Source organism: Momordica charantia (assembly GCF_013281855.1).
Source record: "Momordica charantia cultivar OHB3-1 chromosome 11 unlocalized genomic scaffold, Mcharantia_2.0 BLBB01000011.1, whole genome shotgun sequence".
Lineage (NCBI taxonomy): Eukaryota > Viridiplantae > Streptophyta > Magnoliopsida > Cucurbitales > Cucurbitaceae > Momordica > Momordica charantia.
This window is the reverse complement of record NW_028275159.1, coordinates 17,554,660-17,626,748: the sequence shown is the minus strand read 5'-3', so window position 1 is coordinate 17,626,748 and position 72,089 is coordinate 17,554,660. Positions and strand designations below refer to the sequence as shown.

General features: G+C 39.7%; 1 protein-coding gene and 1 long non-coding RNA gene across 2 annotated transcripts; one reads left to right on the top strand and one right to left on the bottom strand.

Annotated features, from left to right (window-relative positions):
- The first annotated feature begins 34,689 nt into the window (after window positions 1–34,689).
- LOC148208234 (uncharacterized) lies at window positions 34,690–35,870 on the top strand. The gene is made up of 2 exons (XM_088120160.1): window positions 34,690–35,433; window positions 35,523–35,870. Exons 1-2 carry the CDS (start codon window positions 34,690–34,692, stop codon window positions 35,868–35,870), a joined length of 1,092 nt encoding a protein of 363 aa, XP_087976286.1.
- Window positions 35,871–36,687: 817 nt separating this feature from the next.
- On the bottom strand, window positions 36,688–39,367 carry LOC148208233 (uncharacterized). The gene is made up of 3 exons (XR_015788968.1): window positions 38,300–39,367; window positions 37,703–38,217; window positions 36,688–37,609 (listed from the first exon to the last, which is right to left on the bottom strand). It is a non-coding gene; the product is annotated as an uncharacterized LOC148208233 (long non-coding RNA).
- Between the last annotated feature and the right edge of the window lie 32,722 nt (window positions 39,368–72,089).

Here is a 72,089-nt window from a genome sequence, read left to right as displayed (position 1 = left end):
CTAAAGTGGGGAAGGAGTGTATTCCGATCTTGTGTAGTTATGTTCTCAGCTCTCCACTCGATCTCGTCCCCAAAATGGTAGGAATATTGAGTCGGCGACTCGAGCCACTCTCACCCATACAAATCAAATGACGATCCCTTATTGGCAGAAGTCTATAACTCACTCAGGATTGAGATTTATTTACCTGAACTTCCTATGAAATAATAATCTATTAGTTAATGGTGTTACAGCTAAAGATTAATTATTCCGTGGTTCGGTCTTATACAAACTCATTGTATAGGATATCCTCATTCGCATGTCTCCACATGAACGATTTGAGTTAAGTCATTTGTAGCTATTACAAAGTGGGTCATATCCATAGTGTTACCAAGATAAGATACCGAACCTTACTCATATACTATAGACCCTTTAGGTTATTACTGGAATATTATCCATTTGTATATCAAATATATATTATATATTAAATATATACACTATATATCAAATAAATACCCTGTATATTATATATATATTGTATATTAGTTATATAATTTTTTAGTTACATGACATAACGTTGGATGTTAGTTTATTGGATTTGGGTTAGTGCAATTATAAAATGAATTTCGATAGCAACTTTATTGAATAAACATTTGTTTTATATTTACAAACCACGAGTTTAGGGTATAAAACCCAAAAATCTCCCATTTGAACTAAACTCTAGTGGGGTGTACAAAATCTTAAAGAAGTGGGTGTTGTACGATACAATAAAGTACAAAGACAATGAACTAGGGCATATATTATACTCTTTACAAATCTCCCAGTTGCCCTAAATTATATTGTACATATCTTGTAGGCCTAGACTTTCTAGATGGCCCTGGAACACTTTAGTTGTGAGAGCCTTTGTAAACGGATCAACAATGTTATACTCCTGTAAGGATTAAATCCTTAGGACCATACATAAGCATATAGTTCATCGCTCTTCTAAGATACTTGAGGATTCCTTTAATGACAGTCCAATGATCATATCCTTGATTGGATACCTACTGGCAATCTCTACTGTATAACAAATGTCAAGACTAGTACACAACATGGCGTACCACTGTTGAAGCATAGGGAATGCGTCTCATATCTTCAACTTCTTAAGGTGTCTTGGGACATTGTTCCTTAGACAGAGAGATTCCATGCATGAAAGGTAATAAACTCTTCTTGGAATTCTGCATCGAATATCTGACAAGCATTTTGTCTATATAAGTTGCTTGAGACAAGGCTAGCATTTTGTTCTTTCAATTCCTTATGATTTGAAACCCCATAACAAACTCAGCGTCTCCCAAATATTTCGTTTGAAATTCAGTTGCTAGCCACTTCTTAATGTCAGTTAGGAAACCTACATCATTCCCAATGAGTAGGATATCATCCATATACAACACCAAGAAAGCTATAGTATTGTTGATGATCTTCTTGTATACAAAAGACTCATCAACATTCTAGTCAAAACCATAAGATTTATCGCAGTATCAAATCTTATGTTCCAAGATCGAGACGCTTGTTTCAATCCATAAATAGATCGTTTAAGCTTGCAAACCTTTTGCTCTTGACCTTTCTCAATGAAACATTCTTGTTGAGACATATAAATACTCTCTTCAAAATTGTCATTCAGAAAAGCAGCCTTCACATCCATTTGCCAAATTTCATAGTCACAAAATGTGGTAATGGACAATAGTATTATTAAGACATTAGCATGGGGAGAAGGTTTCCTCATAGTCCACCATTCCCTTTAGGTGTAACCCTTTGCCACAAGTCTATCCTTAAAGGTTTGTACCTTTCCTTCAACGTCTCGTTTTCACTTGTATATCCATTTATAACCTATAGCTTTTACCCTATCTGGTTGATCTACAATGTCTCAAACGAAATTGAAGTACATAGACTATATTTCCAGGTTCATAGCTTTGACCATTTGTCCTTATCAACATCTTTCATTGCCTTTTTGTAGGTTAATGGATCCTCAACGCCATCATCAGATACGACGACCTGGAGTTCTGTTAAACCTACGTACAGGTCAGGTTGTGACACAACTTTCCCACTACGTCGGGCACTCTCAACTCTTGAGATGGATGTGACTGACGTGATGTACTAGCGCCATCAACAACTTTTGTTGATGTGTTTGTAGCTTCATCAGAAATGTCATTTAACACAATTTTGCTTCGTGGTTTATGATCCCTCATGTGGTCTTCTTACAAGAAAGTAGCATTTGTCGATTCAAATATTCTGTTTTCTTGTGGATCGAAGTAAAGTCAAACGCTCGTTTTCTTGGGGTAACCTACGAATAGGCACACTTTTAACGAGATTCCAATTTCTTCGGGTTTGTCACAAAATGGCTGGATATCCCCAAATTCTGAAGTAACGTAAACTAGTTTTACGTCCTCTCCAATGTTTAAAAGACGTTTCAGAAACACTTTTTGATGAAACTATATTCAAAATGTAGATTGTAGTCTCTAATGCATAACCCCAAAACGAGGCAGCAATTGAGCATAGCTCATCATAGATCGAACTATGTCTAACAGGGTTCTATTTTTCCTTTATGATACACCATTGTGTTGAGGTGTACCAGGTGCTGAGAGTTGGGGTGTAATTCCATGTTATATCTATAGTCATAAAATCTTAAGTTCATATACTCTCCACCCCAATCAAGTCGAAGCGTCTCTATTGTCTTACCTAATTGATTCTCAACTTCAGTCTCGTACTCTTTAAATTTTCAAGGTTTTCAGACTTATATTGTATTAGGTAGAGATATTCATACTTTGAATAATCATCTATGAAGGAGTTGAAATATTTATACCCTCCCCTGGCTTTAACATTCATTGGACCACAAAGGTCTAAATGTATAAGCTCTAAAGGTTCTTTAGCTCTGTAATCTTTTCCAGTAAAATGTCTTTTAGTCATTTTGCCTTCGAGACAAGATTCACATGGAAGTAAGAAGTCATCTTCTAACTCACTTAAAAGTCAACTCTTAATCAATCTCCCAATCATATTAAGATTTATATGACTTAATCTTAAGTGCCAAAGATAGGTATTTTCTTTAGGAGAAGATCTTTGCCTTTTATGTTGAGTTTTAGCATTTTTCAACAACTCTGGATTTAAAATTGCTTTAGTTATGGTTGATCTTAACACATATAAGTTGTTTTCAAGTATTTCAGAACAAATATTAACACTATTTCAGTAAATGAACACTTCATTTAATGAAAAAGAAATAGCATAACATTGTTCTAATCAACAAGAAATTTAAATTAATTTCCTCTTTAACTTGAGAACTAGGTATACATTATCTAATAATAATATATTTTATTGTCTAAAAACAACTTGAGGTCTCCCATTGCAACTGTTGAGACGACATCTCCCATTCTGATCTTAAGAGTCATCTTCCGAGCTTCAAGCTGCCTCCAAGAACTAATTCTCTGAAATGAAGAACGAACATGGTTATGGCCTTTGAATCAAGTATCCAGGCAGAATCATTGTTCTTCACTAAGCAAGATTCAAGAACAAGTAAATCATATTTACCTGCTTTGGCTTTCTTCATTTCAGCAGGTATTTCGGACAGTTCATCTTCCAGTGCTCATCCAGTTGTAGTGGAAACATTTTCCTTTGTCTGCAACTTTGGCCTTGCCCTTTTTGATAGCAGCATCAGTAGGGTCAGCTTTAGGTCTCTTATCATTGTTCTTGTTCTTCTTGAAAGTCTTACTTCCAGAAGAAGAAAGTACAGATTTGGTTCCTGAGGTCGAACCTTGATGGAACTGTTTTGAGGTGGCAATGTTTGCTTCCTCTTCCTATCCCTTATTTTTCATAAGAGACTGAAAGATATGCATCTCATTTAAGAGCGTGGTAAGGTTGTACTCTATCTTATTCATCACGACATTACTGTGGAACTATAGGAAACTCTTCGGAAGAGATTCCAAGATAAAGCTGACCTGGCTTCCCTCGTCTATGATAGCCTCGTTCACTTCAGCCACATTAAAGTGGACCATCAGATTGAGAACATGTTCTCACATTGATGTTCCATATTTCATGCTGGAATTGTACATGAACTTGAGGGCCTCGTGGTGGGCTTGAATGGATGGTTGTCCAAACATGTCCCGCAATGAGTCCATGATTTCCCTTGTGGTGACCAAGGTATGATGCTTTTTGGCCAGCACATCAAATTGAAGGGATGTGCATCTCGGAGCAGAAGAAATAGAATGTGTTCTTGAATTTCTTTTGACATTTAAAACACATAATAAAATAAAACAGGAAAGAATGTCATATGTTACCTTTGAAGACTCTTCTTCGTGTAAACTCAATGAGACAACACCACTGGATCTTGCTCGCTAAGTCTCTCAATCGAGAATCCGGATTGTGGGATCCAATTGCAAGGGATTGAGAGAGTAAGAGAGTTGAGAAATTTTTAGTGTCACTTTAGGGTTCAGTTTACTGTTATATTTATAGAGGAAAAATCCTAATACCATCAGGATATCTTATCCTTTTGGATATATGATATCTTCTCCCAAATCTATGGGAAATCCCAAGACCATCAGGATATCTTCTTCTAAATGTAAAAAATAGAGAATTTTCACATCCATAACATTAGCCCCACTCTCAATGTACTTAGTATTAATTTTGAATCTTTATCCAAAGTTAACATATATTTATATAATGTATCAATATACATTATATACATTCCCCTATATAATTTGAACATTTCAAATTATTTCATAATTCTTGATCCTCGTTTTATCCATTGTGAGCTAGCAAAGGGACCTAATGGACCTACAGATCAGAAGCTCTAATGATGCGAGATTAATTAGTCAAACTTGTTAAAGGAGTTAATCAACATTCATTAACTGCGGGTCACTCCACTAAAGACCCGCAACTGTACTCTTCTCACTGCAGAATATTTTCGTGTCCATAGATGTACGACTATTAACGACAACTCAATCCTTTACGAGTGCTCGTAACTCTAGCTGGGACAAATTACCGTTTTACCCCTGAGTTACATCTTACTCCTTAAATACTATTGGCCCTCTAATGAACAACCTGGTTATGGTCTGACCAATAACCGAAAATCCCTCTTGGGCCAGTGAGAGGGTGGGGCTCCTTGTTCAAGTCTCGGAGTCAGCATATAAGGGAACACCCATCTACTTCCATAAAGTTGGGAAGAAGTGAATTCCATCTTGCGTAGTTATGTTTCCAGCTCCCCACTCGGTTTCGTCGTCAAAAAGGTAGGATTATTGAGTCGGCAACCCGATTCACTCTCACCCATACAAATTAAAGGACGATCTCTTATAGGCAGGAGTCCATAACTCGCTCACGATTAAGATCGAGTTACCTGGTCATCCTATGAGATAATAATCTATTCACTAACGGTGTTAGAGCCAATGATTAATTATTTCGCGGTCTGGTCTTTACATGAATGACTTACCGCCACTCGCATGTCTCTACATGAATGACCAAAATAAAGTCGTTTGTAATTATTACAAAGCTGGTCATATCCATAGTGTTACCAGGATAAGGTACCCAACTTTATCCATGTACCATACACCATTTAGGTTATTACTAGAACATTATCCACTTGTATATCAAATATATAGTTTTCCTGTTACATTAAATAACCTTGGATCTTAGTTTATTAGAATACGAGTAATTCAAAGAAATAATAAAAGAAGTTTTATTAATAATAAATAAAATATTTATAAATTACAAACTCACGAGCTCATGGCACTAAAGCCAACATAGATATGCGTGCCAAGATGTAGACCTTGACCTTGTCATTGGTCCTAGTCCATCTGCCACAGGCATCCCAACTCACTCGGACTGCATTAGGCGTGGGATCCTGAGGACACTCCTCAATTAAGACGAACCTAAGATCATCTACCACAAGATTGTCTTCAGGTTTGTTTTCCATTGTATGTAATTTTCGCTGTTAAGTTTTTCAGCGACAAGCAAAGCGTTGATAGAAGTAGACATGCTGAAATACTAACAAATCTATATTAGACTACTACACTACCCATTAAACCCAATCAATTTTAGCAAAAATAACAATGCATCCTAATCATCAAAATTATTTTTGCAACAATGCTTTAGTGAATTAGAGCAACAGCTACCGTGGGGGCATTCAACTATTTCTTTACTGAATTGAGACAGTCTCAACTAAATATGACACCATAATAATTCCTATTCTTATAACAGTTAGTCATCGTTTGTTTGGTCAATAAGTTATTAACTAACTTAACAACTTCCCGTAAGTGTGACCTGCCATTGTTCGTAGGGAAGGACAATATTGGTGCAAAACCTAAGAGACCTTATCCATTTATGGAGTTCGCCCTGATTTTGATTCCATACAACAGATCCTCTGTAGGGGTGGCTGCCCTTGGGCGACACGTAGGTCGTGTATGAACCTCACGTTGCAAACCAATGGAGGAGACCGTAAGATGTGTTGTCATACGTACTTCTCCCACTTACAATAAATACTTTCTCCATTCACTTTGAGATTGAACCATACAAACACCTTCCTGTAGGAAGGTCGTGCCCAGGGGGACACGAGGCCGAGCATGGAACTCACGGTGTGAACTTATACGGAGAACGTGAAGGAAATGATATATATATTTATATCCCACATATATCTCATATACTTGATATATTTTATATATACACCTAATCCTCCCACTTAGTATTTTAAAACTAGGGTTTATTACTTAGGTAAAAATCCGGCTAAATGAAATTATCTAAGTTTATTAGTTTGTCCAATATAACTTCTATACTGGATTTCTTTAACACTAAGGTTTTAGTTGATTAAACACTTTAGCGAACTAACCACATTATTGCACGCTATAAAAACTTGACTAATTCAACTCCCAAGTTGGTTCCCAGGTAGAGGAGTACCTCAACCTTAGACAAAACCTTCCTTAGACAGAGTACCCATATAGACAATATTTTATTTTGTCATTTTAAACCTATTTAAAACCAAAACACCTATAATCATGCATCTATGACATTCATAAATATAATATTTATATTTACTAAAGTAATGTCATGCTCAATGCATTTCAATTTTCATGATAATGCTTAACCTATGTGGGACATTAAACTATATGCCATACTCTTATGCAACATATATTTAATTAAACATACATTCAAAATGCATAATAATTAAATAGCAAAATACACCGGTTTTTTGTATCTTGTAACAAATGAAAAAAAATTCTCCCCACACCTAGTCACTGCCCCTTTGCAGCAGACTCGTCTTCGGGTTTTTGCAGCAAGTGGGTGGTGCCTAGGTGCCGATGGACAGAGCTAACTTTAGAGAGAGTTGTGGTTTTTCAACCAAAACACCAAAAATTATCCCAAGATGCAATTCAATGCATTTATAGAAATGGGAAGGTGAGGTTACGACCTCCCCACTCACACACTTCCCACTTCCTTGAAAATTGCAAGGACGTGGGTTATTTAATTAAGTTAAATCAAAATATAATTTGATTTAATTTAATTAAATAATAATTAATTAATTAATCTAATTAATTAATTAACCTTAATTAAATATCACATATTTAATTAATACTTTATTTGAATCATATTCAAATGCATATCTCTCTCATAAACTATAGTTTTAATGTGAATGTCATATACATTTATTTTAACCTATAGTTTTAATATGAATCTAATTCATATTAATCACTGTTTGAATCTTATTCAAATATAACTCTCATATTATGAAGTTTAATTTTGAATCTCATTCAAAATTAAGTTTATATTATAATGTATCCATATACATTATAAATGAATCCACACACATTGTATCTTATACAATTAACGTACATTCCCTCATATAAATTGAATAATTCAAATTCTTTCAACAACCCTTGATCCTTGTTTTATCTGTTGTGAGCTAGCGGGGGACCTAATGGACCTCTAGATTAAAAGCCTCAACGATACGAGATTAAGTGATTAAACTCATTAACCAAAATAACCAACATTCGTTAATTGTGGGTCACTCCACTAAAAACCTATAGTTGCACTCTTCGCACTGTAGAATATTTCGCGTCCATGGATATTGACAATTAACGGTAAGTCAACACTAGTAGAAAGTTGGCCTTCAATAACAGTTAAATTCTGTCATTAACATAATTCATGACAATTATCTAATTATCATCTATTAAGGCATCAAGAAAGTGGAGAAGATGACAAATTTGAAAAATTGTCATCGATGCATTTTCAACTATAGTTATAATTTGTCATGAATAGATTTTCCATCACAATTAATAAATGTCACGGAAAGTCATTTAGTTACAATTTATAAGTGTCACTAAAACAATCAAATATTTTTGTCATCCTGTCAATAAATACCTAAAGAAGACAGTTTATAAATTGTCATGAACTAGTATTTAACGACAGTTAAAGATTGACATGAATTTTTTTTAACGATTATTTATAGCATGAAAACGTTTGTAGTGATAGTTTTAATAGTCAATATTGTCAGTTTTAACTATCACGAAAAATTGTAATATGACAACTTAAAAATGTCATGCAACATTAAATAATGACATTCGATATATGTCACGTAAAGGTTTACAATGACAATTTAAAACTATCATGATATACTTAATAATGTCAACATTTAATTGTCAAGAAACAGTTTTAAATGTTTTTTTTTGTCATGAAACCTATTTTGTTGACATTTATAAATGTAACTTTTCATATAAACTTGTTTTGAAATGTTTTTAAAAATCGTTTTCCATAGTTGTACCTGTACCTATCAATTGTGATGTATTTTACATATAAAAACATATACATCCATTAGTACACCAACCCACCTACAAATATAAAGTGTATACATATAGTAAATTATATATACATCAACGAAGGTTTTTCATGTCCATCAACCCCGTACATAAACAAACTATACTAAGTAACTACTAACCCAACAAAAATGGCCCAACAGTAATCTTTTAAATATTTCAAGTAGCTACCTGCCATGGTTCTTCGGGCTCTTCTTGGAAGACCTAAGCAATGGACAAAAACCTCAAATATTTCACAATAATATATGCAAAAGGTTAAACTACAACAAATGTAGCTAACATATTACTATTATATGTTGTTAGAGTCCATACTGTGTAAATGTGAAAGGTCAAACTACAAAATGTAGCTAACATATTATAGAAACGGTCGGCCCTGCTTCCTTCAACCCTAGCTCCCACATGCTGAACAACATATTCAAAACAAATAATTAAGAAAACACGAATCTAACTTCGGCAAATATACACAAAAGTGGAGAACCTAAACTTTCAAATCTCTTACACTGAGTTTACTTCCTCTTTCTACTCATTGTAAAGGTTAGTATAGTAGAAAAGAAAATTATGTTTCAGACCTTTGGAATAAACACACTTTAATAGCCTTTATGTAGTGCCAGAGAGCTAACAATCACAATACGCACCTAAGATCTTTTTCTTTCCTTCAAATCACTCACACAAAAACCATTCTTTCACAAAAACAAAGACGCAAAAAGACAATATCAAACGGTTTTTGAAATTCTCAAAATACTAAAGACTTTACCCAAATAAAACTGATTTAGGAACAACACAGATGTTGAACACTAACAAACAAAAACAATCTACTTATCTAAACCTTAATTGGCTATCTTTGCTGCACGATAGCCAGAAAATTATCCAACTAGACTTTCAACTATATGCATGACACAAATATAAACAATAGTCTTAATTGGCTATCTTTGCTGCAAGATAGCCACACAATTATCTAACTAAACTTTAAACCACACAATTATCCAATGACACATTATACTATATGCATGACACATATAAACACTAAGTCTTAATTAGCTACTGGCACAATCTTTAAAATCAATGCACGATATTCACAAAAGAGACCACAGAAGTAGCCAGAACGGGAGAGAGAGACAACTAGAAACAAGATATGAACACAACTATCTAAACAACATAGCTTTAACAAACACAAACGGAATGGAAACATTATCTAACACATTTCTCATCGCAAGAACGAGCTTTCACAATTAGTAGAAGTAATGAAAGGAAAGAATATGAAAGACAAAAAAGTTTGAACACACTCCACTATTGCCAAAGTGCTAACTTGCAAAGAACGATAGAAAATAGAAACTAAAACTGAGGGAGGGACAGAACAAATGAAAACTAAGTGCTTCCTCCCCTCCCAATAATAAAATTAAGGGAATGATCACCCTCTGCCTTTTGCACTATATATATGTACATCTTTTTCTCTCATTCAACTCAATGGAATTTATTGCTTTAGCAATCATTCTGATCTCCTCCAATGTAGTACCCATGTATTTTATTTTCTTTCTCCACACCAAAATGAAACGAAACTATATATATACATTCTCCATTCCTTAAGAAGACATGAAAACATAATGCCTAACTAATTTTATGAGGTGGTAAATGACACAACGAATAATTCTAGCATGACCAACATGCTTCTCAAGATCATACGATATGTTTCAGCTCAAGAATATAGTCAATAACATGAGGTGTTAACAGCGACCAAGAACCATACCTCAATATACCGTTACAGTATATGTGGTTCATGCCAAGGGTATTGCCTAAAAGTATTTGATCAAATCTTTTACTCAACAAAAATTTTCAATCTCCAACATGCGGCGGCCAACAAAACGACAATGAGTTACTTGAACGGGGAAGCTAAAAAATAAGATAGCACATATACTACGAAAAGTATATGTGCGAGAGTATGAACTCTGCCAACTCCCTCCTAATCACATCCAAGTGCTCCTGTGTGTAACACTGCGGTGCCCCTTTCATCTATACATATTTATATCAAAGTCAAAGCAATGCAATGTGAGAATCTATATTATTATTCAAACATTCACACTATGCTATATACGTAAGCATTCTGGGATTGTTGTGTTACGAGCAAAGACTATGTCACGCATGAACCTCATGACATAGTATCCACATTTTACTGCATTAAGTTGTTTTGGGCACTATGAATATAACATATAAATAATACATCGCAATGAATACGTTACATATAAATCCAGACAAATAATTGAACTCGAAAAATACTTTACAGGTACACGCTTCAGAGTAAATGGTTTTTTTTTGTATATTTCTTATAGCCCTATACCAAGTGACTCATATAAGATATTTCATCATTATATATGCTAAGAGATATTCAATACTACATGAGGAGGTATGCAGTACACTTACATGGTGATGACATTAAGAATATCGTCTATCAAGCGGTTTCTCATAGAGTCAAGAAAAAATGACATATTCTTTGCGGGAGACATCACTATCAATGTCCAATGATCTCTACAAATTCAAGTTAATAATTACTTATTGGCACGTACGAAATATTTATCTATGGCCAATACGAAAACTTATCCGGAATGATATGTAAACATCAGTAGTTGGTTCAACTCCAATTCTAAGAGTCTTTTAGTCAATACTTGCACTCGGTCTTCTTTAGATAGATTAGTTATGGAAGTGGCTCAAACATCTAGAAACTTGTACAGACTTGATTTATTTTCATTGCACTACGATCTATGTAAGAACCTACACAAAGGCGTTGAAAGTTTAGTATTTAATAAACCAATATATTGATCAACATAACGTACTCTACAACCAACAGAAAATCAACTTGAAAGCAATTAGCTTACGTTGTGTAGGCATCAATGCACAGAGTAGTTGTCGGTTCCATATGAAACAACTTTTGTACATCCTCCACCATGATAAACAACTTATGTTCATGACCGAACACATCCTTCCATATAATCATTTGAATTGCCCTTCCAAGGTAGTTTATCTCACGAGTTAAACATGTTAGACTAACGGGCCCAGGTTGTGTTGAGATTTTCCAGTTGCCAAACTGAACAGCTCCCTCGAATGTTTTATTTCCTTCAATTCAAGATAATATGGTTGTTAACGATGAACTAATGAATTCTTACAATCAACGACGAGATGTTACCTTCTCTTTATCAGATATGACTAGACTTTGTGGCCATAATATATGTGAACCTATTTCTTGCGAGAGAATATCATTTCCTCCATGCGTTGGAATTTGGAAGTCGAGAGTCGTCATCAATCACCATGTCTATGGACACTTTCACGTTTCCATCATTCTTCCCAGGTTCAAATATAGTGCCCGCAGCAACAACATTATCAATGGACCCAAGTGCCAGACGACAATGAGTTCCCTCCTGTATCGAAAACAATATTTATAAGCAGTTAACGACGTTATATTTCTTGTTTCCTTAAATTAAAAAGCTGGTGAATACTTACCTTGAACTCCAAAGTTTCTTCCTTGTCCAATATCTTCAAGTGAACACATAAAGTAACATCAGTTAAGTATTGGTAACTACATTCATTATATTTCTTATAAGAAAACTTGGTAAACATAAACATTTACCTCATCTATATTCTCCTTTTTTAAAACCTTTTCATCTGGCTCATGCTTCAATAAAGTACCACGCTTTGATTGAGGATATTTTTTGAAGCGTTTTTAGATGTTTTGGTCTGCTTTGACTGAGGAGATTTCTTTGGAGCGTTTTTAGATGGTATATGGTACGCTTTGACCAAGGAGATTTCTTTAGAGCGTTTTTAGATGGTGTGATACGCTTTGATTTAAGAGATTTTTTAGGAGTCTTCTTAGCCGCCGTGCCATGTTTTGATTTTGGGGAACATTTTTCATGCTTCTTCAGTTTCGCTTGAAGTTCTTTCACAAGAGCTATCATTCGATTATACTCTTTGATGTCCACCTTTTTCTCTCCTACTAGGGGTGTTGAGTGTATGAGACTTATGTAGGAAGCCTTATGTATGGGACGATTTGTAAACTCTAACATTTCTTAATGAAACAATACTAGACAACATATGCTTTAGAGTTATAAAACTAGCAACAAATATTTTTACAAAAAATTGTTAAGGTGAAAGTTAGCCTATGTTTAAAAACCATAACTTCTATGAACTAAGATGGCATAATAATTACATCTATGCATTTAGTCCACCTAAAAAAGATAAAAAATGAAATGGGAAAATAATCAATTACACATTAACTCATACAAATAATTATTCAATTGAGAAGAATGAAAGCACTTACATATCTTGTTGTCAAAGTTTCAATATTAGGTAGACCTTTACTTCTAAATCCTTGCCATCGGCTGCACCAAGCCTATATAATAAAATAAAAACATGACGAGAAATTAATTAGAAAACCTTCTTGTTGAAACCATGAACTCAACTAGCCCGAAGCACATCATCAATCTCAGAACAGCCAATATTCAGCTCATAACAGTCCAACATATTTCCATAACCATAACATGTAAATTTTTTAAAACGAAACACAACCAACACTACGACCAACATATATCCAACAGGCTTCTCACAAAAGTTCAGCATGCTTCTCAAACACAACCAAGCAAACGACAACATAACAACAATCTTTAAAAGCCACAACCACCAACATAAACTCAGCATGCTTCAACCCTACAACCTCATCACAAATATTCAATAAGTTCTTAGGAACACAACCAAGCAAGCAACTTAGTAAACACCATTCAGAAACACGTCCATAAATTCAAGAAAACAGTATTCAATCCCACATGTTAAGAACTAAACAAGAACCAACATGTGTATCCAACAATTCATTAACAATATAGCAAGTGTAGTTTAAAGTTTAAAGGCAACCAAACAACCAAGCAACTTATACGTTCAAGAGCAAATATGGACAAGTAAGAACTACTAACCAAAGGGTCCTAACACGTCACTAACACCTTAATATTCAATACCTACTAAATCTCGCCGAACCAATTTGGGTCTTTGTCGGGTCCATGTTGAATGGGTTCGCCATTGAAAAACTAAGTTCAAAAAGAGCTTGAACTTGCTGGTCCTATGATTTCCCTTGTTCATAAAGGTAAAAAGAAGCTAAATGTGTGCTGTTTTCTAACGTTTTAAACTTGAAAACCGTGATTTAAGATTGGTATAGTATCCAAAACATTTCATTTTAAGTTATCTTGGGTTATACATGCACATAGGATGTTTTTACATCATTTAGAGTTGATTTCTAACGGAAATTACACTTTTGTGCAGAAAAATTTCGAGTTAGGCGCTTGGCGCCTTCCCCAATCCCGAGATTGCCCTTAATGTAAAACGTACGTTTTTGTGTGATTTGAAGCCTTCCCAAGCTCTGCCATGTGTCGTCCATACATTAAAGGTTGCCAATTCAACAACTACCCAACCAAAAGGTGTTTGAAATGAATGACTCTCCACAAAACTCTCAACCTCCTAACCATCTTGAAGTCCCTATAAATTCAGCAATTCATTCTCTTCATTCATCATCCCGAAGTGATCATTTCAGCTTTAGACATTTACTTTTCATCTTGTTTACGTTTTCTCTTTAAGTTTTTGAGTGGTTATTGTTTTAACCTTACTTATTTCAAGTTCTTCCTTTATTTCCAGCTTATTATTCTTCAATTGTAAGTTTTAGTCTTGTTTAATTAAAATTCCAGCAAGTTCTTTGTTACTCTTATCTCTCTCATTCTCATTACGAAGTTGTAATCACTCAACCTTGCGGAATCGATCGAGTATTGCTCCCCAATCTTGAAAGAGAACGGGTTAGGGTCATTCGGGTTACAACTCCACAATTTCCAGCTTGTCTTAATTCTACTCATCTTTTAATTATGTCGTCTACTTCCATCAACATTAAATTCTGTTTTTCCTTTATCGTCATGAGCTAAATTTATTTTTTCCCAAGCCCGGTTATGGATAGTTAGTTAAAGTTTTTAAAATCCAACAAAGCAAAAGGCGTTTTTTCTCCTCTTTTATCACTTAAAGTTGTTTCCATAAGTTGAAACTTAATTTGGCCAATTAATGTTTTAACCAAGCATCAATACTGAAAAGGTTGATACGTTTTCACAACTTTACTGATTTAACTTTAGAGAGGAATACTTTAGACATAAAGATTTCGGTCGGGTAGCCTAGACATAGGACCTCGACCTAAGGTTACGGTTGGTTTTTACTCAATTAAGTTCTTTTTTCTAATAGACATATTAGGAATGGACTTATACCTTCAAAATCACTTAGACATAAGAAGATGGCGAAGTAAAACCGAAGAAAATTTATGAGAGGCGCCTGGCGCCTAGTTGGAAAAATCTTGTGTATTTTTAGCTAATTTGAAGTAATTGGGCTGGGTTTATTGCATTGAGTTTTTAAATATCAAAACCAATATTATCCTTATTATTTGTCACCCCAAATTCAATTACAAAGTCACCGATCATTAACATTTCCTATAAAAAGACTTCATTTGTCCTTGAGGATCGATACTCAGAATACTCGTTCCCTTTTTACTACTTGTGACGGGTGTACACTTGCGCTCTCATTTATTTTGAATCCAAAATCCCAAACAAGTTTTTGGCGCCATTGCCGGGGAACATTTGTTTTAGTCTTTTATTAACTTTTGTGATCGGTTTTTGCGATTGTCATTTCTGTTCTTAAACATTTTGATTTATATCCAACCACGAAGGTCATTGATTAGTGCATGAGCACGGATTCATTTCTGTTGCCATTTGATCCTGAAATTGAGAGAACCTGTCGTAGGTTGAGAAAAGAACAGAGACTCAGAAAACAGAGAGAAAATCAAAAAAGAAAGAAAAAGAAAGAGATTTCGAAAGCGAGAGTGAAAGTACCATCACTTTCATGGACGAGATTCCACCACAAAATCGTGCAGATCCACCAATTGTTAACGGAAATATGGCAGGTCAACAACAAAACAATGAGTTCAATCATATCCTGATGCAGATAATAGAGACGTGGCCATGCGAGAATATGCTGCCACAGCATTCCAGAATTTGGATTCTGTCATCCTAAATCCCATTCCAGAAGCCGCCTACTTCGAACTGAAGCCGCTTATGTTTCAAATGCTTCAGACATTAAGACAGTTTGGGGGGCGTGAACATGAAGATCCTCATGATCATCTCAAAACTTTTCTTCAAATAGCTGGTGCATTTAGATTTCCAAATATAATTGATGATGCATTAAGGTTAACTCTTTTCCCATTTTCTCTTAAGGATCAGGCAAGAACATGGCTCAACTCGTTCCCGCCAGGATCAATTTTAACATAGGATTCTCTAGTAGAAAAGTTCCTTACAAAGTATTTCCCTCCTACTCGCCATGCTGACATAAGGGAGGAGATTGTCACCTTTAGACAATATGATCGTGAACCAGTGCACGAGGCATGGGAGAGATTCAAAGAATTGCTGCAAAAGTGTCCGAACCATGGATTATCAGCATGTATCCAAATCCAGCACTTCTTTCGAGGTTTGGACCATCCCACTAAGATGATGCTCAACAACGCCGCAAATTGAGCTTTCACGAAAAAGACCTTCAACGAAATAGTTGATATTTTGGAGGACCTAACATCCCACAATGAGCTATGGTGTTCTCAAAGGTCAAAACCTGCCCCTAAGAAGCAAGACACAACAGGAGTCTTGGCATTGGACATCGCAACTTCAATGCAGAAGGAAATGGTGACGATGAATCAAATGCTCAAGGAGCTGACCTTAGAAGGGAAGAGTGGACCAGCTGGACCTGTGCAACCAGAATATGCTTCTCCTGTTTGCCAAATTAATGAAATTGTTTGTTCTTATTGTAGTGATAACCATGTTTATGAGAATTGTCCGCATAATCCAGCTTCTGTTTATTATGTAGGTCACGGGAACAATCGGAACTTCAACCCCTATTCAAACACGTACAATTCGGGGTGGAGACATCATCCCAACTTTTTATGGGGAGGTCAAAGAAGTTCTAGTGGAGCGATCCAAGGGCAGAACCAACAGTATAAGTAGCCCTATGTCCCTCCTACTTTTTCAAGCAATCAAAAGATGCCACCACCACCACAACAGTATAATCAGAACCAAAGAACCCATCGCAGCCAGCTCATAATAACAATACTAGTCTTGAGAACATGTTTAAGGAATACGTAGCGCGAAATGATGCGATGCAATCCCAAAATGCCACAATCCAAACTCAAGCAACGGCAATGAGAAACCTAGAAGTGGGACAACTTACCAATGATTTGAAGGCGAGACCATAAGGCTCTTTTCCTGGGCATACTGAAGTTCCAAAAAGAGATGGAAAAGAGCAATGCAAGGCGGTAACTTTGGGAAGTGGATTGTCTTACGAAGGACCAAAGATGCCGGTTGAGGTAAAGAAACCTTCCACATTAATTCAAAATGCTCCTAGTGAAGCAGAGAAAGAAAAAACCACCTCGGGTGAGGGGGAGGCGCCTGACGCCTCTTCACAAAAAAATTCATCTTTTGTCCCGATTTTTCCTTTCCCTCAAAGATTAGCCAAGAAAAACGAAGAAAATCAGTTTAGAAAGTTTTTAGACATCCTCAAACAACTCCACATAAACATTCTTTTAGTTGATGCTTTAGAACAAATGCCAAATTAAGCTAAGTTCCTGAAGGATATTGTGTCTAGAAAAAAGAAGTTAGGTGAGCATGAGATGGTAGCTATGACTAAGTGTAGTAGTGAAGCTGTAGGTAGCCCTTTGCCTATAAAATGTAAAGATCCCGGCAGTTTCACCATCCCTTGTTCTATTGGAGGAAAGAATTTAGGTAGAGCTTTATGAGATCTAGGTGCTAGCATTAACCTAATGCCCCTATCTGTTTTTAAGGAATTAGGCATAGGAGAAGCTAGACCCACTACAGTTACCCTCCAATTAGCAGATAGATCCATTAAGAAGCCTGAAGGAAAAATAGAAGATGCTCTAGTTCAGGTAGATAAGTTTATCTTCCCTGCAGACTTCATCATCTTAGATTGTGAGGCCGATTTGGATGTACCTATCATCTTAGGTAGACCCTTCCTATCTACAGGAGATACAGTGTTTAATGTTCGAAAAGGAGAAATAACAATGAAGGTTAATAATGAGGAGGTGAAATTTAATGTGTTGGATGCAATGAAACTTCCAGGAGATTTAGAAGAATGTTCAGCTATTAGTACTTCAAATCCTATTTCGTTTGATGAGTTCTATGATCTTTTAGTTACAGGAATTGAGGAAGAACTAGAGGCTGCAGAAACTTATTGTCCAGAAGTAGTTGAAGCGATGCATCCACCAGAGGAAAAAAAGGATATAAAGTCAAAAGTGTGCAAAACATTGCAACCATCCATTGTGGAACCACCCACTTTGGAATAAAAGCCTTTACCTTCTCACTTGAAATATGCTTATCTTGGACTTAATGAAACTTTGCCTGTTATTATTTCTTCCAGTTTAACTACTGAAAATGAGCTTTCATTGTTACAGGTATTGGCAAAATACAAGAAGGCCATTGGTTGGACCATTGCAGACATTCAAGGGATAAGCCCTGCATTTTGCATGCATAAGATCCTATTGGAAGAAGATGCCAACAACTCAATAGAGAATCAGAGACGTTTGAATCCAAAAATGAAAGAGGTTGTTCGAAAAGAGATCTTGAAATGGTTAGACGCCGGAGTCATCTACCATATATCTGATAGTAGCTACGTGAGCCCAGTACAATGCGTACCTAAGAAGGGCGGGATGACGGTGGTGGTAAACGAGGAGAATGAACTTATATCAACCCGGACTGTAAGCGGGTGGAGAGTTTGCATCGACTATCGCAAAATAAACAAGGTAACGAAAAAAGATCATTTTCCACTCCCGTTTGTTGATCAAATGTTGGATCGTCTTGCAGGTAAAGAGTTTTACTACTTCCTAGACGAATATTCGGGATATTACCAGATTACCATCGCTCCGGAGGATCAGGAGAAGACGACATTCAATTGTCCGTATGGGACATTTACCTTTAGGCATATGCCGTTCGGTCTATGCAATGCACCGACGACATTTCAAAGGTGTATGATGGCCATTTTTTCGGATATGGTAGAAAATATTCTTGAGGTTTTTATGGATGACTTTTCAGTTTTTGGAAATTCTTTTGATAATTGTTTATTGAATTTAGAAAATGTTTTACAAAGATGTGAGGACACAAATCTTGTTTTAAATTGGGAGAAATGCCATTTTATGGTACGAGAAGGGATAGTTCTAGGCCATAAGATTTCGAAAAATGGGATTGAGGTGGATCGTGCTAAAATTGATGTTATTTCAAAATTACCACCTCCCACAAATGTTAAAGGAATAAGAAGTTTTTTAGGCCATGGGGGTTTCTATAAGCGTTTTATAAAAGATTTTGCAAAGATTTCAAAACCCCTTTGCCAACTTTTGGAAAATGATAGACCATTTGTATTTGATAATGCTTGCATGACAGCTTTTGAAACTTTAAAAACTGCTTTGAGCTCGGCTCCAATAATTATAGAACCTAACTGGGAGTTACCCTTTGAACTTATGTGCGATGCTAGTGATTATTCTTTAGGGGTCATGTTAGGTCAAAGAAAGGATAAGTTTTTACATCCAGTATACTACGCAAGTAAGACTTTAACGGGAGCACAACTAAACTACACCACCACTGAAAAATAATTGTTAGCAGTTGTGTTTGCTTTTGATAAGTTTAGGTCATACTTGATAGGGACAAAAGTAATTCTTTATACTGATCATTCTGCTCTAAAGTATTTATTTGCAAAGAAGGATGCAAAACCACGTTTGATACGATGAATTTTGCTACTTCAAGAGTTTGATATAGAAGTAAGGGACCGTAAAGGAACGGAGAACCAAGTAGCCGACCACTTGTCAAGGCTCGAGTCCCCACCTCAGGAAGGTCAAGTAGAGATTTGAGAACAATTCGTTGATGAACAATTACTTCGTATTGAAAATGTCCCTTGGTATGCTGACATTGCAAATTACTTGGTAAGTCGTATTATTCCTCATGAATTCAGTCGGCAGCAGGTAAAAAAGTTTCTTCATGATGTGAGATATTATAGGTGGAATGAGCCTTTTTTGTATAAACTTGGTCCTGACGGAATCCTTCGCAGGTGTGTAGCGGAGGAAGAGCAAAAAGCAATTTTGGAGGCTTGTCATATGTCTCCATATGGAGGGCATTTCGCTGGACAAAAGACCGCAGCGAAGGTATTACAAAGCGGGTTCTTCTGGCCCACTCTATTCCGTGATGCACATAGCTTCACTCAGGTTTGTGATAAGTGTCAGAGGACAGGTAATATTTCTAAACTTAATGAGATGCCTTTGAACCCTATTATGGAAGTTGAAATTTTTGATGTATGGGGTATTGATTTCATGGGCCCGTTCCCTCCTTCGTATGGTAAGAATTATATTTTACTAGCTGTTGATTATGTGTCCAAGTAGATAGAAGCTGTTGCTAACCCCACGAATGATGCTAAGGTAGTTGTTCGATTTTTACAAAAGCATATATTCACTCGTTATGGAACCCCTCGATGTTTGATAAATGATGAGGGGACTCATTTTTTCATGTCGATGATGATTCTTAAGGATTAGATGAACTTTGTTTTCTTTTTGTCCTAAAAAGCCATGAGCCATTTGTGACCGAGTTCTTTTCAATAACATGATTTCTTTGCTTTTCTTCTTTTTGAAACTTAAACTTTTTCAATGTTTTATGAAGTCCTTGTCCTCTTTCATTTTGATTTTTGCATTGCCTCTTCAAAAATCTTTTCCCAGTGAGGACACTGTCTCTCTTAAGTTTGGGGGGGATAGTCTTTTGCTTTCAGAAAGAAAATATTGTTTTTTTTATTCATGAAAGAACATGCTATTATTTTGCGAAAAAGAGTCACTAGAAAGAAAATGCATATAAAAAGAGTCTTTGTAAGAAAAAGAAAAAGAGTAAAAAAAAAAAAAAAGTTTGCAAATAAAAGAGTCCTCTTTGCTTGTGAGAAAATAAGAGTGGGGAAAAGATTTAAAATTGTGAGAGAAAAAGAAGAGAGGTAAGAGAAAAGAGTGGCAAGAAAATGTCTTTATTTTTATCACTGTAGACACTCGTTGTAGCTTAGGTCGAGTGGCGTAAGCAGCTTCGAGGGTAGCAATTGAGTCTAGTGTAACATCGTGCAACTCACCGTAGATATGTTATGACCGGTTGTTACTTGAAAGACCTCTACAAAGTTATGGAGGAAATCCCCACAGAGGCTAGTAGTCATTCCTTCAGTGTTAAAATTTAAGTGAAAAAGGAAGCGTGCAAATTCTAGAGTGTTGTCAAAAACTTTTCATGGTTTGAAAAAGGAAAGGATTTTAAGAAACTTTATATTGTTTTGAACTTTTTTGGCTTATGGTAATTTGGCTTTTGAAGATAGGAAGACGATGAGGTTTTGATGATCTTTCCTGAGACACCATATGAAAAGCAAGTCTAGTCTATCCTTATGTTCGATGTTGCTTATGATTGTTGCATGTGATTTAGGAGATATAAATTGTTAAGTTTGCTTGGGGACAAGCAAAAAGCCAAGTTTGGGGGTGTGATTTCCCTTGTTCATAAGGGTAAAAAGAAGTTAAATGTGTGCTGTTTTCTAACGTTTTAAACTCGGAAACCGTGATTTAAGCTTGGTATAGTATACAAAACATTTCATTTTAAGTTATCTTGGGTTATACATGCACATAGGATGTTTTTACATCATTTAGAGTTGATTTCTAACGGAAATTACACTTTTATGCAGAAAAATTTCGAGCTAGGCGCCTGGCGCCTTCCCCAATCCCGAGATTGCCCTTAATGTAAAACGCACGTTTTAGTGTGATTTGAAGCCTTCCCAAGCTCTGTCATGTGTCGTCCATACATTAAAGGTTGCCAATTCAACAACTACCCAACCAAAAGGTGTTTGAAATGAATGACTCTCCACAAAACTCTCAACCTCCTAACCACCTTGAAGTCCCTATAAATTCAGCAATTCATTCTCTTCATTCATCATCCCAGAGTGATCATTTCAGCTTTAGACAATTACTTTTCAGCTTGTTTACGTTTTCTCTTTAAGTTTTTGAGTGATTATTGTTTTAACCTTACTTATTTCAAGTTCTTCCTTTATTTCCAGCTTATTATTCTTCAATTGTAAGTTTTAGTCTTGTTTAATTAAAATTCCAGCAAGTTCTTTGTTACTCTTATCTCTCTCATTCTCATTACGAAGTTGTAATCACTCAACCTTGAGGAATCGACCGAGTATTGCTCCCCAATCTTGAAAGAGAACGGGTTAGAGTCATTCGGGTTACAACTCCACAATTTCCAGCTTGTCTTAATTCTACTCATCTTTTAATTATGTCGTCTACTTCCATCAACATTAAATTCTGTTTTTCCTTTATCGTCATGAGCTAAATTTATTTTTTCCCAAGCCCGGTTATGGATAGTTAGTTAAAGTTTTTAAAATCCACAAGGCAAAAGGCGTTTTTTCTCCTCTTTTATCACTTAAAGTTGTTTCCATAAGTTGAAACTTGATTTGACCAATTAATGTTTTAATCAAGCATCAATACTAAAAAGGTTGATACGTTTTCACAACTTTACTGATTTAACTTTAGAGAGGAATACTTTAGACATAAAGATTTCGCTCGGGTAGCCTAGACATAGGACCTCGACCTAAGGTTACTGTTGGTTTTTACTAAATTAAGTTCTTTTTTCTAATAGACGTATTAGGAATGGACTTATACCTTCAAAATCACTTAGACATAAGAAGATGGCGAAGTAAAACCGAAGAAAATTTATGAGAGGCGCCTGGCGCCTAGTTGGAAAAATCTTGTGTATTTTTAGCTAATTTGAAGTAACTGGGCTGGGTTTATTGCATTGAGTTTTTAAATATCAAAACCAACATTATCCTTATTATTTGTCAGCCCAAATTCAATTATAAAGTTACCGATCATTAATATTTCCTATAAAAAGACTTCATTTGTCCCTGAGGATCGATACTCGGAATACTCGTTCCATTTTTACTACTTGTGACGGGTGTACACTTGCGCTCTCATTTATTTTGAATCCAAAATCCCAAACATCCTACACTGTAAAAGGTGTGGGTAGCTCAAATTGACCTTCGTTTGGGAGTGGGTAAGCGTCAAAGCAACGCCGAAGGGGGTGGGTATCACAAATCGACGTCGATTTCGTATGGGTCAAAGCCAAAGGAAGAAAACGCCACAAAAGTCGAGCTGTTCGCCATGCGCGCTGTTGTTGGAAGTTGCCGCGAGTCGAGTAAGTCACCAAAAGGAACATTGTGGATGGCGCATGTGTTCGAGGTTCGTGGGTTGCCGTTGAATAGCTGAGCCGCCGAGAAAATCAATGAAAAATGTTGGAGTCGCCGGGAAATCACGCAGAAGCCACCGCGGAGGTGAACCAACTGTCGTCGAACACTCAACACCGTCGGAACTAAGCTGCGGGCTGGTGACAAAGAAAGGGGAAGAGAGGATAAGATGGTCTAGGGTTTCCTTTTTTTTTGTTTTGTTTTCTTTCCTTTTTTTTTTCTGAGACCCAAATTAAAAAGAGGTCCGTGGGTAAAACTAAAACTCTAATTTTCTTTAAAACTAACGATTTTTAGATGAAAAGCCCAAGCGAAAACACCAATGCTATTAGAATTAAAATTCATAACAAACTTAGGTCAATCCTGAATAAAATAAAGAAACAAAATGAAATGAAATGAAATAATTTAGAATAAATTTGAAATAAATTATAATTCTTTATGTTAAAAGAAATCTCACTCTAAAAAGGATTTGGGAAAAATAATTAACTTTCAAAACCCAACCATAAAATGCAAAAGGGAAAATTAAATTCCTAAACGTTGGATTAAGATTTAATAAAAAAAATCTCTTAAAAAAAATTTAAAACTTAATACATCTCAATCTAACGAGATTGGACATTAAGTTCTAATTGACCCAAAAATAAATCTCTGAAATTAGAAAATCTAGTAATTTAATTATCAGCTTAAGAGAAAATCCAAATGCACAATTTAAATCTTAAAAATAAAAATAACTCGAAAACTTGGGACGTTATAGAAATCATCTTTCTCAATATCTTCTTCCCCAACATTAGAAGCCTCATCTTTCTCAAAAGAGTCGGGAATTGTAATATTTAAAAACAGATATATTACCGACGCTATTTTAGAATGGTCGGGAATATTAATATGTCCTGACTATTTCGAAAATAGTCGAGAATTATAATATTTAAAAAAATAAAAAACAGTAGCGCCCAACAATTTATTAAAATATTAGTGTAAAGTCTACTATTCAACTTTTTTTCTAAAAATAGTCGGGAGTGGTAATTTCAAAAAATTAAGAAAAAATTTGTCCGACTATATAATAAAATAGTCGGGAATATAAACCTCTCCCAACTATTTCAAAAATCGTCGGGAGTGGTAATATATAAAAACAAAATTTTACCCGATTGTTAGGCAAAAGCGTTGGTAAGAGTAACTTCACCTAGTGTCAATAATAAAAGCGTCGAAAATATATTACTTTCCTGATTATTTTAGTCAATAGTTGGCAGAGTCTCGACTATTATTCTTTAGTCAGGAAAAAGATGTCTGCCCAGCGTCGAGAATAAAAGCGTTGGAAAAAACTCATAATTCTTGTAGTGTCAGCGATCAATTATGTGAATTTGCGTCGTCTAGGTAACGGATCTTGAACGACGGCGTGAGGAAGATAATGAACTTTCGATTTTTTGAAAAGAACATCGAAAACAAATGAGGAAAAAAGAAGTTCGCAAAATGACGTGGTTTGATTTAATTTATTTTAATTGTAATTACCTATAATGAAAAAATGATTACTATATTAATATTATACTTGAACATTTCATAAAATCAGCTTATTTTATTGGTGTTTAGTGTACACATGTGTCCATAAGTCTCAGTGGTCTTGAGCGTTCAATTCACACAAGTAACTAAATATGTTATCATATATATATATATATGTATATTACAAAAAGAAATATCTACTAAGTTTTTCTTTTTAATTTTATTGACTTGTTTCTATTTTCTTTCAAAAAGTTACTATTAATATTCTTAAAAATTTAGACAATAATCTAATAAAAAAATTCTCAAAACTAAGATTTAATTAAAAATATTTCTATCTAAACTTCAAAATTTTATGTTATAAAAATTTAAAGCTTCATGAACCTAACTAGTTCCAATTTATACTCAAATTAATTCCTAACCATTCGATTAAGTTGACTACCTTTCATTCCAATAAAAAAATGACGGTATAATTTAAATATGAATATTTTATTTACGGAATGCTTGGTGAAACTAGAATTAACTTATATTATTTTTTTATAAAAATATATTAATAGAGGGTTGAAAAAATAATTTAAATTCATAGGGCTAAAACTCGGGACCGAAGAGAGGAAGGGCACAATTACGCAGGATAAGCATACTACTATACCAAATACAATTTTCTACTTGTTTCATGGAGTATTTGGGGGAAACTATTAAGCATAAATCTATACTCAATGCGATCGGACAATCCCAAAATAATTAATATCGTTAACAAAGTTGCAGTTTTTCCGACAGAAATGAAATGCGATCAAAATAATTTGTTTTTGTACGTCATACATTCTCAAGATGGTCTCGGTAATTGTCATGGAATACTTGAATTTTTTTTATTTTTCTTGACAATTATAAAATGTCATAAAAGCATGAAAATTTTAGTAAATTGCCATTTTTCCCGCCAAAATCGCGCCTCCACCATCTCGTGACAGTTTTTCACTGTCATTGAAAATTTGATTTTCGTGACAGTTTTTAACTGTCATAAAACTTACAAAATCCGAAAAATAGCATTTTTTTACCGCAAAAAACGCGCCCCCCATCATTTATGACAGTTTTCTTTTTCATCTAAACTTTTTTACTGTTTACAACTGTCATGGAAGACCGCTTTTCTACTAGTGCAATCCTTCACGAGTGTTTGTAACTTCAGCTTGGTCAAATTTCTGTTTTACCTTTGAGTTACCTTTTTTACCTTAAGTACCACTAATCCTCTAATGAACAACCTATTTATGGTTCGACCATTAAACAAAAGTCTATCTCAAGCCAGTGAGAGGGTGGGGCCCCTTGTTCAAGTCCCAGAGTCAGTACTTAAGAGAACACTCATCTACGTACCCTAAAGTCGGGAAGGAGTGATTTCATCTTGTGTAGTTATGTTCACAGCTTCCCACTCGATCTCATCTCCAAAATGGTAGGAATATTGAGTCGGCGACTTGAGCGACTCTCACCAATACAAATCAAAGGACGATCCCTTATTAGCATGGTCCATAACTCACTCAGGATTGAGATTGAGTTACCTAGTCTTTCTATGAAATAATAATATATTAGTTAATGGTGTTACAACTATAGATTAATTATTTCGCGGTTCGGTCTTATACAAACTCATTGTATAGGATACCCTCACTTGAATGTCTCCACATGAACGATTTGGATTAAGTCGTTTGTAACTATTACAAAGTGAGACGTATCCATAGTGTTACCATGATAAGATACTCAACCTTACCCATATACTATAGACCCTTTAGGTTATTACTTGAACATTATCCATCTATATATCTAATATATACTGTCTATTAAATATATACACTGTATATCAAATATATATATCCTGTATATTAAATATATACTGTATATCAGTTATATACTGTTCTAGTTACCTGACATAACCTTGAATGTTAGTTTATTGGATTTGGGTTAATGCAATTCTAAAATGAACTTTAATAACAAGTTTATTGAATAAACATTTGTTTTATATTTACAAACCACGAGTTTAGTGCATAAAATCCAACAAGTTGTTGATACTCAGAAAGCGGAGTCAAGTTTCACCCGACAAAGCGCCTCAATCTACAATGTACCTAAAAGTTTCTCAATTATCAACTTCATGGTGGTGTATATGCATATTTCATGCCAGACTATACCCAACATGATGTGATCATAAATGGTAAAAAGCTCCAAGAATCAACCTACATCAACAAGGATGAAAAGTTAGAGGAGAAACTCCTTAAAAGGAGCAATCTTCATTGGACCGACACTTAAATTTTGACTATTTTGAAGGGTCATTAACAACCAACAAGGGTCGAGAGGAAGAGAGAGATTAAGAAAAGACCAAGTGAATGGCCTAGCATCAAAGTCTTGCTTACTGCAAGCCTATAGGCCATTGCATGCTACAGCCATTGCACGCCACACGCACAGCGCGCGCACGCCCTTACTGCATGCCACAGCCCACCACCAGTGCCGCTTCCACACCACACGAGCCTTCTTTGCCGCACACGTCCAGCACCATCGGTGAGCTCTTGTCGTGCGCATCTCACGCCGTACGCTAGCTCCTTCTACAGTGCAAACCCTTGCCACCTACCGTGCACACCATGTCGTGCCTACCTCCACAGCACACGCTCCCTACCGTCTGCCCAAGTGCGCACCCCACCTACACTAGCACCCCTACCGCACACGCTCCCTACTGCTCATCCATGTGTGCGCCTTGCCCCATGTTGCACTCCCCTGCGCCCTTTCGTGCATACACGCCCTAGCGTGCTTGCACACCCCAACGCCTAGCGCCTCACGCACCTGCGCACCTTAGTCGCCCAGTGTCACAATTGCACTTTAACATGACTTAGAAATCAATTGTGCGGCACTTGCTTCCGCCTTCTAGCAAGTTAGCCAATAAGAAATTTGATAGCTGGTGGCACAATGACTATATGTCGCAACCTCCACCCCTGTTCTCGAGAAAACGGTTTTGGAAAATGGGGTTAGATAAAAGGTTTTGGAAAACGTTTGAAAGTATTTTAGAAAGTTGTTGTATGCTTGAATGCAAGAGAATAGATTAGCGGCAAGACAAGAATAAAACGCAATGTAGGGAGGATGACTAGGTGTACCCCTGTATAGTACATTTTTAGGCATATTTGATATGGCAGGCATGTACGTGCAAAGTAGCGAGGAGTCACTCGTTACAAAAAGTACAAGGAAAAGTAAATAACATGCAAAACTAAATACATGAAATCAAAGTATGTGGAAAGAGGTTGTTATGGGCATGCGGTCATAGGCAACCAGACTTGGACGAGTATGACCAGGACACCCAACGCCCACACTCACTTGCTGCTGCCCGCGCATGCCCACGCCCATGTACCCATGCCAGCGCTCGCACCGCAATCCCTCTGGCACCAATGAGCCTTGTCGACAACTCTATCTCTTTTAAGGAAATTATTTCCTTTGATTTTCCTTAGTTTATTTTGTTTTTATCAAATTAGATTTAAAGAATATTTTGCCTTACTTGATTAGCAAGTTGGCTTTTTTAGGAAAATATCTTTGAATTATTTTTTTTTAATTTTATTTCCCCTAAATTTTAGATTTATTTTAATCTACAAAATTCTTGTAAAGGGCTTGAGCCTTGGCATATAAATAGGCGTGTCCCTTGTAGTTTTAAAACAATTTTAGATTGATGAATAAGAATTGAGTTGAGAGTTTTCTCCCAAAGCCTTGCCTTCGTGCAAACCCTTCTTCTAAATATATAGCTTTATGTGCTTAAACTTAGGGTACGTATTTACTTCGGAGCATGCTTGTTTGATTGGTCACCAAACTTAGGGAGTGTTTCCGACATCGAGCATAATAAGTATCTTGTTTGCTCTTGGTAATTGACTGCAAAGGTAATCCATATAACATTTTCCTTTCAGGTTGAACCAACTATTCGATTGGATTCAAGTGGCTAGAGGAATATATAAAGGCTTGGAACTCGAATCTTCTCGAACTTGTTGGATAGGTATGGCAACACTAGAGGGGGATGAATAGTGTTGAAGATCAATTTACTAAACTTTTTCGAATTTAAGCATAAATCAAATAACCAAGTAAACTTTTTAAACAAAAACAATTTATGCAATATTTAAAGCAACTCAAAATATCATCAAACAAATATTCAAGATAAGCACAATATATATTTGCAATAAAAGAAAATATACTTCAAAGATAAATTACAATAAATAAAAAGTAAGGGGTAGAGAAAACGTCATGCAAGAGATTTATTGTGGTTCGGCAAACCCTCGGCCTACTCCACTCCCCAAGCACCTCTCGAAATTTTCCACTAAGCACGATCCTTTTACGGGTTCAAGATCGGAAACCCGGTCCTTTTGCGGAATCAATACCAAACCTTACAAACCGCTCTTTTTAGGGGATCTAGAACTAAACCCAACCTTTTTCTCGGGACAAAGATCGAAACTCACACTCTGTTCCTTTTACCGGGCTCAAGAACGAAACCCAACTAAGTGTGGAAATAAGAATTTTTCACACACACTAAAACTCTCCAATAGAGTAGATTTACAAGTTAAAACTCACAAATACATCAATCCTCACAACAAAAAAATATCTCACAAGAATAAAAGTAGAAGTAGAATTGAGAGCTCGGAGAGAACAACAATGGATTATAGAGAATTTTAAAATAAGAAAATTGGGTATCTAAAAGTGGAAGAGAAGATGAATTTAAGTAGGAGATGAAAATGGGTAAAATTGATTTGAAACTAAAATCAATTTGGGCCATTGGATCTTAATGATTGAAGATGAAATGTGTAGATTGAATTCTAAAAAGTAACAATTACATTATATTATAATATAATATATTATAAAATAATATATATATATATATATATATATATATATATATGAGTAACTGTTAGTTTGATTTTTTTTCTTTTTTTTTTCCTTCAAACACTAACTTCTTCCTTTTTTTCAATTTTTTTTCATTTTCATTTTTTTCTTTTCAATCTTTCTTTCTCTTTTTTTTTCTTCTTCGTTCTTTGTTTCTTTTTTTTTTTCTCCAAAATACAGCTCGCCATGTATCAACATAAAATTCACCCACGTCATCTTCTTGGGTATTTTCCGTTCGACTTGTTTCAATCATAACTTCTTCATTTAAACTCCGATTTGAGCCATTCAAACTGTGTTGGATTCGCCTTTTCAAGCTCTACATTATAGACACTTTGAAACACCAAAATAATCAATAGATTAAGTTTTTTATCATCAAAATATATTGTATGATTGAAGCTCGAAAAGCCAACAATTTCCCCCTTTTTTATGATGACAAATCACTTAAGAAAAATATATTCAAAGTGGCATAAGAAACATATTCAATAATATAATTTCATTTTTCTCCTACTTTCTTCCCCTTTTGGAATCAATCAAAAATGACAAATGAGTATTTTCATATCATTTTAATACCATTTGTAACAAGCACAAGTCATCAAAACATATAAATTCAAAAGTTCACTTTCCATAAAAAAATGCAATCAACATAGATCAATAAGTATTTCATTACCAAAAGGTAAAACATGAGACTCCCCCTAAATAAATGAATCATGTAATAAAGTCACAAGAGTTATAGAATATGTTTGAGGATAGATTATCCAATTGCCACGTGGAGGACAGAGATGGGCAATCAGAAGAGATTGTTGGAGAGTTGTTTTGCAAAGCTCCTCCTTGTAACCTTCTGAGGAGGGAAATTCATTAATCCAAATTGTATTGCAACCTTGAAAGTGTCCGAGTTCGATCTACTCGAACCCAACATATCCGACCTTAAAACCGACTAAGGTAACTGCCTGTCGTGACCCCTGTCGGGACCTAAACCTATAAATAGAGGGCCTCATTTCACCATCATGTATTGATTTTCTCCTTGAACTTACTATTGAGTCTGAGCTACTTACTGACTTGAGCGTCGGAGATTTTGCCTTCTTGTGCAAGTCCTCCCAGTCTTTCAGGTCGGAGCTAGGACCGGGTTCGAGGCAAAGAACCGTTGTGCAAATTCTTGCATAAACATCTGGCGCCGTCTGTGGGAAACGACATTTTAGGTCATTCCATTAACCAAAAAAGTGATCCGAGAATGGTGCAGCCAGCGAACTCTGCCAATACGATAGAACGAAGAGGTTTGAATGCTGACAATGGCACTCAGCGTGACCTCGACGACAAAATAATCGAGGACCAAGTCCGAGCAGGGCAATAGGGAGATCTGCTGTAGAGATCTACTTGCCATATTAGGAACTACCTCCCGCTCACCCGAGATCTTCAAAAGCTAACCGAGGTTGAGGTGAAACCTCAAAAAAGACCTCCCGAAGGACTGCCCCAATCGCGGACCCTGAAGTCCTGGCTACCCTCCAACGGGGGTTAGATGACATGTGCAATCGAGTGCACACTATGGAGGAGATGTATGTCGAGATGACACGGGCCAATCGGACAGGATCTCCTTCCAAAGTCTCAAGCAGGAACGACATGCATGAGAATAGGGAGGATCAAGATCCACCCCTCCACCCTGATGATCGTGAGCCCATCCCCAATAACGAAGGGATCGACTACAGTTTGAGAGAGCATGATCTTAAGAAGCACCTCGTTGACAAGAGGAGGAAGGCCTCACGGGGTCTGGGGGTCTCTTCGTCCAGCTCCTAGGAGTACTCCAACTCCGACCTCAAAGCTCAATCGAAGTATAAGCCTTTGACGCCGGAGGCCGTGATTACCAGGGAAGAGTTCGACCTGATGAAACACAGGTTCGATGAGCAGATCGAGGCACTCAAGGCTAAGTGCGAGAGAAGGGAGAACCCATTCGATGACGGCGAGATGGGCGAATCGCCATTCACTTCGGATGTCTTAGAGGCCCCTATTCCTCCAAAATTTAAAACGTCCGCGATGAAGCCTTACGATGGGTCCAAGGACACAAAAGATTATGTGGAGGTTTTTGAAGGCCTCATAGACTTCCAAGCGGCCTCAGATGTCATTAAGTGCCGAGCTTTCCAGATCGCTCTCAGGGGAGCGCTCGGCTCTGGTACCAAAGGCTGCCGGCAAAGTCGATCTCAACCTACAGCCAGCTGAGGAAGGAGTTCATCAGTCAATTCTATTCTCGGCACTATGACAGGAAAACGGCCACTCACCTTGCCACTATCCGACAGAAAGAAGGCGAGACTTTAAGAGAATATGTGACCCGCTTCTAAGAGGAGCAGCTCAAGGTCGCGCATTGCTCTGATGATTCGGCCATGTGTTACTTTCTCACTGGTCTGGTCAACGAGACTTTGACAGTCAAACTAGGCGAGGAAGCACCGTCTACCTTTGCCGAGGTCCTACATAAGACCGAGAAGGTCATAGATGGGTAGGAGTTGCTCAGGACTAAGCTAGGCCGGTTAGACAAGAGGTCCGACCAGAAGAAATCGGGAGGCCAAGAAAAGAGGAAGTTTGATTCTAAGTCTAAGGACAAGGGGTCATCTTCCCAGGGACGATCTGATTACAAGAGATCCGACTCGGACTCCCATCGGAGGGGCTTTATGAAAGGTACACCTCAACCACTATTCCGATCTCCGAGATTCTAACCAACATCGAGGAGAGCGGTTTGGATAAACTTCTCAAGCGGCCTGATAAGCTTAGAGGAGACCCAGAGAAGCGCAATAAAGACAGATACTACCGTTTTCATCGCGATCACGGTCATGATATCTCGAATGGCTGGGAGTTCAAACGCCAGATTGAAGACCTGATTCAAGATGGCTACTTCAAGGAGTATGTTGGCAAGCCGGGCTCAGGCTTGGTAGGTACGAAAGAAGAGAGGAAGCATTCAAGGATGCCACCTCGGAGGGATGACCGACCTGCGGTCATCAACACCATTATTGACGGCCCTAGTGGGGGCCAGTTTAGAAATAAAAGAAAGGAGTTAGCTAGGGAAGCACATCGAGAAGTTTGCAATATTCACGAACAAAAACCGACCTATCCCATCTCTTTCTCTGACTTCGATCTGGAAGGGGTACACTTACCTCGCAATGACGCTTTGGTGATCTCACCAATGATAGATCATGTCTAGGTCAGGAGGGTTCTAGTGGATGGGGGCGCCTCCGCCAACATTTTATCTCTCACCACGTACCTGGCACTAGGGTGGACCAGGGCGCAGCTTAAAAAGAGCCCAACAACTTTGTTGGGATTTACGGGTGAGTCTGTCACCCCGGAAGGTTGCACAGATCTTCCCATCACTCTCGGCCAAGGTGACACCCAAGTCACTCAGATGGCCGAGTTCGTGGTGGTAGATGGTAGGTCGGCCTACAACGCCATATTTAGATGACCCATAATCCATTCACTGCATGCCATCCCATCGACTCTGCACCAGGCCATGAAGTACTCTACAGTCAATGGGGTTGGCATAGCCCGAGGTGAACAGAAAGCATCATGTGAGTGCTATACCTCAACTCTAAAGGGGTCAGCGGTCTACGCCCAAGAAGAGGCGGGAAAGCTCCCAAGACCGGCAGTTCAAGCTTCCAAGGACGAACTGCCCAAGGCCGTTCAGCGTGAGGTAGCTGCGCCTACTGAAGAACTGGAGCTTGTCCCTCTGCTCAGCCCGGACAAACAGGTGAACATAGGCACCAAGCTAGGGGCCGCAGATAGGGAAGAACTCATCTCATTCCTCAGGGTGAACTCAGATGTGTTCGCATGGTCTCACGAAGACATGTCAGGCATCGATCCAAAAATAATGGTCCACCGCCTCAACATTGACCCATCATTCCGACCTGTTAAGCAAAAAGTGAAACTTGTAAATAGGGAGAGAAGTGATGTAATTGTTGAGGGAGTAAACAAACTTTTGAAAGCGGAATACATAAAAGAAATTATGTATCCTGAGTGGCTCTCTAACGTAGTCTTAGTTAAAAAATCAAACGGGAAATGGAAAATGTGCGTAGATTTCACCAATCTTAACAAGGCATGTCCAAAAGATTGTTTTCCACTTCCGAGGATCTACCAGCTTGTGGACGCAACGACTGGGCACGAGCTGCTCACGTTTATGGACACCTACTCAGGGTATAACCAAATAAAGATGCACGAGCCAGATCAAGCCCATACGACTTTCATAACCAATCAGGATTTGTATTGTTACAAGGTCATGCCCTTTGGTCTAAAGAACGCGGGGGCAACATATCAGAGGATGGTAAACAAGATGTTCGCCACCCAGATCGGGCGCAACATGGAAGTCTATGTGGATGATATGCTGGTTAAGAGCAAACAGTTCAGATTGCATCTGGCCGACCTAATCGAGACCTTCGGGGTACTCAGAAAGTATTAAATGAAGTTAAACCCTGTCAAGTGTGCATTTGGAGTTTCATCTGGCATGTTCCTTGGATTCATGGTGAATAACCGTGGAACTGAAGCCAACCGAGAAAAGATAAAGGCCATTCTCGAGATGCAGGCGTCAAGGACCTTTATCCAGCTACAATGCCTTAATGGGAGAATCGCCGCTCTCAATCGGTTCGTCTCCAGGTCTACCGCCAAGTGCATTCCCCTCTTCAAGGTGCTAAGGACAAAGGGGCCATTCGAGTGGATAGGCGAGTGCGAGGCCGCTTTTGAAAAACTCAAGGACTACCTCTCCTCGGCACCATTACTCACAAAGCCAATGTCAAAAGATAAATTACACTTGTACTTGGCTGTTTCAGAGAACGCGATCAGCTCGGTCTTGGTTAAGCAAGATGGAATGCGGCAGAGCCCTATCTATTACACAAGCAAAGCCATGACCGAGGTCGAGGCAAGGTATCCTCAGATGGAGAAGCTTGCCCTCGCCTTGGTCACCTCGGCACGAAGACTAAGACCGTACTTCCAAGCTCATATTGTGACCGTGCTCACCAACATTCCCTTAAAGCAGGTTTTCCATAATCCAGAAACGTCGAGACGTCTAATGAAGTGGGCCGTAGAGCTAAGCGAATACGACATCCAATTCGAGCCCCAAACGGCTATGAAAGGGCAAGTCGTTGAGACTTCATATCCGAGCTCACTCCTCTACCAACTCAAACCTCCACGTCCGAGCAACCATGGATGGTGTACGTAGATGGATCTTCGAGTGAGAAAGGGTACGAAGCAGGGGTGGGTGCGGAGCAGGGGTGGGTGCGGAGCAGGGGTGCTCATCCTCGCCCCGGATGGCATGCATTTTGAGTACGTCCTGCGCTTCAACTTTCGTACTTTAAACAATGAGGCCGAGTACGATGCCCTGCTGGCTGGACTGCGCATGGCAAAAGGGCTGGAGGCCACTCATCTTCTAATTTTTAGTGATTCACAACTAATAGTGAATCAGATCAGGGAAGATTATCAGACAAAAGATCCTCGGATGGGGAAGTATCTAGGAAAGGTCAGGTTGCACCTTGCCTACTTCCAAGCCTATGAAATTAGTCAGATTCCAAGGTCACAAAACTCCAATGCCGACGCGTTGGCCAAGTTAGCGTCAGCATACGAGATCGAACTGGCGAGGTCGATCCCCGTGAAAATTTTGGATAATCCGTCTATTTTAGAATTAGATGTGATGGAGATTGAGTCCCAACCTCCGTCATGGATGGATCCAATTAAGAGCTTCGTAGAAGGCAACATCCCCGTAGACCGAAGGAAGCCAAAAAAATGGCGAGGAAAGCAGCTCGGTACCTGCTCCAAGATGGAGCAATGTACCGGCGTGGGTTTTCTTTACCCCTCCTTAAATGCATCTCCAGAGAAGATGGATACTATGTCCTCAGAGAAGTACACGAGGGAGTTTGTGGCAATCACTCAGGGGCCATGTCTTTATCGGCCAAAGTCATTCGCCAAGGTTATTACTAGCCCACAGTCGACCTAGATGCGAAGGAGTTCGTGAAGGCATGTGATAATTGTCAACGCTTCGCAAGTGTCATCCACCAGCCTCCAGAGTTGCTGTCTCCGATCTCGACACTCTGGCCCTTTGCACAATGGGGAGTTGACCTTATCGGACCCTTCCCATTAGGCAAGGGACATGCCAAGTACACAGTCATTGCAGTAGATTACTTCAACAAGTGGGTCGAGGCCGAAGCACTCTCAACAATTACGGAGGCTAGGGTCACAAGCTTTATCTGGACAAACGTTGTGTGCCGCTTCGGCATACCTGATGCCATCGTGACAGACAATGGCAAGCAATTTGACAACGCCAGGTTCAAAGACTTTTGCCGCAAGCTCGGAATTAGTCATCTCTGCTCGTCCCCGGCTCATCCCAACGCCAACGGACAAGTATAAACGATAAACAAGATTACCAATTGCGGACTTAAGTTACTGCTCGACGTAAGGAAAGGACGGTGGGTAGAGGAGCTACCTGAAGTACTCTGGTCCTATCGATCTACACCGCGAGAGTCAACTGGCGAAACCCCATTCGCTATGGCTTTCGGCTCCGAGGCCGTCGTGCCCGTCGAGATCGGTATGCTGATCGAAAGGGTTGAGTACTATGAACAGGTGAGGAATGAAGAGGAGCTGCTATTGAACCTAGACCTTGTTGATGAGAAAAGGGAGATGGCCCAGTTACGCTTGGTCGAGTATCAAAACTGAATGGCTAGGCACTATAACTCGAGAGTCCGACCTCGGAGTTTCCAGGTCGGACATCTAGTCCTTCGTAAGGTGCAGAAGCACGTCGAGGTGCCATTCTAAATCAAGGGCATCGTTCGACCTGGAACTTACATGCTTGCCGACCTCGAAGGAAAACTACTATCACATCCATGGAATGTAGAGCACTTGAAGAGATATTACCCTTGAAATGTTGAAATGGTCCAAAGAATGAGCTAGACTTGTAAAAATTTTCAAGGGTTAGTCCCAATAAAGGACTCGGTATAATTTAATTTCATGTCTCTAAGGGACTAAGTTCAATGTGAAATTAAATGGGGCCCAGAGGTGGGAATTAAAACTTAATGAGACTCAAACCCTTTAAAAAGGACTTACGAGTCCGAGGTAAGAGGCGAACTAAAGTAGGTCATTAAGACTTTGAATTTTCGTTATTAAGAATGTGTCTGAACCTCAAAAGACTTGCAAGCACGAAATAAATAATACAGTCATAAATGGATTCAAAATAAAATAGAGTATAGTATTACCGAAGTGAAGTGTTGGCCGAGGTGTATAGGCATCGCGACCAATTACAAAAATGGAAGATAAAATAAAAGCAAAACGCAGGAAAGGCCGTGAAAGAGGAGGAACTTTAGCTGCTTCTAAGGTGTGATCCGAGCTCCCTCTAAGACCCAAGAATGTCAACCTCCTAGGAATCTGTCCCTCTACTTCTTGGGAGGAATTAGCACCGACAGTAGAAGGAAGGGCTTCGATAATGTCTTGGGAAGAAGGGCCCTCGTCCTCTTCCTCGTCGAGCTCGGCGTCGGAGTCAAGGTCCTTCAGACATTGATCGACGCGGTGCTGGGGGCCAGGGGTCCCATTCGAACCCGAAGCCGACTTCTCTGCATACCGCAGCTTGATGGGTGCAAGGTCAAGCTCGGAGCCACTTCCTGAAAGTTGAAGCCAGCATCACTGAAGTCTTTAGTGAATCCATCGAAGTCAGGATGTTGGCGGAAAACTTCCTCCAGCAGAACACCGTTGCTGAGCCTTGACTCGAACAGCTCAAGCTTGGCCCTCAGCTCTGCCATCTCGGTGTCTCGAGCCCTCAGTTTGCCCTTCAGGTCATCTCGAAGATGTTCGAGGTCGTCGTTCTGCTTCATCAGCGCAAACTTCTCTTTCTCCAAGCACTTAGCCACAGCGTGCGCACCTAGCAAGTTCTCCAGATGACGGGTCGCCTCTGCTTAGGCACTTCTAAGCTCGACCTTATCGGCATCAGAAGTAAATTTCCATGCTTGGGCCTCAGCCCGAGCTCCTTTGAGTTCCCTCTCCAGAGCAGCCACCTCCAAAGAAGCAGAGGAGGCCTCTAGCTCCTTCATAGTGAGCAAGTCACCCCGTTCTAGTTCGGCCTTCACCATGAGGGCCGTCTGGGAAGCTACAACATGAGCCTGCAAAGAAAAAGAGAGGGAAGAGAGTTAAAAGGAAAACTCCTAAGGTGAGGCCGTTAAAGCTTGAAAAAAAGAGAAAAGGCAAGCTCGTACCTCGGCAGTGTAATCCAGCAATCGTTTGATGGCCGATCCCGAAGCGTTGACAAATTAAGAAGCTCTTCTCCAACAGCAGTCACAATAGAACTTGGAGATCTCAATGGCTCTCTCCCTCACCCCAGCACTGGACAGTTCGATCTTGAACCTCATTTGGAGAACTTGCGAGGGCTGACCCGCTGACCGGTTCCCAAAAAGGGCTGACCCGCTGGCCAGCACCCACCTCCCTTACTTCTTCCCCAGAGTGGTGGGTCTTCCTCTTCTTTTTTTTTTTTTTTACTTCTTGGGAGAGGCCTTTTCCTTGATCTCCCTAAAGGGAGAGACCTCGAGGATCTCCTTATCCTGCAAAGTCCCAACTGCGACTGCCCCCTGAGATGGAGCAGCAGTAAGGCCAGCATCGGCCACTTCGACCTCCAGGTCGGCCACTAAGGGGCTAGGCGCCTTGGTGATCTTGGCAGCTTTTTTAGCGTTGGGGCGCTTGCGCTTCACACTTTGAGAAAATCTGCAAACCATCGCTGCAAGGGGAGAAAAGTTTTGAGTAAGAACCAACGGATGCGAAAAGCGTTTGATAAAGAACATCGAGCAAAGGCAACTTACCTAGTTTGGAGTTCGGTCTCTGAGCTTCAGGCGGAGATAAGCGAGGGTTGTAGTCAAGTATCCCCGAGGTAAGTAGAAGCTTATCTGTTATGAGGGTGCCGATCTACTTTCCACTCTTGAATCGCTCTTTGAAGTATTTCAAAGCGTTGAAGGTCGGCTCAGGGAGTTGAGGAATCGGCCGAATAGCAACTGAAAATGACAGGGACAAAAGTCAGACCACGAAGAAAGGAAACCAAAAGCAAGGGAAGACTCTACCCTTTACCTAAGTTCCCGAACCTACACACGTTATAGAAGGGTAGGTCGAACTCGTTCTTGGCCAGCCACGATCAGGAGGCGAAGAACCACTTTCCCACCCACTTCATTATGGAAGTCGGCCCTTTCAAAATGCCTCCAGCGCCCTTTCTAGCGCATAAATAGTACCTCCCTAGCTTTCTAGAAATTCGTTTAACCTCAAAGCAAGCTAAAAGTTGATCAACTCCGAAGAGGTCAAGGTCGTCTACTTCCCTACATCTAAGCCAGAATAACACGACGAGACCAAAGACCACACCCCATCCGTTGGGGCCACTTGTACAGGAGCTAGTCCAGTTCGGAACAGAAACTCCTGCACTAAGGGATGGACTGGCAGGCGGAACCCATACACGAACATTTTCAGGTAAAGGGTTACACACCCATCTGAAGGATTGTCGACTCTCTCACCTTCCTTAGGGAGCCTAAGGACGATGTCATCGGGAATACTATACCTCCTACTAAGATGGCAGAGGTAGTTCTCAGGCATCTGAGAAGGGTATTCTAAGCCCTGGCCCAAGGTAGAGGTGTCACTCTCATTCCCTTCGTCATCAGAGAACCTAAAATTTTCTATCTCCTCCTCCTCAAGTTCAGAATCTAACCTACTGGCGAGTTCCTCTACGGAATCAGCCCTTTTGGGCGAAGAATCCCGATTCTAAACTACGTCGCTAGATGGGCTATTAAGAGAAGACGAACTAGAGAACTCCGACATGACTCGAAAAGTAAAAGGAGAAAATAAGAGAAACAAATTCAAAAGAACATGACTGACCTAGAGCAAGAATTCTGATCTGATCAGGTCGGACTCCAAGATTTCATATACTGTAAAAAGTGGAAACAGAACCTTAGAGGTACTTATAGTAACTCGAAGAGTAATCTCAACCGCACACGTGTCTGATAACGGACGTCCTAGGTCGGAAGAATTCCGAACGTCTTGAGTACTCGAGTACGCGTCGAACGTCGGTTCCACTTTCGAGATCATCCAACGGCACAATTAATAAATTGAAAACAAGTCACCACGTGGGATTGGTCTCTTCAAAATAATAAATGAAACTTCTCTGCGAGGTCGAGATCGAACCCGGCAGAGAGGGGGCCAATGTTTGGGGATAGATTATCCAATTGCCCCGTGGAGGACAGAGATGGACAGTCATTAATCCAAATTGTATCGCAACCTTGAAAGTGTCCGAGTTCGATCTACTCGAACCCGACATATCCGACCTCAAAACCGACCAAGGTAAATGCCTGTCGTGACCTCTGTCGGCACCTAAACCTATAAATAGAGGGTCTCATTTCACCATCAGGTATCGATTTTCTCCTCGAACTTACTATTGAGTCCGAGCTACTTATTGACTTGAGTGTTGGAGATTTTGCCTTCTTGTGCAGGTCCTCCCAGTCTTTCAGGTCGGAGCTAGGACCGGGTTCGAGGCAAAGAACCATTGTGAAAATTCTTGCATAAACAGAATATATTATCAAAAAATTTAACATCAATAGTTTCTATAGAAAGCTTCAAATTTCCTTAAAAAAAATAATTAATAACTAAGGAGACTAACAATCAAACCTTCATATTTTTCAAAAGACATTACTCCCCCTAAAATTAAGCATACTCCAAAATATATCAAGATGGTTTCAAGGTTTTAATAATAATGCTAAAATGCAAATATCATTCGATAACTCAAATAAATATGACATTAACCCAAAGATACCAACTTCAATAGATAAAATTTAAACAAATTTAAGCTCTTCGTACCAAAATACAAATTTCCATGGACATACCAAATGATAGAAACTCAAGACAATGTCCTGAACACGATACCAAAATGTTACAATCAAAGATATATCAATTTCAATTCAGTTATATCAATTGATAGAAAAAACCAATTGTTTTAGAAAATAAAAAAATTTGTTGAGATAAAAAGATGCATCAATTTTAAGCAATGAAAACAACAATTTCATTAATCAACCAATAGGGTTTCAAAAAAAAATTAAACAAATAAACCATTAGAACTCCCCCTATAAAAAATAATTTACCATTAATTCTAAGTATCCAAAAAAAAATATTTAACATAGAGACTTTTTATAAAGATTCAAGCAAAGCAGATAATGTATTCAACCTCCTATAACATAAAAAAATTAAAAAATAATTAATGAAGACAATTAACACGACAAACATCACTATCAAATAAACTCCAATAACAAAACAATTTTATTTTCAAATTTTAAATTATGCTCCAATAATAACAAAAAAAATATCCATAAAGAAATATCACAATATTTTCAATATCACAAAAAAATATCAATGCTCATTTAAAAATAAACAAAGTTACCAAATAATGTGATGTTCCATTTGTAACACCAAAGAGAGACATAGAGTTGACTTTGTGATAGTTTACTTTTTAACCACGCAACCATTCAAATTTGAATTTTGGAGTCAACCTACAAAAAATTTTCAAGAAGATTTTGGTACTCATATTTTCTTGGGTCCATATAGGTTAGTAAAATTAACTTTTGGAACACATTTGTTTTTAGTTCCATTTTTCATAACATTCAATTTGGGCAAATAACAAGTATAAGATTTATGTCCAAATTTGCCACAAGAAAAACACAAAATATTATACATGAATTTTTCTCTTACAAGAAATTTATGCACATTCCTTTTCATGTATGAATTCTTTCTATAAGCATGAAAATATTTTGGTCTATGGGATATATTTCTTTTTCCATAAAAATTAGGAGCATTTTTCAATTTATAGCAATTTGGTCTAATATGACCTTTAACTCCACAATAATGACATGTAGGCACAAATTTAACATTATACACGAATTTAGATTTAGCATGAAAATGATTAGGTACAAATTTAGATATATCATGCTTATGCACATCACACCTTGGTATAATATTAGGCAAATTTTTATTATGTACATTAGAGGAAGCTTTCACAAAAAATGTTTTTGAAGTAGATGGAGTAGAACTCTCATCGACATAACCTAATCCTCTTTTATCATTATAAGATTTGCCAATGTCAATAATTTTATCTAATTTTTGTGCACCTATAGTCAAATTTTTAATACTTTCTTTAGCACATTTAAGCTCATTTACAAGATTTGACTCTCTCTCTTAGAGCTTTAACAAGTTCGTCTTTATCAAAAATGTCATGTTCGAGAAATTTAATTTTATCTAATAAAACAAGCTTCTCATCACATGAAATTTCAATTACATCATGCTTCACAACATCATTGACATTATTTTTCAAGCATGCATTTTCTTTAACTAAAGAATTATTTTAAATATTCAAAGCATCTATTTAATCTTTTAAAGATTTAATCTCATTAGACATGCTAGAATATTTCTTTTTGAGAGCTATGTATTTTGAGCATACTTTTTCAAATTCAACTCTAATTTCCTCATATGCATCCATAAGCTCATCATAAGAGGGTTTTTCAAGACTTACCTCATTGTTGTCCTCTTCTTCATTACCAAAACCCATAAAGCACATATTTGCAATTTCATCTTCTTCGTTACTACTCTCGTCGGAGTCATCCCAAGTAGCTTTAAATGCCTTCCTTTTGTATTTATTTGAAGAAGACTTTAGTTTAGGACAATAATACTTCACGCGTGCCCCACTTTCTTACACTCATAGCAAATAATATCTTCATGTTTATTGCTCTTTTCTCCTCTTGATTCTTGGTGGGAATTTCTTTTTGAGAAATGCTTATTCTTAAAGTGATTTTTGAATTTCCTCGTGAGATAAGCAAGTTCTTCTTCGTTGAGCTCAAACTCATCATTGGACTCCTCTTGGGTGGATGTTGACTTTAAAGCAATACTTTTCTTCTTTTTGGAATCATCCTCCAAGTGCTCCTTCATTGTAATCTCATGAGTCATGAGTGAGCCAATAAGTTCTTCCAAAGGAAGTTTGGTGAGATCCTTGACTTCTTGGATTATCGTCACCTTTGCTTCCCAAGTCTTAAGAAGGGACCTAAGAATTTTCCCAACATTTTCTGATGTTGTATACTCTTTACCAAGACCCTTCAAGGCATTTATAATGTTAGTAAATCGAGTAAACATATCGGTAATTGACTCATTAACATCCATCTTAAATAATTCATAATTATGAACAAGCATGCTAATTTTAGATTCTTTAACTTGGTTTGTTCCCTCATGGGTAACTTCAAGAATATTCTAAGTTTCTTTAGCTGAAGTACACATAGATATTCTATTAAATTCATCCTTACATAAAACACAATATAAACAATTCATAGCCTTAGCTTTATAAGAACACTTTTTCATTTCATTTTCATCATACTCATCTTCTAACTTAGGCACATCTTTACCATCTATATGAATAAATGGACCTTTAACAACATTTAACTATAAATTAAAGTCAATAGATTGTAAATAAATTTTCATTCTAGCTTTCCAATATGCATAATTTGAGCCATCAAAGAAAGGAGGTCTAGACGGAGATTGACCTTCAACAATTTCATTTACCATAAAGTTTGTCATAATGCTCTATCAATTAAGTTTTTCAAACTTTTCAAAAAATATTTTCAAAGATAATTTAAAAAATTTTACAAAAAATTTTCTAAATATTTTATGAAATAAAATTTTCAAATAAAAGCGATCTTGCTACAATATCCCTTGTTGGAGAGAAACTCAAACAAAATAGTTTTTGAAATATATTTTTTATTCGAAAAAGAGCAACCCTCTCCGATACCAATTGTTGGATCGGTATCGCAACACTAGAGGTGGGGGGGGGGGGGGTGAATAGTGTTGAAGATAAATTTACTAAACTTTTTCGAATTTAAGCATAAATCAAATAACCAAGTAAACTTTTTAAACAAAAACAATTTATGCAATATTTAAAGCAACTCAAAATATCATCAAACAAATATTCAAGACAAGCACAATATATATTTGCAATAAAAAAAATATACTTAAACGATAAATTGCAATAAATAAAAAGTAAGGGATAGAAAAAACGTCACGCAACAGATTTATAGTGGTTCGACATACCCTCGGCTTACTCCACTCCCCAAGCACCTCTCGAGATTTTCCACAAAGCACGATCTTTTTACGGGTTCAAGATCGGAAACCCGATCCTTTTGCAGGATCAAGACCAAACCTTATAAACCGTTCTTTTAACGGGATCTAGAACTAAACCCAACCTTTTTATCAGGACAAAGATCGAAACTTACACTCTGTTCCTTTTACCGGGCTCAAGAACGAAACCCAACTAAGTGTGGAAATATTTTCACACACTAAAGCTCTCCAATAGAGTAGATTTAAAAGTTTAAACTCACAAATACATTGATCGTCACAATAAAAAGATCTCTTACAAGAATAAAAATAGAAGTAGAACTAAGAGCTTGGAGAGAACAACAATGGATTATAGAGGATTTAAAAATAAGAAAATTGGGTATCTAAAAGTGGGAGAGGAGATGGATTTAAATAGGAGAGGAAAGTTGGTAAAATTGATTTGAAACTAAAATCAATTTGGGCCATTGGATCTTAATGATTGAAGATGAAAGGTGTAGATTGAATTCTAAAAAATAATGATTACATTATATTATAATATAATATATAATAATAATATACTATAAAATAATATATATATATATATATGTGAGTACGGTTAGTTTGATTTTTTTTCTTTTTTTTTCCTTCAAACGGTAACTTCTTTTTTTTTTCTCTTTTTTTTTTGTTCAATTTCCTTTCATTTTCATTTTTTTCTTTTCAATCTTTCTCTCTCTTTTTTTTCTTCTTCTTTCTTTGTTTCTTTTTTTTTTCAGCTCCCCATGTATTAACATAAAATTCGCCCACGTCATCTACTCGGATATTTTTCGTTCGACTTGTTTCGATCATAACTTCTTCATTTAAACTCCGATTTGAGCCATTCAAACTGTGTTGGATTCGTCTTTTTAAGCTCTACATTATGGACACTTTGAAACACCAAAATCATCAGTAGATTAAGTTTGTTGTCATCAAAACATATGGTATGATTGAAGCTCGAAAAGCCAACAGAACTCTCTGTCAAGCTTTGCCCAATGGTGGCAGAGAACAAACACGAGTTGGCTTCGGGTGGTTCGCGTCTCTCTTCTATAGATACGGTATCCCTTTTAGATATGGTATAAGGGAAGGGTAGTGAGATCTACAAATTGATTTAATATTTGATAAGCAGACTTGGCTTATCTCATTCTCTAAGTACTCTTACTAAGGATTCAATATTACGTCACAGCTTTTGGGCATTGTTGCCCAAGAGAAAGAGGGTCCAGCCAGTACAATGCAGAATTCCCGGTCCCGTTGGTTGTGCACCAGCCATAAGTAGCTTGAACAGTGATGGCCCCCAAAAAACCAATCTTATAGCTCTTGAACTTCTCATTCTTTCTATTATCCCATTTGATTTCAAGATAGGCGGCTAAGGAGAGTCATAGTCCTGAGGATTGAATTCTAAACCGGCGTGGCGCGAGAAGTCCATACGCTTGGGTTGTCACGTATCACAAAAAATTGTAATTGGCATCCAGCCTGTAGAGTCGAGACCCACCCACCTAACTTCGCAATCTATCTAAATCTATTTTAAAAATAGATGAGGGTAATTGTCACAAACTTTTCATAAAAACATTCACATTCATGAACGTGTATTAGGTCCATAACTATTCTTTAATGCGACAAAAGTTATCACACATAACAATCACAACACAAACAATATTCATCACAAAATCATTCACAACATCATACATAATTTTCCAACCTAGCCCTAAAGCATTCCAAAAGCAGTCACTTACCTCTCAATGGCAGTCCGAAAATTATTACTTTGATCAACCTACAATAATTCTAAAAAATTCAAACAAAGTAAATAAATTTTCCAAAACTTAGAAACTTAGCCTAAGGAATAAATGGTTCAAAGTGGATAAAAATAAGAAATTTGCTTTTTCTTATTGAATAATGTCGAGGAACAATTGATATATGACTACAAGTATGAGAGAGAGGAAAAGAAAAACAAAAAGAAACCAATCGACGAGAGAACGAGGGACGATTGAAGAAAGGAAAAATGAAGTACCGCTCATAGGTTGAAGGCTGCCAGATTTCAAAAGGAAAAAGAATTTCAAATTTGAAACTCAATTTTGACAAGTCAAAAATCGAGACTTTTTTTTAGTAATTTATTTATTTATTTTACCCTTTTCCATTTATTTACCTTTTCTTTTGAAAGAAACCATTTTTCTTTTCTAATTCATTTTTAACTTAACACCTTCTTTTGAACCAAACTTATCTAATTAATCAAAATTTTCTTAGAAGAGATAAAGAACCTTTTTAAAAGAGACTAAATTAGAAAAAGCTCTATCAATCAATAAAATTAAAGATTGAATATCTAATCATGAAACTACCAAAATATCTCATGAGAATATGCGGTGTTACAGTTTCATTATACTTACAGTTTCATTATAATCTCCTATCTGTTAGTATACTTTCAAAAGATTTTCCAATTTCTGTTCAATTTTTTTGTTCTGAAGATGATTGGCAAGACTAGACTTTCTACTGGTTTACACTACTTGGTGCTCCAATATCCTCCCTTGATTGCTGGTATATATATATTTCAATGACATTCTGACATTTCACTAGATTTTGACATAATCGGTTTGGTCATCCCTCTCTTAGTCATTTGAATTCTTTAAAGACTGTTTTACATTTACCTTCATTACAACTAATCATACTGAATATTTTAACATATGTTCATTAGCTGAGCAGATGCGTTTATCCTTCGTTTCTCATAATAAGTTTCTCCCATGCTTTTGATCTTGTATATGTAGATATTTGAGGTCCTTTGCAACACCTACTTATTCATATTTCCTCACCATTGTTGTGATTGTATATGCTACAACTGAGTTTTTATGCTTAAACACACAAGTATGAAGTGTTGCGAGTTATTCCTCAATTATTTTCAACTCATTGAAACTCAGTATGGCAAATGCATAAAGCAATTTTGTTCCGATAATGCACCTAAACTTATGTTTGGTGAGTTTTTTCTCCATCGAAGGGTGTTCTTCATCAATTTTTATGTATTAGTCGTCCCCAACACAATTCTGTTGTTGAACGTAACAATGAACATATTTTAAATGTCGCTCGAGCTCTTTATTTTTAGTCACGTCAACCAATTCGATTTTGGGGTGATTGTATTCTCTCTACTGTGTTTCTTGTTAATCGAACTTCGTCAGGATGTATTCCTCTTTCATAAGGTTAGTAAAAATAGGTAAGTTATTAATCCTTTTCCTGGATTTTGTTTTGCCCAATGTATTTGATAATGGTGGTGGTTTTCCCATATCTGACACTCTAGTTTGCTCTCTTCAAATGTTTTACATTCTACTACAACACATTATCCTTTACAGCAATTTATTTATTCCTCCAAACTCTACTCCTCTCATGAGAATTTAATTCTTAATGTGTTTGCTTATTTTGAACCACAATTTCATTATCAGGCTGTTTAGTTTAAGCATTGGCGTGTTGCTATGGATGTTGAACTTGCTGCTTGGGAGGATGACAAGACTTAGAGCATTGTTCCACTCCCCTCTAGTAAGCATACCATTGGTTGTAAAAATAAATGTTTTATTTCTTTCATGTTCAATACTAAAATTTTTTTGATGTTGTATACTAAAATTTTTGATATTGTATGCTAAAATTTTTTTGTAATCGGAATCATAAACCCAAATGTTAATTACTAAAACTGTTAATAATCGGAATAGAAATAAGATATATTACAATTATTAAAATACCCCTTTCTTATTTCTAGCTAATTACATATACATTCACTAAGAAATGTGATAATATTATTTTTAATTAAACCAATAATAAATTTTAATTTATTTTATTACTATTTTATTGATAGTATTTTATTATAACAATTTATTTAACATTATCAAATAATAAACCATTAAAATAAAATTACAACAACTAAAAAAAAGTTAATATAATTTTCAGTAATACAAAATATTATTAAATTAATTATTATAATATTTAATAATAAAGAATTTTATTGATATTAATTAATAATACAAAGTAAAATTAAATAATTGGTAAATTAAATCTAAATTTGTAATATTTTATAATAAACTCACATCAACTAATAAAAAATAATAAATTATTTGTAGTATAAATAAACCAAGAAATAGTAGTTATCGATTTGATCAATACACGAGATAGAAAGGATAACAATTGTAAAGTAATTATTAAAAATGTGTGCGGCACACGAAGTAATAAATGAGAATGTATGATATTTTAGAGGAATATGATAGTATCTACTTCTATTATTTATGGAATAGAGAGAAACTTAAGGTAGAGGGAGATTCGAGAGCTCCCTAACCGTTCATACAGATCCTTAATAAGGAAATAACCTGCCAAAAATATACCCCACCCTCCATCTACCACCCGAATATATAACAAACTCATTTCATTCCCAAAATGCCCTCTAATTAATTTCGCCCACACGATAATATTCCCTCTTGCCCTTGCTTACCCTTCTTCCTAACATATTTCTTTATAATTTAGGGTCTATCATTACTCGCCTCCAAAAAGACACTTTGTCCTCAAGGTGGAAATCTGGAAATTGAGTTTGAATGGTCTCAAACGGCTCCCACGTCGCATATTCTACTATTTTGCGTTCCCGACGAACAAAGACGTCCAATTCGATTGGTTGTTTCACTTGTGCACAAATCTCGAGTACTTCAACTGGTTTGGCTTCTAGAATTGAATCCTCCCCCAAGTGTGTAAGGAACGAAATGATAGGGAAGGTTTGGCCTACCACCTTCATTAACTGAGATACATGGAACACGGGATGTATCATTGCCCAATCTGGTAAAGCCAATTTAAATGTCACAGGTCCTATGCGCTCAAGGATACGTAAAGGGCCAATAAAACGTAGGACATCTTGGCATTGGAACGAGGATGTAAACTGTGCTGGCGATAGGGTCTCAACTTCAAGTATGAAAGGATGTTAATCCCGTAGCGGAAACAACGAATGTGTTCTTAAATATTTGAGAATCAAAACCCACAACACAAAAATGAAACACATGGGAAGAAACTTACATTTGAAGACCATTCTTCATGATTCTCCCTTAATCAACAATGAACACCCTCAAATGATCTTCCCGCTATCCTCTGGGAACAACGATCTCGCTTGTGGGAGCTTTGATTTGGAAACTAAGAGGAAAATTGAGAGAGAGAGTTTGAGAGAATGCAGGGAGGTTTCTTGGGATGCCTTGTTGTGTTTTTGCATAACATTTCTGCAAAAAACTAAAACCAACCTGACGTGGGGTCTCACATAACTACCTCAATCCCCTGCAAGATTGCAAGGGAGTTATATTTTATTTATTTTTAATTAAACTAATATTAATACAATTAGTATTAATAATTAATATATATAACTAATTAATCTCATTAATTAATTAATTATTAATCTAATTAACAATTAATTAATTATCTCCATATATATTAAATAAATAAATAATTAACACTTAATTATTTATTATCAAAATATAATCATATTCTAAAATAACTTCTCTCATATAACATATAGTTGTAATGTACATCTGATTGTAATGTACATCTGATGCACATTATTTTTAACCTATAGTTTGAATATGAATCATATTCATAGTAATTTTATTTGAATCTCATTCAAACAATGTCTCTCATAAGATATAGTTTTAATTAGTATTAACTATATATATTACAATGTATCAACATACATATATAATCCCTTGAGCAATTTGAGCATTTCAAAAATTTCCAAAAACTTGATCCTCATTTTACTCGTTGTGAGCTAGTAAGAGGACCTAATGGACATACAGATCAGAAGCTCCAACAATACTAAATTAAACGGTCAAACTCATTAACCAAGTTAATCAACATTCGTTAACTACGGGTCACTCCACTAAAGACCCGCAGTTGCACTCTTCTCACTGTAGAATGTTTTCATGTCCACAGATATACGACCATTAATGGCAAGTAATCCTTCACAAGTGCTTGTAACTCAAGCTGGGTCAAATTACCGTTTTACCTCTGAGTTACATCGTGCTCCTTAAATACCACTACATATCTAATGAACAACCCGGTTATGGTCTGACCAATAACCGGAAGTCCCTCTCGGGCTAGTGAGAGGGCAGGGCCCCTTGTCCAAGCCCCAGAGTCAGAAGTTAAGAGAATACCCATCTACTCCACTAAAGCCGGGGAGGAGCGAATTTCATCTTGTGAAGTTATGTTCCCAGCTCCCCACTTGGTCTCATCTCCAAAATGGTATAAATGTTGAGTCGGCGACTCAGATCACTCTCACCCAAACAGATCAAAAGACGAGTCTTCACGGGCAGGAGTCCATAACTCACTCAGGATTGAGACTAAGTTACCTAGTCATCCTATGAAATAGCAATCTGTTAGTCAACGGCGTTACATCTAATGATCAGCTATTTTGTGGTCTGGTCTTATACAAACCCATTGTATAAGATACCCCCACTCGCATGTCTCCACACGAACGACCTGGATCGGTTTGTTTGTAACATTTACCCAGTATATATACTATCCCGGTTACATGACAATAATCTTGGATGTTTAGTTTATTGGATTTAGACAATGCATTGCTATGAATTCAATAACAAATTGAATGAATAAAACTTTATCGAATATAAATTTGTTTTTACATAATTACAAACTATGAGTTTACTGCAACATACTCAACAAACTCCCATTTGAACTAAAGTCGAGTAGGGTATACATAATCATAAAGCAAAGGGAAATACAATAAACTAGGGGCATACATTATATCTATTACATTTCTCCCACTTGCCCTAGACTAATCGTATAATGCTCGTAGACCTAGACACTTTAGATGGCCTTCAAACACTTTAGCCGCGAGCGCCTTCATAAAAGGATCAACAATGTTGTGGTTCAAAGTGATCTTTGTGACGATCACATCTCCTCGTTGCACTATCTCCCATATTAGGTTGTACTTCTTTTCTATGTGCTTGCCTCTCTTGTGGCTTCAAGGTTCTTTAGAATTTGTCACAGCACCACTATTATCACAGTAAAGTGTGATAGGCAAATTCATATTTAAAATGATTTCCAAATCGGTCAAGAACTTCCTAAGCCAAATCGTTCTTTTACTGCTTCACAAGTTGTAATGTACTCAGCCTCCATCGTGGAGTCTGCAATGCATCCTTGTTTGATGCTTCGCCAGACTATCGATCCTCTGTTAAGAATGAATACTGACCCCGACGTGGATTTCCTTGAATCCTTCTCTATTTGGAAGTCAGTGTAATGTCCCACATTCTCTAGTTTGTTTATTGTAAGATATAAATAGTGCCTTTGGACTTTTCCCGATAATTTTAATTCTTGGATTGTCTAATTTTAGAGTTCTAATTTTGAGTATATTAGAATTAAGTTCGTCGGATTAAGAGAAATTAAATTTTCAAATTTTAGAGAGAGATTTTATTTCGATCTTAATTCAAGGTTTTGGAAATTTAATTTTTCCTTTTTGGAATTTTATTCTTGGATTTTAAGGTTTAAATTAATTATTTCATTTTGGGTTGTTGTGAGTTTTATTTTAATTACTAAAGTGTTTTCCTTGGGATTTGATTTTGGGCTCCCTATTAAAAATTAGGAATTTTGACTTTTGTTTTAAAACTATTTAAGAGAGGTCTTCTGTTATCTGAGCTTTTTGGTTTTAAATCAATTTAGGGAAGAAGGAAATAAAACAAAAGAAATTTATAAGAAAAAAAAGAAAGAAAACCAAAAAAAGAAAACAAACCCTAGGTCTTCCTTTTCTTATTATTCTCCCCGACCGTCGCACCCCCCTTGAGGATTTCGTTTCAGCCGGCTCTCACCCTTATGATTCCGACAGCCTCTAGTAGTAGTGCACGACGATGCATTGCACGAACAAACCCAGTGTGCGGCAGTCTCCACAACACGGCGACCGGCAACGACCCACGGGCATCGCGTGGCTTGTTCGTGGCTCCCTCCGACAACAATTTCTTCAAACCAAAGTGGTTCGCCCACCTCGCAGCGACGATGCAACTATTCTTGCTCTGTCCATGGCGGCTCCGAGCGATTGATGATGCGGGCGTCCTCTGACAAGCCCGAGTTTGCAGCGACACCGACGGCAACCTACTGTTTCCATGGTGGGTTGCAGTGTTCTCCTTTACCCACGGCGGCACGCGACAAACGAGACATGCCTAGGGTGTTCTAGCAACAACCACAACCAGCAGCACGTTTCGGTGTCGATCCTCTTCCTACGCATCAATTTCCAACGTATTCGAGCACTCCGGCGAAGACCCAGGACCAACATGTGTAAACCACATCCCCAACGGTCGATTCGCCACGATTTCTTCATTCCGGCGACGTTCAATGCTTACCCACACCCAATCGGAGATTGGTTTGTGATACCGATCCCTTTCGGTATCAATTCGGCATTGACCCACCCCTGTTTGGACCCAAGCTTGTGTTACCCACCCCTTTCCGGCATCAGATCAGCAAGCCCGAACTCCTTCGGCGTCGTTTCTGCAATGTCGAACCTCTTCCGAAGTGACCCAACCATGATCCAAGTGTTTCGGTGTGGTTTTGTAGGTAACAAATCACCCAAACTTAGTTTCGATGCAAATTCAGTGTTTCTAAATTGAACTATAACCCAAGTTTGGTTGATTTTGGATGTAGGAACCATTCGACGAGCTTATTAGCACAATAGATTTTTGTTACAACTCTGTTGTAAGTAGTTTCTTACTGAGGGGATTGTTTGTTGTGTGTTGCTATGAACAAAATGTTTGTTTGTGTGCCTATGAATGTTATTGCATGATTGCTTGCGGTTGGTACTACTTTATACATATTGGTTGTGTTCTGATTACTATGAAGCTTTTTAGAGTGTTGGATGCGTTTCTGGATATATGTCAGCTACGTCTCTTTTGTGAATTATATACGTTGTGGTGTGCAAAGCATGCTGAATGTTGAGAGAAAGGTGTTCTTGTAATGTTGGATGGCCATGTCTGGATGATAGTAGCATATGTTTAGTGTATAATTCATGTTGCATTATTGTGAGATAAATTCTGCATGGATCATGACTCAGAAGCATGTAGGACTGTGGTGAGAGTTTTGGGATATAATTTATTTTGTGGATGAGTAACAGGGCCATAGGGCTGACACGTCACTATTTGGGTATCAAGACTCCAAGTGCAAAGGTCAGGGATCGATACCCCAACTTGGTAGAGATGAGTGTCGAAACTCCAGGTACAAAGGTCGGGGCTCGGCACGGTCATTCTAATTGTTGAATTAGTATTGGGTCTTGACGTGGTGGGGGTCAAGGACCAATACGTTGAGTAGTCGTTGATACCTTAGGGATAAATGTCAATGGTCGATGCATAGTTTAAGGCCTTGGGGATAAATGGCAGGGTTGAACGTCATGCTTATGTAGATGAGTTTCGGGCCTTGGGGATAAATGGCAAAGGCCGATACAATTCGAGGAATTAGACTTGGAGGACTAACATAATGTGATGCACAGTTCAAGACCTTGAGGATAAATGGCAAGGTTGAACGCCAAGCTTCTGTAGATGAGTGTCGGGCCTTGGGGATAAATGGCAAGGGTCGATACGATTCGAGGAGTTAGACTTGGAGGAGTAATATAAAGTGATAGGTTAGAAGTTGTTTTGAAGCCAAGGGTCAATACGTTAAGTAGTAGTTGAGGTATTGGTGATAAATGTAAAGGTCCAACATCGAGCACCATAGATAAGTGTCTATGCCTTGTCTACACGAGGTCAGGGGTCAGTACCACTCGAAAGAGTAAGTCTTTGAGGAATCAAGAAAGAGAACTAGTGAGTTAAGATGTGAGGATGAGTTTGACATGTATGGTACATGTTTAGTTAAACTTATCCATAAACTGCTTCTTGTAATATGTTTCTTTAATGTCGTATCGTTGGAGCTTCCGATCTGTAGGTCCATTAAGTCCCTATGCTAGTTTGTAAAGGATAGTTTAGAACAGTTAGTATTGAAAATAATTTGACCTGTTCAAATTAGTTAAAGGGAATTAAGGTTAATTGTATGAGATGCAATTAATATAATGTATGTGTATACATTATAATATAAAGTTAATTTTGAATTGGATTCAAAATTACGAGATAAATGGATATTAGAATTTGATTCTAATATAGTTGATTAATTTAATTTTAATTTAATTGAATATGATTTAATTAAACTAATTAAATTAATGTGATATATTAATTTGGTTAAATTAAATTAGATTTAATCTAATTTAATTTATAATTCTTTTTTAATTAATTTTGATTTAATTAATTATTATTTTAATTAAAATTGTTTTAATTAAAATTAAAGGAAAAAAATGGAAAAGGAAAATGGGAGGAAACCTCCCTGGCGGGAAGTGGGAAGGACATTTAATGGTGGGAAGTGGGGAAGTGAGTGGGGAAATGGTGACTTCCCCCTCACTCCTCCTTCCCTATAAAAGGGAGGCTCTCCCAATTCCTTTGGACGGTCCCTGACTCTCGGTTGTTGAGTTTTCAAAACTCCAACGAGAAAATTCTCTCTCCCGATATCTTGATTTCCCTTTCAATTATAAGACGGTTCCCACAAACCGAGTTCTTAATATCCAGAGGATAGCGAGGAAGACTTTGTGGAGGCATTGGTGTCTACTTTGAAGAGGTGCCTTCAAATGTATGTATCATTAACTTCCTTCTTACTCGTGTTTTTTTCTTTTCTTTGTTGTAATTCTAAAACAAGATCGAAGCACACACGTTCGCGTGCTTCTGCTGCTGGATCCGATCCCTTCAATTGGTATCAGAGTCAGGTTCTGCTTTCGATCTTGTTTGAATAACAAGGAAAAGAATGGTGGGTGTTTCTATACATTTGATGTATGTGGTTTGCAAATAGATGTTTTCGGTTTTTGGCATTAGATTTACAGTTTTTCCATTGATTCAATCTGTTTATGCAAAGATGTGCACAATAGTGTGTTCCTGGTTGTAGCTCGAACCCGGCCTCCGGACCGACCTGAACACTTGGGCGGACCTGCACAAAAAGGTGAGCACTCCGACGATCAAGTCAGTATAGGTCGGATTCCAAGTCTAGTTCGAAGCCAGAAATCATCGTACCTGATCGGGGAGTGAGGTCCCCTACTTATGGGTGGTGGTCCCGCTAATCTAGCGACTGTTACATTCGGTAATCTCGGGACCGTCGGTTACATTCGGTAATCTCGGGACCGACGGTTACGCCCGATAATCACGCCGCAGACAGTTGCGCATCTCGGCCCATACCGAGCTCCCCGGTGGGTCGGACCTGGGCCAGGCTCACCTCGGCCCTCACACTTGGCATTTGTCGGCGTTGGTGGCGGCCATCTCGGCCTTCCGAGCTAGGCATGATTCATGAGTCATCTTGGAGCACCAATAGGGGTCTTCCACGTGTCCAGAGTATTCCCTTCCCCAAACATTGGCCCCCTCTCTGTCTGGTCCGATCTCGACCTGGCAGAGAAGTTCATTCGACTTGCTTTGGACACGTGGCGACTTCCTATTCGTGGGAAAATACAACCGTCGCGGAAGATTTATCGTCGGAATATTCAAATATTCCGACGCTTCGGATCTCAGAGAGGATCCCAGCCGCTCGTTGATTACATGTGTACGGTGGGGAAATTCTTCCGACGGGCTATAAATGCCCCCAATCCTTCAGATCATACCTTACGTTCCTTGAATTCTTGGAGTTCGATCTGAAGGCAGCTCGAACCCTTGGTAGGTCGGTCTCTTCCCTCTCTCTTTCGAACATAATTGCCATGTCGTCCTCTATTAGCAGCAACCTAGGATCCGATTTAGCTCGTAGGTTAGAGTCCGAGCTCGAGGAGATAGAAAACTTTAGAATCTCCGATGACGGGGAGGATAGCGACGCCTCCACTTCAGGTCAGGGTTTGGAATACCCTTCTAGGATACCTGAGCACTACCTTGGATCCCTTCGTAGGGGGTTCGCTATCCCTGAGAACATCCTCCTCAGGCTTCCGGAGGAGGGGGAGAGAGCTGAACATCCTCCAGAGGGATGGGTCACTCTCTACTTCAAAATGTTTGAGTACGGCCTCAGACTTCCCCTTCACCCTTTTGTCCAAGAATTTCTCTTCCGGACTGGGTTGGCTCCAGCTCAAGTGGCCCCCAATGGGTGGGGTGTCATTTTCGCTTTGGCCATCCTCTTTTGGCTTCGAGATCGGGATAGTGAGGAGGCCGAGCTGTTGGACGTAGACCAGCTCCTCGCGTGCTTCGAGGCGAAAAGGATAGCTAAGAAGCCTGGTCGGTTCTATATGTGCGCAAGGAAAGGCGCAGGCGGTATAGTTAAGGGGCCGACCTCCATCAAAGGATGGGTGAGGAAGTGGTTCTACGCTTCGGGGGAATGGCTCGCAAAGGACGAGTCAGGTCGTTCCTTCTTTGACGTCCCCACTAGGTTTGGGAACCTAGATACGGAGTAGTTCTTACTTTTCGTAATTTTCTTCTGTCATTCAGGTCTAACTCGGATTTTGTCTTCGTGCAGTTTCAATCCGACCAGTCCCCGAGCTTACGCAGGCCTCCTTCGATACTCTGAAATACTACAAGGAGCGCTTTCCGAGGGGTAGGAAGGTCGGAACCCTGGTGACTGACGAACTGCTGCTTGAGTCCGGGCTGCTAGATTACAACCCTGCAGTTCGTCTCATCGAATCCTCAAGGCCGAACTCTGAACTTGGTATGCCGAACTTGCCTTCCCCCTTTTTCCTCTAACCTTGTGTTGACCCTTGTTTTTATCTTGTAGCCATGGTTTGCGGATTTGCAAACGGCGTGAAGCGCAAGTCTAAGGGCCGAGCCCATGCTCTTGAGGCTGCCCAAAGTTCGAAACCTCCCACCCCTGCCGTGGTAGGGCCTGCCTCGGAAGATCCAGCCCCGGTGATCGAGCTGGAGTCTTCTGGGGGTCCCTCGAGGGAGAAGCGTCCCAGGGATCAGACCGAGGCGGTGGACGCCCAGACCGAGGCGGCAGACGCCCCGCCTTTGGGCGAGGAGGTGAGGGAGGAAGCCCCTCTAAAGCGAAGAAGGAAGAAAAAGAAGGCGATCTCTCCCTCGGAGGTCGGAGCTTGCAGGGTCTTGCCTGCAGGTTTCACTGATCGGGTGGACGATCCTGCGGCCAGGATGGGCGGGACGTCCGACGTGACGGCGCGGTTCAGAATTGAGCCGTCAAGTTTCGGGGTGAGGGACCAGGTGACCCGCATCTCAGCTGCGAGTTTGGACCGCTGCCTAAGGAGGGCGTCCAAATTTGTGAGCGCCCCTGGGTCCGTTCTGCAGAGGACCATCGACTACGCCGCCGAGGTAAGACTAGTGCACCATTTTTGCTTGATTTCGCCCAACAGGTAGTTCGATCTAACTTTTTCCTTGCACCATTTCTCAGGTGTTCGTTGCTTCCATTCAATCGGCTCTGGTTGTAAAGGCCGAGCTGGATGGGAGGGAAGCTTTGGCAGCGATGGAGAAAGAGGAGTTATCCGCTGCCTTGGAGGCTGCTTCCTCCACCATGAAGGATGGGCTGCTGAAGGCTCACTCCGAGGTGGAGACTTTGAAGGCCGAGGTGGAGTCTCAGGCCGAGCTTCTGAAGAAGGAGGAGGACAGGCGCAAGGCTCAACTCCGAGCTGCCCACGCTATCACCAGGGGCTTGGAGAGGGAGAAGTTCCAGCTCCTGAAGGAGAAGGACGACATGCTCCAGGCGCTCGAAGCGAAGGATAAGGAGTTGGAGCATGCGACTGCCGAGCTGGAGACGGCGAAGGAGCGCCTCAGCAATGGAGTCCTGCTGGAGGAATCGTTTAGGCAACATCCTGACTTCGATGGATTTGCCAAAGACTTTTCTGACGCGGGCTTCAAGTTCCTCATGAAGGGCATTGCTTTCGACATGCCCGACCTTCAGATCGATTTCAGTGGTCTGAAAAGAAGGTATGCCGAGAAGTGGGCGTCTGGGCCTGGCGGCACCCCTGGCCCCCAAGCGTTGGTGGATCAGTATGTCAGGGATCTGGACTCTGACTACTCCGATCCCGAAGAGGACCAGGTCGACTCCACTCAAGAGGGCGCTCCCCCAGCAGGCTCTTAGGCGACCACCCTTTACGAGGCTTTTCGCTGTTCTCCCTCCCTTTTCTTTTTGTTTGTAAGTGTCAGGGCAGAGCTGTAAGGTCTATAAGCCTTGGCTCTACTCTTCATTCAATAAAGAGACTCCCATTTGCTTCTACTTTGTTGTTAGCGACCTCTTTTCTTTGCTTTTCCTTTGAACTGCAGCTAATGTCACCTCGCACCTCTTTACTTTTGAGATCGCGCCTTTAATTAAAATAATTTGAAAGTTTGAGTTTGAATCTCTTAATGTTCAACACATTGCACCAACTCTGGATTTTTAACATTTCACCCTTAACTTAAAAAGGTAAAAAGGCTAAAATCCGTAGCTATTCTTCATATCGTTCCTCGTATCCTTAGGCTTCGAAGGATTGAATTTGAACCAACTGCTGGAATGCGATCGCGTGGGAGTCCGTGGCCCCCATTTAATTTCTGGTCGAACTCGGAAGCATGAAATTAAATCATCACATTTATTCCGATCATAATGCTTTTGGAACAGTCGTTACAAATTCATTGAAAATCCTTTTGGCATTTCAAGGATAATAACGCTTCAGGTGTTCCGCGTTCCACGGGTGCGCGAGGACATCTCCTTTCAGATCGGCCAATACGTACATCCCAGGTCGGACTATGCCCTTGATCTCAAATGGGCCTTCCCAGGCCGGATCAAGGGCACCCACATGTGTTTGGACCCTCCTTAAGACCAGATGTCCGACCTGAAAGGCCCGAGGTCGAACGCGGGCATTGTAATGTCTGGCCATCCTGCCCTGATATTCCGCCAGGCGTAGCTGGGCCATTGCTCTTCTTTCTTCCAACAAGTCGAGGTTGAGGAGCAGCTCTTCCTCATTTGTCGAAGGCTCGTAATGCTCTACTCTGTCAGATGGCATGCCGATCTCAACCGGGACTACAGCTTCAGAGCTGAATGCCAGGGAGAACGGGGTCTCACCCGTCGACCCCCGTTGGGTGGTCCGGTACGACCATAGAACTTTTGGTAGCTCCTCGGCCCACCTGCCTTTCTTGGAGTCCAGTATAAGTTTGATGCCTCGCTTGATGATCTTGTTGACCGCCTCCACCTGCCCATTTGCTTGCGGATGTGCGGGGGACGAGCTGAGATGACTTATGCCAAGTTTGCTGCAAAAGTCTTTGAACTTGGCGTTGTCAAACTGCTTCCCATTGTCTGTCACTATGGCCTGTGGTATACCAAAGCGACATATGATATTCGTCCATACGAAGGACGTGACCCTGGATTCCGTTATGTGGGAGAGCGCTTCGGCCTCGGCCCACTTGGTGAAGTAATCCACAGCAACCACAGCGAACTTGGTCTGGCCTTTGCCCAAAGGGAAAGGACCAATGATATCTACCCCCCACTGCGCGAATGGCCACGGGGCCGAGATGGGGGTGAGCAGCTCGGGAGGTTGGTGGATTATGGTTCCGTAGCGTTGGCAATTGTCACAAGTTCTAACGAACTTCTTGGCGTCCTAGCTGAGGGTCGGCCAATAGTATCCTTATCGGATCACTTTGGCTGACAGCGACCGGGCGCCTGAGTGATTGCTGCACACTCCTTCGTGGATCTCTCTGAGGACGTACAGGCCCTCTTCAGGGGTTAGGCATCTCAACAGAGGCAGGGAAAAGCCACGTCGGTACAATGCCCCATCTCGGACCACGAACCGAGCTGCCCGCCTTGCCAACTTTCTGCGCTCCTTGGGGTCTTGTGGTGAGTTGCCTCTAATGGAGTCCACGATCGGGTCCATCCATGAGGGTTCTGGAGCGCCGATCTCCATCAGATCTGGCTCTAAGATCGAGGGATTATCTAGGATCTCGACGGGGACCGACCTGGCCAGGTCGGTCTCGTACGCCGATGCTAACTTGGCCAAGGCGTCAGCATTAGAATTTTCTGCCCGCGGAATCCGGCTTACTTTGTAAGTTCGAAACTGGGCGAGGTATGATCTGACCTTGCCCAAATACTTCTCCATTCGGGTGTTTTTGGCTTGGTATTCGTCCTTGATCTGGCTCACAACCAGCTGGGAGTCACTGAAGACCTTAACACAAGAGGCCCCCAATGCTTGAGCGACTCGCAGGCCGGCAATAAATGCTTCATATTCAGCCTCGTTGTTAGAAGTCCGGAAGCTGAACCGCAAGACATACTCAAATCGTTCACCCCCTGGTCCGAGCAAGAGGACCCCGGCTCCGCACCCCTTCTCATTGGAGGATCCGTCGACATAGACTGTCCAAGGCAGGTCGGACCCGCTCAGCTCGGAAGGTGGTGTGAGCTCGGCTATGAAATCTGCCGCTGCTTGTCCTTTCAACGCAGTTCTGGGTTCGAACTGGATGTCGTACTCACTTAGCTCTATTGCCCACTTCATTAGGCGTCCGGAAGCTTCCGACTTGTAGAAGATACTTTTAAGGGGCAAGTTAGTGAGCACCACCACCGTATGGGCTTGGAAGTATGGTCTAAGTCGTCGGGCCGAGGTGACCAAAGCGAGAGCCAACTTCTCCATCTGAGGGTATCTAGTCTCGGCTTCGGTCATAGCCTTGCTTGTGTAGTAGACCGGGTTTTGCCGCGCTTCCTCTTGCCTGATTAGGGCCGAGCTGACGGCACTGTCGGACACTGCTAGGTACAATTGGAGCTTGTCCCCCGGCATAGGCTTGACAAGCAAGGGTGCCGAACAGAGGTAGTTCTTCAATTGCTGAAACGCTTGCTCGCACTCCGCCGTCCATTCAAACGGCCCTTTCTTTCGTAAGACCTTGAAGAAAGGGAGGCACTTGTCCGTCGACCTTGAAACAAACCGGTTCAGGGCCGCAATCCTGCCATTGAGGCACTGAAGCTGTTTCAGCGTTTTAGGTGCCTCCATCTCGATCACGACTTTAATCTTTTCGGGGTTGGCCTCGATTCCCCGGTTGTTTACCATGAAGCCAAGGAATTTTCCCGAGGAGACTCCAAAGGCACACTTAGCAGGGTTGAGCTTCATTTGATATGCCCTCAGAACCTCGAAGGCTTCGGCCAGGTCGGAGAGATGCGACTTAGACTGCTTGCTCTTGACAAGCATGTCGTCCACATACACTTCCATATTCCGGCCGATCTGCTTGGCGAACATTTTGTTCACCATTCTCTGGTAGGTCGCTCCTGCGTTCTTTAACCCGAAGGGCATGACCTTGTAGCAGTACAGACCTTGGTCTGTTATGAAAGCGGTATGACCTTCATCTGGGACATGCATCTTGATTTGGTTGTACCCAGAGTAGGCGTCCATGAAAGTGAGCAGTTCGTGCCCGGCTGTGGCGTCCACGAGCTGATCAATCCTCGGCAGTGGGAAGCAATCTTTCGGGCATGCCTTATTTAAGTTCGTAAAATCTACGCACATTCTCCACTTGCCGTTAGATTTTTTAACTAATACAACATTGGAGAGCCACTCGGGAGACGAAATTTCTCTTATGTATTCAGCTTTCAAAAGTTTGTTAACTTCCTCAACAATTACATCACTCCTCTCCTTGTTTATAGGTCTTCTCTTTTGTTTCACAGGTCGGAATGATGGATCTATGCTGAGGCGATGCGTCATAATTCGCGGGTCAATGCCAGGCATGTCCTCATGGGACCACGCAAAGACGTCCGAGTTGGATCTGAGGAAGTGGATTAGCTCCTCTCTGTCGGTGGCCCCCAGCTTGGTTCCTATGCTTACCTGCTTCTCGGGACTAAGCAGAGGAACAAGCTCGAGCTCCTCAGTGGGTGCGGCAAACTTCTTCCTCGGCAGGTCGGCCTCGAACTCGAGCGTCCCATCCCTGAGAGTTTCGAGGCCGCAGACCGATGGGCCTTTGAGTGCGGCGGCATAGCACTCCCTCAAAGCGGTCTGTTCTCCTCGGACTGTGCCCACGCCATTGGGGGTGGGATACTTCAAAATTTGATGAAGTGTTGAGGGAATGGCCCGAAATGAGTGGATGATGGGTCTCCCAAAGATGGCATTATAGGCCGATCTACCGTCAACTACCACGAACTCGGCCATTTGAGTGACCCGAGTTTGGTCCTGCCCCAGCGCGACCGGCAAGTCGATGCAACCCTGTGGGATGACCGATTCTCCAGAGAACCCAACCAGCGGCGTCGGGCTTCTCTTCAATTGCGACCTCGTCCAGCCCAAGGCGAGGTAGGTCGGTAAGGACAAGATGTTAGCGGATGCGCCCCCGTCTACCAGCACTCTCCTGACCACCACATGATCAATCAAGGGAGCAATCACAAGGGCATCATTGTGGGGCAGGTGGACCTCCTCCAAGTCTGCTCCGTCGAAGGTGATTGGGCAGGTCGGCCCCTGCTCCCCGACGATGCACACCTCGCGCCTGGCTGCACGGGCTAACTCCTTTCTTTTATGTCCAGATTGACCCCCGCTTGGCCCTCCAAAAATGGTATTGATGACCGCAGGTCGGTCGGTGCGTCGGGGTGGCGTCCTTGAATGCTTTCGCTCTTCCTTTTTCTCTGCTGAGCTGGTCCCGGGCTTTCCCACAAACTTCTTGAAGTAGCCGTCTTAAATTAGATCCTCAATTTGGCGCTTCAATTCCCAGCAGTCCGACGTGTTGTGGCCGTGCTCCCAATGGAAGCGGCAATACTTGTCCTTGCTGCGCCTCTCCGGGGCTCCCCGAAGTTTCTCCGGACGCTTGAGTAGTTTTTCCATTCCAGAATCCTCGATGTTCGTTAGGATCTCGGAAATTGGAATCGTGGTTGGGGTGAAGCGCTCGTAAGGTCGGCTCCTGGTAGGTCCGTTCTCCGCCCTTCGATACTCAGCTCGGCCGCTGGAAAAGGATCCCTTGTCTTTGGACTTGGGATCTGCCCTTTCATCTTTTCCACTTCTGCCCCGGCCGATCTTTCATTCAGGTCGGTCGGTTTTGGTTCGGAGGAGCTCCTGTCCATCGATGACTTTCTTTGCCTTCTGGAGCACCTCGGCGAAGGTGGCCGGGGCCTCCTCTCCAAGTTTCACCGTGAGGGCTTCGTCGGCTAGACCGGTGAGGAAATAACACATGGCCGAGTCATCGGAGCAGTGTGCAACCTTCAACTGCTCCTCCTGGAATCTGGTGACATACTCCCGCAGCGTCTCACCCTCCTTCTGCCTGATGGTGGCGAGATGGGTCGCTGTCTTTTTGTCATAGTGCCGAAAAGAGAACTGGGCGAGGAACTCCCTTCTCAGCTGAGAGTAGGTCGAGATCGACCTGGCTGGCAGTCTCCGGTACCACAATCGCGCGCTGCCAGTAAACGCGATCTGAAAGGCGCGGCATTTGATGGCGTCTGATGCCGCTTGGAAGTCCATGAGGCCTTCAAAGACCTCAACATAGTCCTTGGGGTCCTTCGTCCCGTCATAAGGCTTCACGGTAGGAGCTTTGAACTTCGGAGGGATTGGTGCTTCCAAGACGTCCGAGGTGAAAGGCGATTCTCTCAAGTCGCCATCGTTCAGTGAATCGTCTTTCTGCTCACATTTGGCCTTTAAGGCCTCCACCTGAGCATCGAGCTCCCCGCTTAGCTGGTCGAACTCCTCCCTTGTGATTTGCCCTGCGGGATTGTGAGAGGATTCAGCCTGCTGGTTGGAGCTCCTGTGGGAGCAGGATGGTGACTGCCCTTTTCGGAGAGATGAGCCTCTCTTTCTGTTGAGATGCTCGCGGAGGTCTCCCCTCTGGCGAGTGTACCCCTCACTCTCGTTGTCTTCGGGACGTTCCTCCTCGGCTGGGCCGAGGTGGGAACCCTTTTGCTCGCGTACGTCCATGCGCGTCGCTCGATTTTCAGATCGGGACCCTGCGCCTGCAGCTAGCACCATTTCGTTATACATTGCCTCCATGGAGCGCATTTGTGTGCGCATTGCCTCCATCTCTCTCTGGAGCACATCAAAGTTCTCGCTTGTTGGAGCCGGGGCTGGACCCCGAGCGCCCTTCTTAGAGGTCACACCTCGGCCACGGGTGGCCTTGGACGTCCTCGGGTGTGCAGGTGGTAGGGCAGGCGCGGTGATTCGTGCCGACCTGCGGAGGGGTTCCGCTGCTAGGCCGTCGTGACCTTGCCCCTCTACCGCCGCTGCTCCGACCTCCCTCTGGTGGGCATCGCTGGCAGCTAGAGTCCTTCGATCCGTCGTATTGGTCGAATTCGCTGGTTGAACCATGTTCGCTCGCGTGTTGGTTTAAAGGAATTGGGATGACTTAGATTGTCAGTCGTTCCCACAGACGGCGCCAAATGTTTATGCAAAGATGTGCACAACAGTGTGTTCTTGGTTGTAGCTCGAACTCGGCCTCCGGACCGACCTGAACACTTGGGCGGACCTGCACAAAAAGGTGAGCACTCCGACGATCAAGTCAGTATAGGTCGGATTCCAAGTCTAGTTCGAAGCCAGAAATCATCGTACCTGATCGGGGAGTGAGGTCCCCTACTTATGGGTAGTGGTCCCGCTAATCTAGCGACTGTTACATTCGGTAATCTCGGGACCGTCGGTTACATCTGGTAATCTCGGGACCGACGGTTACGCCCAATAATCACGCCGCAGACAGTTGCGCATCTCGGCCCATACCGAGCTCCCCGGTGGGTCGGACCTGGGCCAGGCTCACCTCGGCCCTCACACTTGGCATTTATCGGCGTTGGTGGCGGCCATCTCGGCCTTCCGAGCTGGGCATGATTCATGAGTCATCTTGGAGCACCAATAGGGGTCTTCCACGTGTCCAGAGTATTCCCTTCCCCAAACACAATCAATGTAAAAGCCCGTTATTTTGGGCGTTTAATCCTGTAAATCGAGTTTGTAAGTTTGTGTTGTTCGTGGCAAGGAGTTTCTGTGAAAGAGTACCAGAGAAGTGAATAAAAACCAGAGAAATTGGGTGGACAGCGCCTCGGCGTTCGGGGTGACGCCTAGGTGTTGGGCAGTGGCGCCTAGGCGCTGCCGGAGCTGCAGAAATCCAAGAACTCGGGCCTGCAGTAGTGGGGGCAACGCCTAGGCGCTGGGCTCGGGTGCCTAGGCGCCGGGTTTTATAAAAAAAAAAAAAGAAAAAAAGTTTTGTTTTGTTTTGTTTCATTTCTTATAGGAAGCCAAAAACTGGTCTATTTTGCTATTTAACTATTATGCATTTTTAATGTATACTTAATTAGTTGTATATGTTTCATAAAGTATGCCATATAGTTTAAAATCCAACCATAGGTTAAGCATGTTCATGCATCATATGCATATAGTAGTTATAATGTATGATAGCATGATTTATTTTCATGATTAATTAATATATGTGTTGTATTAATTAGATGAAAATAAAGTTGTATTGAGCATGACATTACCTTAGTAAATATAAATGTTATATTTATGTACGTCATTGATGTATAATTATAGTTTTAATTTCTTTAAATTTATAATTGTTATAAGTTTGGTGAATAGAAATTAAAGTCTATAATCAAGAATTGCATGCAACCCTAGGTCTTCAATAAACCCTAGGTCCTAGATTATATACTTTTTATTTTTGTTTTAAATATGTTTAAAACGACGAAATAAAAGGTAAATATAAAATATTGCCTATAAGGGAACCCTGTCTAAGGAAGGTTTTGTCTAGGTTGAGGTACTTAAGTTGATCGTAGCGGAAGACCTCTACCTGGGAACCGACCTGAGGGTTGAATTAGTCAATATTTTACAGCATGCAATAATGTGGTTAGTTTGTTAAAGTGTTTAATGAACTAAAACATTAAGTGTTAAACAAATCCAATATAAAAGTTATATTGCACAAACTAATAAACATAGATAATTTCATTTAGCCGGATTTTACCTCAGTAATAACCCTAGTTATAAAATACTAAGTTGGAGGATTAGGTGTATATAATAAAATATACCAAGTATATGAGATATATGTGGTATATATATACATTCTTTTACTTACGTTCTCCGTATAAGTTCACACCGTGAGTTCCATGCTCGCCCTCGTGTCGCCCTAAGTGCGGCCTCCCTACGGAAGGTGTTAGCATGATTCAATACCAAGTGAATGGAGAAAGTATTTATAGTAAGTGGGAGAAAGGCGTGTGACAACACATCATACGGTTTCCTCCATTGGTTTGCAATGTGAGGTTTCATACATTATATGACGTCTGGAGCAACCAACCCTATGGAGGGTCTGTTGTATGGACTCAAAATCAGGGCGAACTCCAAAAATGGATAAGGTTTCTTAACTTATGCACCAATATTTGTCCTTCCCTACGGCAGGCTTATTGGGGCGGACCTCTGAGATATGAAAATGGCGGGACACACTTACGAGAAGATATTAAGTTTGTTAGTAACTCCTTTACCAAACAAACGGTGACTAACTGTTATAGGAATAAGAGTTATTCAAGCGTAATATTTAGTTGAGAATGTCTCAATTCATTGAAGGAGTAGCTGACTGCCCCACGGTAGCTGTTGCTCTAAATCACTAAAGCATTGTCACAAACATAATCTTGATTGATAGGGTGCATTATTACTTTTTGCTAAATTTGATTGGGTTTTAATGGGTAGTGTAAGTTTCTTATATAGATTTGTTTATTTTTAAGCATGTCTAAATCTATTGCCTTGATTGCCGCCAAAAAAACTTAACGGCAAAATTACACATAATGGAAAACAAACCTTAACCACAGTTGGGTCAAATTACCGTTTTACCCATGTGTTACATCTTGTACCTTAACTATCGTTGATCCTATAATGAACAACCCGGTTATGATCCAACCAATAACCCGAAGTCCCTCCCGGGCCAGTGAGAGGGTGGGGCCCCTTGTTCAAGTCTCGGAATCAGCACTTAAGAGAACACTCATCTACTTACCCTGAAGTCAAGAAGGAGTAAATTCCATCTTGTGTAGTTATATTCTCAGCTCCCCACTCGGTCTCGTCTCCAAAATGGTAGGAATATTGAGTCGGCAACCCGGGCAACTCTTATCCATAAAAATCAAAGGATGAGCCCGAACAGGCAGGAGTCCATATGTAACGCCTCAGGATTTTCGACATCGCAAACGGGGACTGTTACTAAAAACTACTTAAAAATTTCAGTTAAGAAAGAGAATTAACTTCAACAACAAGACTAAACAATAGAACCACAACACTTCCACTGCGCTACACTGATTTGAACACTTATCAGAGCTTTAACAAACAAACAACTTAAAAGATTTAACCAAGGCTCAAATCCCTTACAGATAATCCATCTAAGAATAGTTTCACCTTATCCAAACTTCTCAAGGAAACCTTTACTAACCATAAACTATCCACTAAATGAATATTAAGATCTCGAATGACAACGAAGCACAAACTAATTGAATATCAACACAACATGACCAAATGTATTAATAATTATTCTCAATAGATTACAACCCCACAGTTCAAAAAGCTAAACAAAACTAAAAACCCCAAAGAGTAGTGAACTGACAACTTAAAACATTCTCTAAACCATAAAAGTAAACAGAACCAACCACTAACAACTCAATTACTAGATGGAATAATTGCAACTATCCTAACTAAAAAAGAAATTAAATGCACGTAGCAAAGCTAATGGTCTTTCCGATCAAGCCTCCTCCTACCACCACCATTCCAAAGAGTAATCCTGTTACCTACAACATCTGGGGAGAAAAATAAGGGGTTAGTACAACCACGGTACCCAATAAACAGTACATACTTGAAGGGTCACGCACAAACAGCATGCTTATCACAGAAAGTTCAAACGACATGCATAACAAATCATCATGCTTTACATAATAAAAATATAAACATATCCGAACATGCAACCTACATGTCAAACACATTCTCGTACCTTAATTCACTAGTCTATTTTCCTGTTTCTCAATGACTTACTCCTTCGAGTCGTATCGATCCCTGACCTTTGTAACCAGGGCCACGACACTTCTCTACTGCACTTCATGTTCGACCCTTGACCTTTGTACCCAAGCCTCGAACTGTTGCACCGACCCCTGACCTCGCATAGCCAAGACATTGACACTTCTCTACACTCATTAGTTCTCTTTCCTGACCCTCCAAGACTTATACCTTCGAGTCGTATCGACCCCTGACCTTTGTACCCAGGGCCTCGACACTTCTCTATTGCTTGGCGTTCGATTCCTTGACCTTTGTACCCAAGTCCTCGAACTGTTGCACTGACCATCTATTCAAGGCCTCGATGACTTTGCAACGTATTGGTCCTTGTCATTTCCACCCAAGAGCCCAATACTTGCCTTCTCTCTAAGACTCATCGCATTGGCCCTCCACCTTTGTACCCGAAGCCCCGACACTCATCTTTGTCCACAGGTTGACGTATCGATCCCGATCTTTGTACTCGGCACCTCGATACCCAACTAGTGACGTATTGGCCCTCTAGCCCTAATACTCACACATTCACTTCATAACTGAACACTCTCACCAGAGTTCTACTACAAGCTTACTAAGCCATGACCCATGTAACATTCAGCTCACAACTAAGTTCAGCATGTTTCCATAACAAAAACATCAAGCTAATAATTAAACGATATATTCGACAAATTTCTCCAAAATTATTCCAGTATGCTTGCTTAACTACAATTATGCATTGAGTTCAACATCACAAAGTTAATCAATCACATCCAATCAGAACCAACATGTTTCTAAATTATTTTAGTATGCTTTTGTAACTACAACTAAGCATCAAATCCAACAACATAAAGCTACTCGATCACATACAGTCAGAACCAATCATGATTTAATCCAACCTACTCATAATCGCTAACATTCACAAATAGATCGTCAACATACATATTATTGGATAATAAAGCACACAGAACACACCAAACAATTCATGCATATTCAAACAACAAACATCCCCACTAGTAAGAACTACTTACCAACAAGGGTCCTAGCACACTACTAAGCTCGTCGATCGATTCCCTAAATCAAAAGCAACCAACATTGGGTTACAAACTAACTAAAAAGACTTTAATTGAATCAAAATCTATTGTAAGTGAGTCGTTACCTACTAACTCATGCCAATACCACTTAGGTTAAGAGTGGATCGATGACGAAAGAGCTCGGCACTTCAAAACTGAGTTCGAAAAGCCTTGGGCTTGCTGGTACTACGCCGAAAAGGAATAGGTAACTCGAATCAACCTTAATTTGAGTGTGGGTAACTGCCAAATAGGTGTCGAAGGGGTCGGGTAACTCAAAACTAGCCCGAACAAGGGTGGGTCAACACTGAACGTAGCCGGAACGAAGGAATCGTCAACGAAACTGGGTTGGGCATCGTAGATCTAGGCTCGGGGTTGCCGGATTCGAGCCAAACGCGTGCTCCCCATAGGTTGTAGAGCCAAAGAATGTCGCCAACAAGTCGGATCTCTGCTCGGGTCGCAGGCGAATGCCACTGTAGAAGCTGGCTGATTACGCTTGTTTACATGAGTAAAAAGAAGGTTTTAGATGCTGTTTTTACTATGTTTTAGCTTTGTTTCGGACTTTTCTCGGTCATTTGAGTTCCAATTCATGAAAAATTCATATATGATGGTTTGTGGTTGGCTTATATTATATTTATGACATTTTAGGACCATTTGGGAGTGGAAATTAATCAAAAGAAGCAAAAAGACGGAAAAATACCTCAGGAGGCGCCAGACGCCTAGGCTGCTGCAGAAAACGTGGTTTTCTTCCAACTTTGCCCTTAATGAAACGCGTCTTCCAGTGCGTTTTGGTGGTTCCAACCGATGCATACGTGTAGAAGAAGTATTCCACTATCAGTTTAAGCACGATTTGGTCAGTCAAAGATGTTGGAAATGGGTGATCCACCATCGTTTTAGGACCTACCTAACCAATTCTGCACAACTATAAATTCCAGCAGCTTCTCCACCAAAATCATCAAGCCTTGCTTCTTTCTCTTGATCATTTTTAGTGTTTCTTTGTTGCTTTCTAAGTACTTTTGAGTTGCTTTCATTAGTTACTTTTGGTTTTTAAATCCCGAGCACTTTACATTCCTTTATTGAACTTTGTTTTGTTTCCATTTGTACTTAGTTATTTTCTACTTATTCAAATATATAAAAATCCAGCACTTTGCTTATATTCCCTTTGCTTTTACTTTATTTTTAGTTAAGAGAGTTGTGTTTTTGGAGGAAAGGGCACGTGACACTCCCCCTTGCTTGAAAGAGAAGGGCGAAGCTCTCAATCCCGAGAAAAACTCTCCGTTAGTTAACTTTTGTTTTCACGCATGCATTCCAATTTCAACCATTTTACTTGCTGTATTTTCTTCAATATGTCTTTCTAAATTCCCGTCTCTAGCCCGGTTATGGATAGTTGGCCTTTTATTTCTAGAAAGGGTTGCTAAGAAGTAGTGTTTTTGCTTTCCACTCATTGCTCAACATGTTTTCCCAAAAAGTTAGGATTTAGAGAAGGCCACTGTAAGTCTTAACAAGTCAATACTGAAAAGGTTGCTTATTTGCATTGTTGAGTGGTTAAACCGAGGAGAGGAGCGCCTTAGACATAGGGGTTCCGGTTAAGTAGCCTAGACATAGGACCAAAACCCGAGGTTGCGACTATTTCCATCCTAAAACTAAGATATCTCTCATAATAGACATATTAGGGAATGTCTTAGGACTTTGAACTTGCTTAGACATAAGTCAAGTGAAAAGCGTAGTCGTTGGTTCATAAAGTAAAATGCATATCGTCCTTAGCGTATCCTTGATTCTTTGTTGGCTAACTTGAAGTAATTCGGGCTAGGTTTTACCATTATAAGACCAAATCCCAAATCCAAAACCATTATTTGTGACCACTTCTCATTTTACAAGAATCAACTCATTTCAACGTTCACTATTGGTTTAAACTTTAGAGTTTGGAAATTATTTAGAAGTCCTTGAGGATCGATACTTGGATACTCCATCCATTTTATATTACTCTGACAGGTGTGCGCTTGCATCTATAGAATTGTTACCACGCTTAGTACGTGCGTTCAGCATAACCCCAGTCACTGGCGTCGCAAACTACCGCCACCGTCACTTCAATACTCATCGGGAACACGCTGCCGCACCAGATTGGGGCTTGGGTCGCCATGCAATCAATCGAAATACGTCAAAACCCAAAGGAAACCACCGCTGCTAAGCCGGATTTGAGACGTGTTGTCGTCGCTCGTCATCACCGTGGAATGTCGTCGAAGTCACTTAAACGTGATTGAAACGTGCCGCCGCTACTGCCGTTCGTTGTGCGCCGCCATGGGGATAGCGTCGTGGGTCATGGAGTCGCCGCCTTGGGAGATCGTTGCCATCGTCAATGGGCTGAGGTCGTCGAAAATCTGAAGGGGTGGGGGACGGCTGTGACTGTTACAAAGAAGAAGAAGAGAGAGATGGCGAAAAAGAGGGACTAGGGTTTGTTTTGCTTTCTTTTTAACTTCCTTTTTTTTCTTTTCTTTTCTTTCCCAAGCAAAAATAATATAAAAAATAATATTTAAGGTCATGTAAATAAGGAGAATTTTCTCTAATATTTTTGAAAAAGAAAACACACTTTAAAAAGGATTTGGAAAATTTATTTAAGAGATTAACTTAATTTAAAAACTTAAGAATAAAATCCAAAAAGGGAAAATTAAATTTCCAAAACTTTGAATTACGATTTAATTAAAATCTCTTTAAAATTCGAAAACTTAATTTATCTTAATCCAATGAAAATAAACGTAAATTCTAATTTACCCAAAATTAGAACTTCAAAATTATAAAATCCAATAAATTAAATTATCCAATTAGGGGAAAAATCCAATTACTCAATTTAAATCTTAAAATAAAGCTAACTCGAGAACGCGGGGCGTTACACCATAACTCACTTAGGATTGAGATCGAGTTACCCGGTTATCTTATTAAAATATTAATCTATTGGCTAACGGTGTTACAGTTAAAGATTAATTATTTCGTGGTCTAGTCTTATACAAACTCATTGTATAAGATGCCCCCACTCGCATGTCTCCACACGAACGACATGGATCAAGTCATTTGTAACTATTACAAAGTGGGGCATATCCGTAGTGTTACCATGATCAGGTACCCAACCATATCTATATACTATAGACCCTTTAGGTTACTACTGGAACATAATCCACCAGTATATCGAATATGTACTGTATATATATACACTGTATATCAAATATATACGCTGTATATTAAATATATATTGTATATCTATTATATATTGTTCCAGTTACATGACATCACCTCAGATGTTAGTTTATTGGATTTGAGTTAATGCAATTCTGTCAATAATAAATTTATTGAATGAATATTTGTTTTATGTTTACAAACCACGAGTTTTGTGTTGGGTGTGTTGCCCTAAACTCGTAGTTTGTATTTTGTAAAAACAAATGTCTATTTAATAAAGTTTTATTCAATAAATTTGTTGTTAAATCATTGATTTGCATTATCCAAATCCAATAAACTAAACATCCAAGGTTATTTGTGATGTAATCGGGACAGTAT

What these genes read in the sequence shown, in the direction of transcription:
- LOC148208234 (XM_088120160.1), top strand. Translation starts at nt 34,690, where the DNA reads ATGGATCTTCGAGTGAGAAAGGGTACGAAGCAGGGGTGGGTGCGGAGC. An exon ending in GGCCAAAGTCATTCGCCAAG is followed by an intron (nt 35,434 to 35,522) that starts GTTATTACTAGC and finishes GTCATCCACCAG; the next exon opens with CCTCCAGAGTTGCTGTCTCC.